Below are 72089 nucleotides of genomic sequence, written 5' to 3'. Positions count from 1 at the left end.
GCGAGCCTCTCTTCCTGTATTGTCTTGTCTTCGAATTAAGAATAAGATTTTGAATTACAACTCAAAATGCAAAACGATCATTAAGAAACGAGATACCCCCATTAAGAGCCAAATTAAAGAAATTTAAGAACGGTGCTCAGAAGTTATTTGATATTTTCTCTTGCAAATGCTGCGATAGATTAACTTGTAAGTGTGATAAATAAAATTAAATACCGCTTTTGGAGTGGGAGCTCATATTAGATCAGAGAAATCAGAGACAAATGAGGAGTTGCAGTGTAGATAAAGCAGAAACCCATAAGCTCAAAAGAAAGCATGACACACAGATCGATTATGATGCTGTGGTACCAATTACAAGAGGGTAACAATCGTTAGCCTCAATCCCGCATTTGGAAATACATTAAGCGCTTCCACCACGAATTCATACGTTGAAGAGTTCGCATGGAGCTATCGTTTGGAGAATAAAATCTAAAGTAAACCTATATAAACAATAGTGAGCCATAAACAAATGAGTACCGCAAAAGATTTAACAGTTGTCTCGAATAACTCGACTGCTAAAAATGTATCCGCTGTTTTAGAAGACATGAATTTACTAAACAAAACTAACCAAGACAAGGTACTGGATAAAAACAAAATCCGTAGGAAACCAGCAAAAAAGAAAAAGGAAAAGGAAACCGTCTACAGTATAAAGTTACTAGTTTTAAAGGTCTCTATTTTGATGGCCGAAAATACCAAACTATAGTTCTAATTGACAATTGCAGTAGGCAAAGCACTGAAGAATATGCGAATTATATCGATTTGATCGATTGGTCAGAAGTAATAATAACGAAACTTCCAATTTCGGCTAACGTATCATCAGAAGAACTAGCCGAAATGATTGTGGAAAAGAGGAGGTTCCACAGTTTGTCACGTTCCCCTTCCAGACACAGGCTTTGGAGAGGTGTGTAAAGGTAGTAACAGAATCTTCTTCAGAAGTATGCGGGACTGTTGCACGAGACGGTTATATTCGCGCAAAACTGGAAGCACGAAAATATCCACCAAGCTTCGAACATAAATCTCAATATTTGGTTCCAAGATTCAACTAAGGAGCTTTAATTAAGATGAGGGTGCGTGGGAGGAACTCGCTGTGTAGCCACCTCCATGTGGTGAGTTTTGGGCTGGTTTGGTGTTTGTTGGTCAATTTTTCAACCTTACCTTATGTATTTGTGTCCGTACTATTATATCTACTAAACACCAATCATATGAAGAGCTGCACATCAGATCAGAACATTTAAAATCCTGGGGTAAAGTTAAAGTATGAGGAATTTTAACCAATTTTCTATACATACTTAAAATAATGGTATATATTAAAAAAAAAAAAAAAACACTTTTCGGACCTGCAGGGCTGGGTGAAATATTTTTATTTGCCTGTTTCGGGGAAGAAACATAGCATTATACAACTTTTGCACGGTACTCAAACTTAATTTTCTGAAAACAAATATTTCAAAAATATTTTCGCTACTCTCAACCATAATTTTTCAGCATTAACGTTCTTTCGGGCTCCCGCGGCCCGGTTAAATATCTTTTTATCCGGCTCTGTTTTGCCGAGGAAACATGACATTATAAATTTTGCAAGGTACTCAAACGTAACTTTCTAAAAAAATATATTTCAATAATATTTTCACTATTCACAACTATCTTTTTTTTTTAAATAAACGTTCTTTAGGGCCCCCGGGGCCTAATAAAATAAACTTTTATTCCGGCTCTGTTTCTGTGAAGAAACATAACATTATACAACTGCACGGTACTGAAACTTAACTTTCTAAAAATAATAATAATAATATTTTCATTGCTCGCTACTTTTTTTTTCAAAATTAAGCCTTTTTTAGGCCCCCGGGGCAGGGGCGTCATATCAGACTTCGCTTGAGGGGGGCAAGAGCACCACCGACATAGACTTTCACGTTTTGTATTTGTATATTACTAGACAACCTATTAAAGTATATGTAATCCGCAAATTCTTGGAGGGGGCAATTGCCCCCTCCTACCCTCCCTAAATGACGCCCCTGCCCCGGGGCCTGGTCAAACATATTTTTATCCGGCTCTATTTGGTGAAGAAACATAACACAACATTATACAACTTTTGCACGGTACTCAATCTTAATTTTCTGAAAGAAAAAACTTCGGCCGTTTTCGGCCCACCCTAATGTGCAAACCGGGTCTTACAGTTGTACGTTTGTCAAACAAAACCTTCAAATGAACACAAAGTGATTATAAACTACATTATGAAGATATATACCCCTGTCTTGTTCGACATAAAGAAATATCAGTCAATGAAATATGGAGCAAAACATATTTTGAATGAAGTTCAAACAACAAGACATTTGCCAAACAATATTAAAGGAATCATTGATCCTTTGATTGAGAGAAACGCGTTCTTCGGTCATACAGAGAACCTATTGTTGGCTATGACAGTAGATGAGAGACAATACGTACGGCAGTTGGGTTACAGGCTAGTGCTAAAGGCAAGAATCAAGATCCGAAGGGGATATCTGTTAGAACTTTTATGGCACCTTCAATACATTTTGATGCTACGCACTACAATGAGCTAATAGATTGGAGAAAAATTTTCCACTCGTTAGAGCAAGTCTTTCTGTTTTTCTGCTGGTAAATCTCTGCTATGATTGACAAGCTTGATCCACGAAACGTCATTAAATTCCTCCATCTTCAGGGGAAATCAGCAAAGCAGACTCACGAAGAGATCAAAGTAGTCCATGGGGATGAAAGCCCATTTTATGGGATGGTATCTAAGTGGAAACGGCAACTCCAAACTGAACTCATTATCACCGCGGATGCCCCTAGGTCTGGAAGACTAACTTTCACTGATGATGTCTCCTTGCCGGAGAAAGTTCAGATCATATTGGAAGACAGGATAACCACTGAATACTGAAAAAAATGTTCAGTTTATGTAAGGTAGAGCAATTACCGTACTCGGGAGATTGGACTCTCCCATCACCTTTTATTATAACAGATCCTCTTGGATACAGATAGTTTTCTCTAATATTTTAGGTAAGAAAGTGAAAGGAACCCAATGACCAGGCGTCGTATTGCTTTTGTAGGTGAGGTTACTCCCTTTGAACCAAGCGTCGTGAGAGGGGATAAGTTTGTGTGATTGGGTGTCTCTCGGTGACCGGGCGTCGTGAGAGAGAAAGGGAACCCTATGACCAAACGTCGTAGGGCTTTAGGAAAGGTATCTCTCAATTGACTAAGCGTCGAGAGAGGGTAAATTGTTCCCAATAACCAGGCGCCTTAGGGTTTCCTGTGGTTTGATCAACCTGAGATTGTAACTATACTAGCTGTAAATCAAGGGCACCGATCCGGGGGGACGGGGGGCGCCCCTCAAAGCTCATGTGGCCCCCTATCGTATTTATGAATATACAATATTTGGCATAATTTGAATGCAATTTGTCATAAAATCCTCATATATATACCTTCTGCATATAAATGCCCCCCCCCCCCAATTTACAGAGAAATCGGCGCCCTTGCTGTGAATACATTTGCGTTTCTCTGCAAGTACAAAGAACGAGTAGTTGCTTGTTACATTTCTTCCGTCTCTCTTTTTTCGTTGGGAAAAGTAAGTTTCCTAGGATTTCTGTATAATGATATAGAATTATACTGTAGGTCTATTTGAGAGAAAAGTCTAGTAAGAATGTCATTTACTAAAATCGGACTGAAGTCTGCATCTATAATGCGAAAATAATGTGAAAAGGTAGTGGTGCCAATTTTAAATTTAATTGAGCTATTTCCTTCAAAGTCAGAACTTTGTTAGCAATGCCCTTAATACGAGTCTGAAATGGTATTAATTTGCAATTTGGAGGTACGTATCGTCTAGACCATAAACTAACAAGGAGGGTGTCCGAAGGGTAAATCTCAGATTTCAAAAATGTTTGTGCAGATCGTTAGGGGGGCTCATAGAATAAAGATCAGCGCAACAAATTTCGGCGGAACCCCATATTTGGGTGGGGCAGTGCCCCATTTGAGATTTTCGGCTTTCGCAGTAAAAATCGGCCTTTTGATTTGAAAATTGACTTATTGTTGTCGACAATCGTTATCATTCGTCTTCATTTGATTAAAGATAATTCAATTGTGGGTCAGGGATCCCTATGTGTGTAGGGGTCCGCCTCACAAGTGTGATACATGTTCCTCCTTCATTTTGATGAGCTGAATTCAAATATGTCATTATAAGTTCTTTGTGGAGCACATGTGCGGCACAGGTCTCTACCTAGTTTCTGGGATGCTGAATCACAAGTTGAAAGAGAACTGAAGGGCTTGAAATAGAAGTTTGGTAGAATCAGTGCTTAGTGTATGGATTGAAGCCAAAACGGATTTTATGCCTGTACATGACATGGATGTTCGGAAATGGGCAATTGAAAAAGCGAAAGAAATTAATCTTGAAAACTTTAAGGGTTCCAAAAGTTCCTGCACCCGTTTTAAACGGAAACATAATATTATGTAGCGAGAAATAACAAAATTCGTGTCGCGAGCAGACGTTCACACTTCACAACAAATAGAAACTTCAGCCACATCTTTCCAGCTAGAAGTCAGAAATACGTTACGGGAATTCGATATAGACAATACTTATAATTCCGATCAAAGTGTTTTTGCAATGAAACTGCACCATAATTGTATGTTGGGCATACAAGGTGGGGAAAAAAAGTAGAAGCTTTTGCACAATCCAAAACTGCCTTATTTCATAGTTATACGATAATATCCCTTATGTCTGGCAGTGGAAAATTAGTTGAGCCATTATAGATTGTATTCCCAGAACCGACAGGAAAATTTGGAGCACAGGTCAAGCGAACTTTATTCCAGCTTCCAAATGTTAAGGTTTCTGCATCAAAATCTGGAAAGGTGGGTAAGCTGCATTTGGAGGAGTGAATGCGTGACGTTTTGGTTCCTAACATAGAGGACAAAAGTGTCTTGATCGTAGATTCATGGTCATCTTTTAACAAGAAAGAGACGCAGCAACACATTCCGGACGAAAAAAAAATGAAATCTTTAAGTTTAACGTCCCACGGTTATGCCGGTTAGGCTAAAGGAGACGGTGATAATGAGAAATGAGTGAAATGGTGGAATGAAGAAAGTGGGAGGAAACGGGAGAACCCCGAGAAAACACACGAGCACGGTGTTTGTCCACCACAAAGTCCACACGGCGCGAGCTGGGATCGAACCAGGGACCCCAACAACCGGAAGTGAACGCTCTACCACTGAGCCACCGCGCTCCCTCCGGACGAAAAAACGTTATGTAAACAGATTCCACCGGGAGCAACTTGGATTGTACAACCATTGGATATTTTGGGCTTTAGAATATGGAAGAATTTTGTACGGAAAATAAGAGATTTCGTAATTGTACACCAAATTGATATACAACTTCACAACGTAACATCATTATAAATTACAATCGCTAGTTTATGAACAACTATCATCGCGAAGATACCATGATGTGTTCAAATATAGTTGGTATAAATCCGGATATGTAGATGCGAGGCCGCCAGAATTTGTTAATCCAGTGAGTATCTCATTTTCCTTAAACGACACTATCATATGTGATGAGTGCGAAGATATAACACTCCTGAAATGTAGTTGGGGCTCCAAAAGTCTTTGCGCGGAACACTTTTTCGAGCAGTTTCGTTTCTGTAAAACATACAAAACATAAAGTAAGCACGAATTCTGCCAAACTTCAGCCCTTCAGTTCTATTTCAAGCCCTTCAATTATCTTTCAACTTGTGATTCGGCATCCCAGAAACTAGGTAGAGACCTGTGCCGCACATGTGCTCCTCAAAAATTTTTTATTGACATATTTGAATTCACCTCGTCAAAATGACGTAGGAATATGTATTACACTTGTGAGGGGGACCCCAGTGGCGGATGTAGCCCGGGGCCGGGGGTCAGCTCCCAGTTTTTTTAGTGCCAAAAATAATTGAAGCTATTATTTATATATTCTGAAAGTTTATAGTAAACTCATGATATAGTATCATAGCCTGGGATCGGCTTCCCCCAGTTTTTACCTTCTAGACCCGCCACTGGGGACCCCCCCACACAAGGATCCTCGACCCACAATTGAAGTATCTTTACGCAAATGAAGACGAATGATAACGATTGTCGACAACAGTAAGTCAATTTTCAAATCAAAAGGCCGATTTTTGCTACGAAAGCCGAAAATCGAAAATGGGGCACTACGCCACCCAAATATGGGGTTCCGCCGAAATTTATTGTGCCGATCTTTATTCCATGAGCCCCCCTAACGACCTGCACAAACATTTTTTAAATCTGAGATTCACACTGCGGACACCTTCCTTGTAAGACTAGATCCTGTGTTTATTATTACTGGCAGACTGCTTGACTTTACTTTAATATTAAAAAATAGTTTATTATTTTCTGTCCCCAGTTCGACATGTTCTCGGCGATCGTTGTAGGCCGCCTGAGTGTAAAAATTGTCCTCCGTATAGCTAAAAAAGATCCGCTATTGTTTGTTCTTTTTGAATGTGATGGTTTTCAAATTGTGGTGATTTTTGTATGGCCCGCGTCAACTTTTTTGTAATGGCCCGCGAGGCTTGACTTAGCCTGTGAGCCGACCTATGCGTTTCCCTGGTTGGAATTTTTAGGATTATTCCAACACGAAGATGCACCGTGGTTCTTCTTATAACATATTGCACACACAGATATTTTATCGCCTTTTACAAAATTTGTATTTTTCCTACCACCGTTTTTTCCTTGGGTGTTATTTTTTGCGCCAGCCTTTTGGCTGTTTCCTTGATGATGTTTTCCTCCGTTATTACGCCTGAAATTAGTCTTCATGGCATTCTTCATGCTGATAAATTTGGACCAGACAATGAAATTAATTTAGTTTTAAGTTGGTCGTAATTTATGTTGTTAAATTGATTTTGATTTTGTAATTGTAATACAAAATCTAGAGCTACATCGTGTAAATACTTTGACAATATTTCTTTCTTCTTTTTGGGGTCCATGCCTGGAGTAAAGCCAAATGATCGAATAACATGAAAAATCGATCCAGGTTGTCTGTGCTGTGACCTGAGTATCTAGTTAGATGCTGAATATTCACAGGTATTCGGGAGCCTGATTCTGCCATATTACCCTCGTTCTCTCTATACGTATTCTTTCCAGATCTACTTGTCGGCATAAATGCCTGCCTGACTGAAACGAATCAATTTACCGCTAAGAGTAATGGGAGTGCTATAACAATACGGATATTATCTTTATATATTCCTGTTTTTATGATCACCAACACTAATACATGCACTTTAAAACGTTTCTAAGTTCGTTTCCGTTAATAAAAATAGCGTCACATAGGAAAGTCCTTAAGAAATGTCTGTTCATTAGACGCCGACGGATCTACCATGTAAAATTTTCTCAGTTTATGTAAGGTAGAGCAATTATCGTACTCAGGAGATTGGACTTTCACATCACCTTTAATTATAAAAGATCCTCTTGAATACAGAAATATATTACAATATATTCTTACCATAATATTTTAGGTAAGAAAGTGGAAGGAACCCAATGACCAGGCGTCGTAGGGCTTTTGTAGATGAGGTTACTCTCTTTAACCAAGTGTCGTGAAAGGGAATGAGTTTGTGTGATTGGGTGTCTCTCGGTGACCGGGTGTCGTGAGAGAGAAAGGGAACCCAATGATCAAGCGTCGTAGGGCTTTAGGAAAGGTATCTCTCAATTAGCCAAGCGTCGTGAGAGGGTAAGATGTTCCCAATGACCAGGCGCCTTAGGGCTTTTAGTGGTTTGATCAACCTGTAAAGATTGATGCTTCTTGAGGTATGCTGCTGTCTTTTATCCTAAAATGTTCGGTGATTTTTGTCTTGCCAAATGTTGGCGATGGTGGGCGACTCCTCTTCGGTACTGTCGTCTGCGTTGTAGTTGTCTATTGCAAACATGTGTAAAACACACATAGTTACAGCATGATGTGAAGACATGCGGAACCTTACAATACGCTGTGTGCAATAGGTATGAGTTCTGTGTTCTGTCTGGAATATCACCACAACCAGCTGCATCTTTAGAAAGTGTGAACACGGTGAGTGCACGACTGTTCACACTTTTCCAGAAAATAAATCGCGAGGATATTGCATTGCTGCAAGGTGGATGTAGAGGACTCATCCGGTAGACTAGTGACAATGGATGGAACTTTATGACCCAGAAATAAAGGAAATTAGCAACCAATAGAAACTTTCCTCCTCCTCCACCTCTTAAAAGGCGTCTGTGCAGAAGTCTGCCGAGGTCATGCGTAATATTTATATAGTTTACCACACAGCCTTTTGGGCAATGAACACGCCCTAATCATACCAAGCAATGTTTCTCGCACAAAAATCTCTTAACCACAATATTACATCATGTTCCTTCAACAACAAGTGGCACCTAGACAATGACGTATGCACAATCAAGCTGCCATGCCCGCCACCTAGTGAATGAATTGTATATTCGCTACGCATAATATCTGCATATTATATATACATCACAGTCTACGCCTCGGGGAAACGGGTAACACCGTTTTAAAATATATATGTAAATATTATATGTAATAAATCTACATACCTATAAATGAGCTCTATCTGCCAAATATTGACGTATAATACATGTACGGTGCTGTTCACTTTTGAATTGTTGTCACTGATTGGCTTAGAAAGTCGCCTCCTACAAACTAATGTTACCGATACGTAAATAGTATAGTGAGCTTCGTAAATTGTAATTCTTAATGTTGCACGTTTTGTAACGTATTGCCACATAATGCCCTGAAAATTTTCCCATGGACCTCCTGTCCCATCCGGGACGTCCAGTGGCCATCCGACGTGGGAATCCTTTAGGACGTCCATGCGATGTCTTCTCATCGTCCCGATAACTAAATGGGATGATTGGGATCAAAATGGGACATCCCAGGGACGTAGTGTGCTATGTGGAGTTATGAAATATTGGCCCACTCCAATATCCAGAGACTAGCACCAAGTGACTTTCTTCTTCTTCCAAAAATGAAGCGTCCAGTCAGAGGACACGATTTTGACAGTAGGGATGATGTCATTTCTGAAGTTGAAGTGTGGTTCCAAACACAAACTAGACTTTTACACAATGAAGTGAAGAACCTCTAGCAAAAATGTATCTCTAGCAGTGGCAGCCGGTGGGTTGTGGTTTCGGGTGTTGCAGTACGAACGATCGGAGACAAGATATAAAGTGGACTCATTGACTAATCAGCATAAATTTAGTTGCAAATGCTATTTGACATGTGAAATTAAATAAAATTCTGTTTTTAAAAAATAAAAAAATGCAGAACATTTTATCCGATTAATCACCTTATTTAATTAGTAACTTCATTCTCCTCTCTTTGATTGGAGCAAATTTGGCTAATGCTGGTTGAACTCAGTTTCATTTCAGTCAAGTTTTTTTTTCCATGAAAAGAATAACCAATGGTGGTGACCAGCCTTGGGAATTTAATCCTTTGAAAGTGTCAATTCTTCTTAATGCGGGAAACAACTTTTCTTTCTTTTGCTGACGCCATAGGTACAGTTAATATTAATTTCAGAAGCTTTGTAGAGTCACTAGATATTTTTTCTAGATTATTGCAAACAATTCATTCTAGCAAACTCAGTCCCTGACAGTCAGGGAGTAATCTACACCCCCCCAACACCCCCTAACACCCCTCCAAATTTCTTTACACACACCCCTGGATGGAAAAGGAATACTCCTCCAAATCCAATTGTATCAATCAGTATCATATAGGTTACTTATTACATCAAGTTAAAAACGGTTTAGCGTTTAGGAAAGAAGGCAATATTCTTATTTATTTATTTCACTTCAAAATACGAAGCGACCTCGTTCTCATGTACGGCTTCGAGTACCACATGACCTTATTGTTTCGGAAGGTGTTTCGATCGAAACAATTGACAAAACAGACCTGCTCATACATACCCTCCTGGGCTCCGCGGTCGTTTCCGAGAAAAGAGATTCATGGACAGATGCAGATAACTGAAATTGGCAAGGTCTTGAGCTGTCATTCACCTACTTCCTCCTCAATAAGTAAAAATGTGACAATATAGTAATAAGTCTATACCAGATTCAGTTGGTAAGTGGTAATCTGCAACAGGCTCGCAACCAGAGGGGGCTAGAGAGGGCCTGGTCCTCCTTTAATTTTTCATGTCCCCTAAAGACCTCAATACAAAATGCACAATTTAGATATTTGTAAGAGAATTTTTAATGACTTGGCCCCTCCTAACATATTCATGGCCTCCCCAAATCTTTGTGGCTAGTTTCGAGCCTGCTCTGCAAGTGGTGCATCAGCGGACGGGCGTTAGAGGGGTGTAGTCAAAACGTTTTTAGAAATGAAGAGTCGATCGAAATAAGAATTATATATTTTAGACTGTCTAGTGTTATGCTGGAACGCATTTGGCGCTAGCTTCATTTTTTGTAAAGTATATTTTTATTCACGTAAATTCATTGAGTGGAACAGGGTTCATAGCGAGTGACTTTTTTTAAAAGCTAAAATTTACTTTTCTCAAAGTTGGTCACTAAAAGTTAGTTTTTTGAGAGTTAAAGTGACTTTTTCGTGTGATTTATGTTTTAGATTGTCAGTTTTCTAAATATAAAAACAAATGGAAAAAGCAGAAATTTGTTACTCATTACTCTTCTGAAAGCTTCAATACTTGCTGCCACATGCGAAACAGTCAGTTTTATTCTCACTTCAGCTTTTATTCTTTCTAAAGCACAGTAGACGGTTGGTGGATGCTTAAGCTCTCAAGGTGTAGTTGGGGTTGAGAACCTTTCTGTGTCTATTCTTTCTTCTATCATAATAATATTTTAGTTTTCTGTCGTAATAGTTAACGCTCCGTTCAACGTTGTGTGTGTGTGTGTCTGTATGGTTCAACATGTTCGTCTTGTGTTATGCTTCTTGTATGTTCTTCTTAAGAGTAGGTGATGAATTTAAATATTTCACGTTTTTGAGAATTCTTAATTCGAAGTTAAATAGCCTATAATGTCTGGGATGAAGAAATTCGGAAATTGGCCAGAACTGGTTGCACTCAGAAGCTTTTTACATCTGCTTACCGTAACTATAAAGCTTACTTTGAAAACCTAAGAAAGGAGGAAGCTCAATAAAGAAGTAAAGATGAAAGAAAACAACAAAGAGATAGGTGTTGGAGAAACCGACAAAGGAAAAAAGGGGCATGATGAGATTTTGGTCACTTTTACCTGTGCTTTTGGCCAGTTTTGGTCACTTTTCAACTGTTTACAAGAAACAATACCACTATGAGCCTTGGGATTATTAAAATTAGGGTATATTAAAGAAGACAAAACAGAAGGATACGAAATATTTGTAAATTAAAAAACTGTATTTCTGGAAAACAACTAAATCAATGAATAATTTTCTTATGAAATATATTCAGAGCCAATAACGTGGCCAGGAAGGGGCAGGAACGTAGATCAAGAGATCAAATAATATTACAACAATTAACGTTAGCAACAGGGTTAGAATATTAAAATAATGAAATTGGAACTATGTACAGTATAAATTACTAAACGAATGTGATTTCAGCATGGGACGAGTGACTTTTTTCCCAATTAATATTTTGGAGAAAAAAATCACCCACTAAAACTTGCTGGGGTGTATAAATTGAAATAATAGCAGAATTTTGCAAAATAATTATAATACAGTAATTCGCATATAATCAATTCACGTGTAGTTCCTGGGTAAAATAGTGGAGGTTAATTCCTAATACAGTGAAACCTCTCTTAACGGGCATCTCTCAATAGTGGACATCTTCATAAGAGGACAAACTTTCTTATTCTTCCATTCCATAAATATGTGTGGTGTTGTGTTATGAGAGAGAATCCTTCCTTTTAGGGACACCTCTCATTTACGGACAAATAATCGTGTTCCACCGATGTTCGTTTTCAGGAGATTCACTGTATTACCTAGTTTCATAATAATAATAAATGCTCAAATGTGTGAACTTACTTTATTGAACCTACCACTGCGAAGAGCTGATATTATTATTATTATTATTATTATTGCAATAGTTGCGTAACAAAATATACTGTTTTCTTGTTTGACTTTGTTTTAAAATTATATCACTATTCTGAAAACACCCCCCTTTTATTTTGAACACTCCCCCAAGTAAAAGTTTCTGGCGTACTTACTGCTGACAGTGATCCGAATTCCCCTTTAGCGTAGACTGAAGAGAGTTCGTACCAGAGATTAATGTTATAAAAATGTACATTGAACACACTTTATTCACAGTTTATCTACGAAAATTTAAAATAAATTGTGGAAATGTATCTAGTGCAAACAATATTACTGCCATATGATATCCTGTAAATTTAAACCTGATTTTTTTTCAAACAATCTCCTAAATTGCCCTTTGCTTGTTTTGTCTAAGCATTAATTCCAAGTTTTTCCTCAGTTGAAAACTGAGCATTTTTTGTAACTTATTTACAGAAGTCAAGGTATACAATTCATTCAGAATTTTTAGGTTATTTATAGAATTAAAGCACACACAATAAATTAAATCTAATAACTAATAACGAAAACAGCTGATTCAAAACAGGTACTGGTATATGAATTGCAAATGTCATATATACATACATCAACATACACATGTGCGTAAAACAAAAACCTACATTCCAAATCATCCGTCTTGGTTGTTACGCAATGCACGATGAACACAATATACTTCCACATGAGGCGGAACAATGCTTATTAATGTCATATGTTCTGGAAAGGAAACCTTGAAACCCGCCAAATGTAGCATGTAAAAGAAGCCAAAAATCAAAGAACGTCAAAACAAACAGCATTGCCAGTTCTACAGCCAGAAATGTTAGTTGGGAGGGTCCAAAGGATTTGAAAAAATCTTTGAGTTTTACGTCCCACGGTTATGCCGGTTAGGCTAAAGGAGACGGTGATGATGAGTAATGAGTGAAATGATGGAATAAAAAAGTGGGAGGAAACGGGAGAACCCCGAGAAAACCCACGCACACGATGTTTATCCACCACAAGCTCACTTGGCGGGGCCTGGGATCGAACCCGGGACCCCAAGGGGCAGAGGTGAAGGCTCTACCACTGAGCCACCGCGGTCCCAAACCAAAGCATTTGACGGAGGTCCAATACGTCTACGTAATATCGAACCTGTCTTATACTGCACCCGAAAAACCGATAAGTAATTCTTAATTACTGTCACCTATATTTTTAGAAAAAAATATAGAACGATTATATTTATAAGAAAAGAAAGAGTGCATGATGACGCGTACAATAAAATATTTAGCCTACATCAATCTTTTCTCTGTTAAACAAGTATAGTTCGTTAGGAAAGTCTACAAATGTTAGTCAAGTTTCGAAATTTTGGGGAGGTCCGAACCCGGTGGCCCCCCCTCGTGGCTACGTCCCTCAGCATTGCTAACTAGTCGCAAATTCAATGTGCCGTTCCGCATCATACGTTTTATGATGGAAATTATCAAGAGTATAAAATATATTTATTTTATGAAAGAAATATGTATATACTAAAATAGTATCCACAGAGGGGGCGGGGGATTGTACATATTGACTTATTAATATTTGGTTCATAAACTATGTGTAGAAGAAGTCTTCATTATCTATATAAGCCAAGAATTGTCATAAAATGGTTAATATGTGTACTAGAGACGTGGAACAAACACCATTAGAAAACTTAAAGATTGCTCTACAAGTTGTATTATATTGAAGAAACCTGTAAAATAAAAAGTAACAATTGAAAGATTCAAATTAAAATGTGAATTTTTAATTTCGCATAGAAACCCCATCTCGTAAACGTCGCCAACTCAAGGTGACCAGAACTTTTACTTTCAAAAACGTGACGCATACGAATCGACGACGGGGGGGGGGGGGGTGACTTCCACATTGGATTTTAAGACTCAGTAGTGTTTTCTATTTAAAAAATACACAAATAAGCATGATAACACAGCGTTTCTAACTTAAGTACTACCCAAGAATACTTCTTAACTACTTCAACACTCAGAATTCCCACTCAATTCCCACTTGAACCACAGAACACTCAATTCTCATTTGAATATTCAGAAGTTCTAGGCACGGCTGAACCTTCCCAATGAGTGTTGGTACGGAAGAGTGTAGAATTTGCATTGACCATTTATATTTTGAGTAATAATTACGAAACACCTGGGTCATGTTTGCTTAAAAACGGGACATGTAGGCGTCCCGTTTGAGAATCAGAAAAAACGGGACAACGGTTGAAAATAAGGGACTGTCCCGGCTAAAACGGGACGTCTGGTCACCTTGCGCCAACTCCTAATGGCCCATTTGCCGGTAAATGTTGAACGTCGCTATAGCGACGCGTTGAAGGACTGCAGCTAGTGTGCCACTGCGGATCTACTTTCATTTGTTTTCTGCTCCACTACATATTTTCTTTCTGATTTTGTAATTCTGCAATCATTTTTCTTAATTGTCATTATGTTGATTTGCTTCAGTATAGTCCCGTAATTTAAAAATATGAATGCATAAAAAAATTTCGATTTCTTAATTGTAGTAAAATAAATTTCAGAAATCTTATTTAGCGTAAAAAATCTTCTCGTTCACTGGAAACCGTGCTGTGTTGCAGAAGCACTACAACGACCAGAGCCTTTAACTTCTGAGATAGGAGACTTAACATTCGCTCCAAATGCCGCGCTGTAGAAATCTGGTCGTTGTATGCTCGCTGCAATGTAATATAAATTAGAGACTCTGTGACGGATTGTTTTTCGCTTTTTAAAACGGATTAACGGATCGACCAGTTACAGAAGTAAAAAGTATGTTATTTAAAGTATATATGGGAGTATTAGAAAGTATTATTCTGTCCTTTACTACTATTGCTAATAATATTTTTTTAAAATACTTTAGTCGTTGTGCAACGCTGCAACACTGACATTAGCTGCCAGTGATCTCTAGGCACGGTAACTTCGAAGGAATTGAACTTTCATTTCTAGCATGAAAAATGAACGTCCACTGTACACAAAAATGTAGAAAGATAAGCTAATGTAAGCTAGAGAAAGATTAATACCATCATGGTGTGTTTTAGAGTATTTATTCTAGATGATCACACTAACCTTTTGATACTTTCTCATATATGAAGCATGCAAGGCACAAATACCAAAAGAGAGTAAGCGCTGACAAATAATTCCTTAAATCCTTGGAGTTTTGTCTTAGAGTGTTTTCTCAGACTCTTATGGCAAATTGCACAGGTGATTTTGTTCACATTTTATAAGTATTTAATACATATTTCATTAATAATCCTATAATGTGTTATTAGCCATTTTCTCTGAATACATGCATAAGGAGTAGCGTGTGTGAGTAGTTTCAAAAGCTGAGCAGCCGATTTCGTCTATATTTTATAAACAATCTACCATACGCAATAATTCGTTTCGTCTATAAATGTCCCCAGGACTTATTCATTCTTAAGATGATTTTTTTCCAGACGATTGTCTCAAAGTTACTCAGGCAATTTTGTTAATAATTTATAAATAAATACAATGGGCTGTATGCACATTCGTTCTGACGCGTGATCAGTGCCATCTTAAAGAGTTCGACTAACATGTTTCTGCAGTAGTCAGGCCTTTAGTATGACGTTAATCGTACGGCAAAATGACTTTGCATAAGGCCCAGTAAGTCTACAATTTGGCATGTATTATTTCATGTGAAAATTCACAAACAGTAGATCAGTCTTGTGAGTGAATTTTCTTCGAAGTTTTCCGAAAATTCCTATTACAACTTCGTTGTACTTCATAATTTAATACCAACATCGTGTGAATTGATTTTTCTCTGAGATCTCGTGTTTCCTTTTAATTTTTTCATTTCATAATTTCATAGAACATCAACACTATCTGCCTTAGTCTCAAGAACAGAGGCTCCAAAGATGTCAGTTTGCGATTTTGCTCAAATTTTGCACACAGATAGTACGTCACCAGAAAGCAATAAACCTGAAACGGTTCACGGTACCACTTAATAGAACTCGAGATAAAGGAGTTTGTATTTGAGCCAATTTCTAGGGGGCATGGAGTTTTCAATGACGAATTTATTACAATCTTGAACGCTCGCTATTTTGCACAAGTTTAGCATAGAGACTCGTGAATCTTTTCATCTTTCTTTTAGGAATACTTTTTAAATGATATACTAGCTCATTCATCTTGCCATTTCCAAATTTTGAGTTAGACTCTGTGAGGCCCAGAGGCAAATGTTTTTACATCGATACGGGGTACTTTCGAAATTATTAAACACGTTTCCCGGTTTTGACATCTGTTTCACCATTTCAGATTTTTAGGAGTACCAACGGACTTCATGGATACCTTGCATCCTTATTCGCTTATCGCTCACATAGAGACCTCTATATCTTGAGTTCTATTAGGTGGTGCCATGAAAGTTTTAGATTTATTGCTTTCTGGTGGGGTAGTGTGTATGTGGAAAATTTGAACAAAATCGCAGACTGACACCTTCGGAATCTCTCCTCTTTCGTGCACAATGGTGGGACATTAAACAAGAAACTTCAATTCATTTCATTCATTCACAAATAAATGAGGAGAGAGGAAATTTCATGCAGTATTCCGTACTTCTTTCTTTTTAATGATGTATTTTAAATAGATTACTCCGATATCATTATTTTAATACTAAAGTTTGAGGCTTATCCTAACATAATTTACCTACATTTTACAATCATTAAATTAATAAAAGCAATTTTAAGAGGTCCATAGATATCTTGCCAAATTTACTGAAAGAATTGTTCAATAAAAATAACATATGTATAAAGAATGGTTCCATTATGCTTCTAAATTTTGAACTGCTTACGCTATATTTTGATAGAATGTTATAATACGAAACCTCTCAAGTATACAATAGGTGTTACCAATTGTATATTGTACAGTACATGTGAAATGAGTTTATTATTATTATTATTATTATTATTATTATTATTAGTAGTAGTAGTAGTAGTAGTAGTATTAGTAGTAGTAGTAGTAGTAGTAGTAAAAATGAATGAAATTTTTGAGTTTTACGTCCCAGCTTATGCCGTCTAGGCTAAAGGAGACGGAGTAGTAGTAGTAATAGTATTGTTGTTAAGAGGTAGAGTGAAGGGATATAAGAATTATGGTTACCTCCCATTGCGACATCAATATTTATTGATATACATATATCTGTAACCACTTGTGTTGCTCCTAACAAGTACATATCCATAAAATTTCTCGTCTAATTTGGTCCAAAAGAACTTAAAGAACATATTATTTTGACGGGATAAAAAAAAACGTTCGTGCTTTCAAATAAAGGTGTTAGAAATATAGAGCATTGACCATCATTTTGAAGCGTTAGGCACAATACACTATGAGTTTTAAAAATGTTCCTGAATAGATATCGTGACAAAATTTCTTTCCAAAAACCTACGGAAACGTCCGCTGCAATGTAAGGTCACCAAGTTAGAAATTCTGATTTTCGTGAGATGTAAAATTTAATGTTGGTGAGAGTTGTTTGTCTATGTTCCAAAGAGAATACCGAAGATAACTCTACAGAACGAAAAAGAACACACACACTGGTGCGTTTACCTCTGCTAAAAGAAGGACGTTGATCATGTTTATAGACTGCTGGAGGGACACATATATCTCCTACGATTATTTTCCCGTGAAGGAATTTGAGCGCTTAACTTAGAAAAGAGGCGCTGCCTAGCTCCATATTAGCGGGTCATCCATCATAGTGGATACTCATCATTTTCTAGTCAATTTCTTTTACTTTTAGGTTCATTGTATTGTTGAGAGTATTTGTTCACGAATCGGGCAATTAATGTATCGCTGAGAGAGGGGAAACAAGCTTCCCTCGAACCATTTTCTAGTTACTCCAAAAAAGGCATTCGTCTGTTATTTGTACACTCAACGTACTTAATCAATACTTACAACAAATGAAGAAAAGTATAATAGAATATGAAACAGAATTGTGTTTCTCAATAAGTTTATTACTACATTTCCTATAGCTACACACATTGTCAAGATCCATTTCAACAAAGGAGCATATTGCAAAAATAAACTTTGAATATATAATATTAATATTTAATGTATTAATTTATTACATATTAATACAATATTATATAATTGTACAATAATAATGAATAAATGTATGATGAGCTATAAGGTTTCATATTCCGAAAAATACTTGGTTTGTGTTTAGTATTAATAACTCGCATGCCCTAAAAATGACACGAGCTGCGCCAAGCAAAACTTGCTGGCTACACCACTCAATATGGATTTTCTCCATAAAATTTTATTGTATTTGCCAAGAGTTTAATTTCTTCTACTTACTGTCAACAAATAGTTTTCTAGTGTTCCATTTCACACCAACTTCTGCACTCTGGTAATGTTGGACACTGCAGCTGGTTGAATGAACGTGTCTATTTTAGTATACTATTGACAGAAGCAAGTATTCGGTTTGATGACATATTTGGGTTCTTATATTCTCAGATTTGAAGTCTATGAGTTAGTGAAAACAGAGGTGCTGCTATAGTTCTGACGCACCACATTTTGGAAGATTTAGAGGTGAAATTCACTACTTTGTATGAAAAGATATATTCATACGGAACATATTTCTGCAGACGACCAAATTTTATGCAAAGTAATACGCTGTATTTCAGGTTTACAAGCGTAAAATCATTGCAAGTGCTTTACGGTGGATAAAATACGTGAGTGCATAAGAAAAATGACTCTATTAGATGTTATTTTCCGCCAGCGGTTTATTTCTGCACAATGTAGAAAAGCTGTATTTTATGTTTACAAGTGGAATATTACCACTGTAAAACCATTACAAATGTTATTGAAACTCGCATATTTGCGAAAAGCCACATCTTTTACACTATCCTCGCTTACGCGTATACCCACCAGCTTCGCCCTACTTTGACTTGGTTAGATAGCATTCGTTCTTTTAGTGGCTAGCACCGGTTGGTTTGTGCTTTTGCACTGTAGTTATTATGCCGTACATCCGGAAACCATATCTGTACGCAAATCCAAGAAATTGCAATATTTCAACAATTATTTCTGGTGGCACCCTTGAATTTGATCTATGCCAAGTGAGATATTTTCATGTCGCCTAGCACAAATTTTTTAGTAGATAATAAGAAATTAATTGGTGAAAGTATTACAATTTTTCAACAATTATTTCTAGTGGTGCGCCAAAACTACACCTGCATGAAAATAGATTAATCTGTTGTTAAACACAAGTTGGACTGCTCTGCATCTCTTATTGTATGAATATTATTAGACCTAAAAGTTTGCAAATACGCTCACTGGCTAGAGAAATTTCCATTAAATTTAGAAAGGGGTACCCATCCCATACCATTAAAGAATTTTAAGCACTCACTAAATTCTCTTTCTCATTAACTTCTCCACAGAAGGAATATTTACATCAAAACTTTACGATGGTTCTGATCTCCAATAACCACCTACCATTTACGATACAGCACGGTTAAATGTGTAGTTCCAATAAGTTATATTATAAATTTTATACGAAGTATTAATTATTTGCAATTTCACAAATTTTCTCTATAAACACGTTACCAAAGTCGCTGCATTATCAAGTCTTAATTTTTCTGTTGTTGAAAGACTGAATTGTGTTTGCAATATAACACGATAGGTTCAGAATTGAATGTTTCACAATTTCTGCAAGAGCGAGCATGTTCTTCACCTGTAGAGGTTGACTTTTAATTATTAGATAGAATTTTGACTGAATATGTCGGCATGATTATTCTCTTATCACGTGCAAAAGTTCAGATATATTTTCCAAAATGAAATTTGTTATATTTTGCCACATTTGTATTTATGTTTTACCAAAATTATATTTAAGTTTTAACCTCATTCGTTGAAACACGTCTTTTTATGTTACACCCTAGAATGAACCTTTTATTATACTCCATGCGAAAGTTCAGTGAGTTACCCATGACTTCAAACCAGAGCAGATGACAGATATATATTCCTTCAGTTCGCGAGAGTGACATTTCAGGTGGCCTTTTCTACTGCACAATACAAGCGAAAATTTCTAAGCAGATTAAAAGAAACACCATCATAAACAGGGCAGAGTAGGTGTACACAATCAAAAAGGTACGTTAGGTTGCTGGCATGGAATTACGCAAAGCAGATTGATTCGAAACAAACAACTAGTACTGATAAGTAAAATAATAGCGTGAAACATCGAAATCCAAAGCCTCACTGAGCCTATGCCAGTGTTGTGTTAACATGAATATTGTAACTTTACTATACTAATATTTTTCAAGATCTCCTCAGAAGATGAGTTTATATGAGTAAACAGTAATGAATTAGAAACTAAAATAATAACGTAGCTAACTGCTACTACTATAACAAATTTGACGGTTCTTTGTTTCCGAGACCATAACTGGCTCCATTAATTTACAAAGAACAAAAAAAAGTCATAATCTTAAAACATTACACTTCAAAACAGTTAACATTGCCCTCATAAATTTACCTTTACATTATTACCGTTCTTAAATTACAAACCTACTTTCAGATCACACAAGCCAACTAATAGTTGGATGCTTAGAAAATATTTGCACTACTATAAAGCTGACAAAAACAATCTAAACTTAAGAAAACGCATATAAATTTTACTCTTTCTCTAAGAATGCAAAACGTTGAACTATATACAAGAAGGAACTACATTATTATTGCACCAAAGGACAATTTTCATATATATCCTAAATTAAAACGAATTGTTAGGAATGATTAAATGCCATTTATAATCCAAAATCAAAATAAAATATACTAGAATGAACATTACTAAGAGAAAAAAATCGCATATAGAAACTAAATAAGAAATAATAATATGTGTATATGTTTGCTAGAAAATAATGGACAAGAATTAAAAATATAAAATATTAATAATAGCATTAATAATAAGAACAATCAATTTTGTAAGTATTGAGAAATTTAGAGTTATGTGAGGAGTTGGTATGTGTAACACAAGGTACAGTCCGTCGAACCTAATACAAGAGTTCGTTTCAGAAACCGTTGGTTCACATCCCACACAATGATTGCTGATACTTATAGAACTGAAAGGTTACAATAAATGACGTCCGCTTGGAAATCAATGAAGAAATAACTAAATATTAATAAACCATTTTTAAAATTTAATGATATATTGACCTCACTAGTAACACGATGACCCAGGTTTATCAAACGGAATGTGTCTTAAAAAAAATGGTGAAAGTTGTTTCAATGACTCTTATATATAAAAATTAAATACTACTACATTGAAAAATAATAACTCAATATTATTATTTTAATTTGTGGATTTAATAAAGTTAATAAAGGCATCGAAATTATCATGCCTTTCTGCCCCACTCAAGGGACTTATGAAAATTCAAATAATTTGTCCACAACGAACATTATATTTGAAAAACATTTTATTTATTTTAATGAGCTAATTATATTCTCGATGAACTAGAATTAATGTTCACTGAAGATTGTGCACGTGATACTGGGAATGTTGCTTTTACACACACACACACACACACACACATATATATATATATATATATATATATATATATATATATATATATATATATATATGACCAATACTACATCTAAAGTAAATAGATTATAAGAATATACAGGTGGCAAGGAAGCAACAGTTCTGCTTCACTAACTGTGGGACGCAGTTTCGAATGCGATGCTGGCCATCCTGAAATCTACTTGTACACAAAGGCCCATGTTTTTTCATAACGAGAAAGTTTAAATTTCCCGGTACGCAGCAAAATAATGGTCCTCTGCGATGTTGTCTGGGAAGATCAGATTACAAAAATGAACAAAAATTTTTAGTTAATGTTTCATGTTTATCCTCTTTAAGCTAATGAAACGGATGATTAATGGAAGTGAATGATTGTGACAGGAAATTTTTGTGCTCTTTCTACGGAAATCGAACCCGAAACCACATGTATCAGAGGTAGAGTAGACTGAGTCACTTTCAAATAAACATGTGAGTTGTTTTAGCTTAATCAAATCTTGCCGCATATACAGGAATCTTCAGTGGTTCACTGTAAATGCCTTAATATCAAGTTATGTAATAAGACTTCCAATAAACTGTGCATCAATGGCTAAGGCACATCCGAAACAGCACTCCATAAAACTGACACTACCTCGATATTTATCAGAACTTTGACATTGAAGACGTTGGGAAATGTATCAACTCAGCATGCTAAGGCCACTAGTTGTGTCTTGCAAGAAAGCATCCACCATACCATTCACAATAAATTACGCCTCAACATCACCCTAAAACTGAATGATCAACCCCTTGAAGGTACCCATGTCCTGCAACGAACAACCTATTGTAGAATACTACGATGTCAACTAGTGGGAGATCGGTAGAACTTGTCATACACTGTAGACGAAGCATTACTATCTGACACATGGCACATACATCCAAGTAGTTAATTAGGGAAATCTCGATCCGAAAGGACGCAATCAGTTCGTCAATCCACTGAGTTATCCATGCAGTTTTATTGTTGTGCTAGAATGTCCTAATAGCGAAATTAAATATCATCGCGTTGCCAGCAATATGATAATCTATATTCCATAACTTCAAAAATATGTATATGTATATTTGCAACGAAATACCCAAAATATATGGAGAGGGGATCAACCGGAAGAGCTGTATCATGACAAAACGTACAATCAACAGTAAAGTGGGTGCTGACATTCCACTGGCGGATTAAAGTTGTGAGCTGGATCTATAGTTGAGTAATATTTAGTGAAGATCAGCTATACTTCTCCAGTAGAATACTCTAGTGTTTCAATGTTGAAACAGAGCTATCTTGCTCGTAACGTTCACAGTTTTAGGCCTCTTGTAAACGAAATAACAGGAATGGAATAAAGCACAACTTGTAAAGTGGAAAGAGGTCTTGTCTGTTGTTAAATGCGCTGTCATGCAATTTTAGGATGAACACAACCGGTTCCGAAAGATCATACTGCTATCAGTAGCTGAAAACATCTACATCGTATATGTGAAACGTTTTAGCAAATGCAAGTTACCAAAATGTTCAGGTCGGATTTCAAATATTCTGGCAAATTTCTCTAACTTTTAATAGGTGTGCAACTTACTGTCCCAGAATTAGTGTACAATCAGCTGAAAGTAATTACACACGTATATATATAATGATTTTGAAATTTACATTATGCTTTATGGACAGGTGAGTGCATTCTGAAACGATATTTTCTGTTAAATCGCTTGGCAATTTTCTTGCTCTACCAGTTATGACTAAACATCCTTCAGTCATATAACTTTTGACCCTTTATATCGCGAAAATATAATTGATGTTTACCGCTTAAATACACATCTGAACTTGTGTTAATATCAAACGTCTTAGCAAACACGCTGCAGCACAACAATACATTACAAGCGCAAATTTGAATACCACCTCTGCTATGTGTACACCAAATGTAGGGGAAATAACTGTAATATGAGTGACGATTTCGATATTTAAGCGGAAATTTAAGTTGAAGATATTAACCTTCTTTCGGCAACAGAAAGTTTCTATTGGCTACGATTAAGTGTGATTTTACATTGATTAACTTGTAGTTCATTTCAAAAAATAAACTGTTGCACATCAGATTTTACCAGTTTACAAATAGGACATTAGATGAATATTTTAAGTCAATCGTCTCAAACCCATTGATCTTCAGATACACTTTAAGATGTCTGCTAACATATTTGAAAAGCTTGTCAGAAATTAGAAAAGAACTATTTGTGCTTCATAATTCTCATGGATATAATAACGCATTTTTATACATAGTGAATACATGTTTTGCTGTATTCCGTTCTTGAGAAAATCCTTTTAAACTAGGTGATAATTTGATATTACTCCTAACTATTAGATTAATGAGGTATCTCAAACATGTTTTGTGTAAAAAAATTTCGTCACACTTTTCACTGCAGTAATGTTCTCAACAGTTTATGTTTTCCTAAACTGTACATCTGAAAAAACCTTTGTTCCATACACTTCATAATACAGCAAGACTGTTCTGTAAGTGATCATTAGATTATGTTCATCGCTGAACCGTTTGTCTCATTTCTTCTTTTAAGTTCCCTGACATAAAAAATTGTGATTTATCAAACGTGATTCATAAAGCTTCGCCACTCTCCAAAAACATTTCAGATCTGTATTAAACATCAGTTCTAAGTACATTCTGCCACACTCTTAACTAATTTGAGAATTTTAATCTAAGTGCCGATTTACTATACTTTTATGTTAGACACTTTTGCAACATCCTTGGCAATGACAAGGCCTTTAAAATGTTTGACTGTATTTGTGTGTTATCAATCACGATTTATTCGTAAACCTTTGCTACACACACAGCGAGGGTCAACATTCTGAGCTGTATGAATCTACACTTGTATTTTCAAATTGCTATTCAAACAGAACATTTAGCCACACAACAAGCAAAACTACAAAGGTCTTTACTTAACTACCTTTAATTAATTTTATGAATCGACATGTGTGTTTTCAAGTTACACTTTAAAGAGAACGCCTTTCCACATTCCAGGCACTGGTAAGATTTCTGAACATCATGAGTAAGCATATGTATTTTTAAATTTCCTTTTGAAGAAAACGTTTTGCTACACTCTAAGCAAGAATAACCTTTCCTGTCTGTATGGATCAACATGTGTGTTTTCAAATTTCCTTTTAAAGAGAAAGTTTTCTGACACTTCACGCAAGAGTATGGTTTATGCTTTTCATGAATTAACATATGAGTTTTCAAATTGCCTTTAAAAGAGAACGTTTTCCCGCACTTGAAGCAAGAATACGATGACTGGTCTTTATGCATCAACATGTGTGTTTTCAAATTACCTTTCAAAGAGAAAGCTTTCTGACACTTCACGCAAGAGTATGGTTTGTGATTTGTATGAATTAGCATATGTGTTTTCAAATTATGTTTTAAAGAGAAAGCTTTCCCACATTCAAGGCAAGAATGAGGTTTCTCACCTTTATGAATTAACATGTGCATTTTCAAATTACCCTTGAAAGAGAATGTTTTGCCACACTCATGGCAAGAATTAGATTTTCCACCTGTGTGAGTTAATAAATGATCATTTAATTTACGTTTATACCTGAACATCTTACCACATTCATGGCACTCGTGTTTCCCAATACTTATATTTCTACAATCATCTGGGTACATTCTACCTTCTGGACGAACTGAAGCTTCCATTTTCATCTTAGATTGTTCACAGATCTCCGTTTCTCCAACATCAGAGGTTTGTACTTCGAAACATGATTTCCCAGCAGTTATCTTGCCATGGTGAGAGCAATAGTTTGCTTTCTCACGAGGATCCATCAAGGTATGTCTTGTCAATATAGAATCGTCGTCAGAAGTGCTGAGACAGTCACTGAGAGATGAACTAATTACCCTAGAAAAAAATATCTCTCAACATTAAACAAGTAGACATGACCTTCGCAGTAATTGCCATAATTTTACTTTGTATCTACAAAAATTTTATTCACTGTAATTTGCTGTAAAGTGAATTATTCTAGATTTTTTTGCCTTTACTTTAGAGACTCGAGTTTCATATTTCCTCTGTTTACCCGAAACGAGATGAGAAATATTAATGAAGTGAACGGTGATAACACGATACATAAGAGTTCCTGCCATGAGCTGCATTCAAAAAAAAATCCATGGAAAAACAAAGAATTGACAGTGTAGTTCCTTACGCCGATCATTTAATCAAGGCACCCTTCGAAAATCCTAACAATACGTAAACTACAACCATTCACAATTGGTTCACGGTAATATGTAAAAATTTACGCGCTGTCGAGTTTTGTTTTACGTGGGAAAGATGTTTCGATGTTCATTTATTATCTATCAAGAAAACAGAAGGGTCATTGCACTCCAGATCGCCCAAACTTTAAAGGTCTTCCAGGTGACCATCATGCGTTTTCATGAAAAGTTGTACACACAACGTGGGTAGTATCAAGAAAAAAATACCAAATTTAAAAGCACTCATGTAAATAAAATCAAATGTTATAACATGATAGGCACCTCAGTGCGTAGTCCCAATATTAGCCGAAATCAGCAATGTTGCCCGCAGCACGTTTTTACAGTCTCACAAGTTTCTCATTATTATGACAAGTTAAATTTACATGAATTACAGAACTAAACACAACGTTTGTACTAACAGCAGCAGAATGATCTCCCAGCAAACAATTCATACTAATGCCAATCATAATTGGTTGGTTTGGTAAGCTATTAGTTCCTTTAATATACTCATTTCAAAGCGAAACAAGAAAACGAAATGGTAAAATGTTACAAAGTTCAGCATTTTTTTATGGGGAGAAGAGAGTGGGTTGGGAGAATCTCTACCAGTCCTTGGATACACCACCTCCACGACTTACTTTTTTCGTAATTTAACAATAAAAATGCGAAAAATGCACAATTTGCCAAAACTACAGCACATTTCTGATAGTTTGTATGAACTCCTATACTTTCGCACAAGAAAGATCATATCATATTGTAAATGTCACAAAAAATTACATTTTGTTACAGCAAGGTAGTCCGAGTTATGAATATGTAAAACGTAACTAATTGATTTAAATCTCGAGCAGTAATGTAATGCACAAAGTCGTCGTAGCGCACTTGGGAGCGCGTTGAATTGACATTCTGGAGGTCGCCGCGAGCTCAAGTCTCGCGGCCGACTGTCCTGACTGTTTTTCAGGGTTTCCCTCAATCTTACCAGACAAATTCCGCCTTGGTACTTAGCATATAGACCCTGGCCGATACCATCAGAAATACTTAACTTTGTTATACACCTACTGTAAAATGGCATCTACCTGTACCCGGTGTCTACTAACAAATAAATACATGAATAAATAAATAAATAAATAAATAAATAAATAAATAAAAATAATGTAATGGACAATTGACGAAGTGTATAAACAAAACTGTGAATATTTGTGATGTACAGGGTAGGCCAAAATCAGATTACAGTTCTGTAACACGAAAGTCTCTTGGGCTAAAGGTCCATGTTGGTTATAAATGATCAGCACCGGTGGGGCTTATAGAACACCGTAACAACCACGACCGCCATGTTCAAATACGCCATTTTTAATATCACTTAAAATTGGAGCTAGGCATGTGGCACATGTTTAAAGATAGAATCAGGAATGCAATGTTCCTCTCCATTTTTTCATATCATTAACCGTTGATGAATTATAGTTTGTTTCATCGTTGTAGATTCCAATGACTGCACGACGGTATATAGAGAGACTGTCTAATATTTAATTTTAAGAAACTCAGTAAAGAAATAACGGAAAACTCCAATCTATCGTTTGGCGTTAAGGAAAAGAGCAAAATAAATAATAACAAGCAACTCCTTCAGTGTTAACTCTTTTAATTTGCAGATAGCCTGACATGAACATTCTCGGCTAAACTTGGGCTAAATGCCATTAGAATCGTCACTACTCAGCTTAACAGTCCCGGAAACTATGGATTCACAATGACTTAGATCTTTATTGAACCATTGTATTTTTTACACTTTCTCATCCCTACCCGCGTCCATAAAGCTCAACTTGGACTGAGATAGCATCGGAAGTGTCACTAGTTAGCTCAGCAATTCTGAAAACTACGGACTCAACACTAATATCTTTCGTTCTCAATTATTTTTGCATGTCACCCTTTTCCTTCCAAGTAATGTCTTAGTTCCACACTATTCTTTTTTTTCAGATTTTAAGTCGTATCAATACAACAAATTATTTTTAAATACGAGTTTACATACCGAGCTTCATCTTTCTAACTATTGGAGTTCGTTAGATATTGCGTTTTTTACATACATTTCAAACCATCTTTTACCATTTCTAGCGCCCCTCAAAGTTTAAGAACTCGAACCAACATATTCTATATAGCCTACGGTCTCTTCGATAAATTAAACTTGAAGTATGTTACGTGAACGGTGTAAATCTGTATACCTGAGACACACACACACACACACACACACACATATATATATATATATATATATATATATATATATATATATATATATAAATTTGTGTGTGTTTGTGTGTGTGGGTGTGTGTGTATGTATATAGGTACTTCAATTCAAAAAGTCAAAGCAGTATCTGTTTTCTTCCTTCCATTGTTCATTTCATCCTACGATTATTTACTTTTTCAAAAGTTTAAGTGTATATTTCGGATAGCTTTCCATCGACTTTTTTTATCCTATTACGTTTTGATCATTGAAATATTACATAAAGTAGATTTTGTATATATACCAATGTATATATATATGGATAGACAGATATATAGATATAAATACATCGTTTAAAGGTTGTCCAGCACTGAAGATTATTCCAACTGAAATTCACATTTTTTTAAATTTCGTTTTACGTTTATTTACACATAATATTGTTTTTATTATTATTGTTCAGATAATGCTTGATGCTTACGAGTATATGTGACAGCCTAGAAACGTTACTCCAATAATTTTGCTCTTCTATAAAACCGTAAATATGAATTTACAGCAGCATCTCGAATTTTCGTACATATGAAGTATTATTCACATAATGTTTCATACTACAGAAATATTAACAATAAAATACATTACCTTATGCAAAGTTCCGAAATACTTTTGCTTACAACTGCAACATAAAAGACAAATAGATGAAAATTATTTACATGCCATGTAATTGTTATCTATTCAATACGTAAGTTTTTTATTACCGAGATGTGAAGATATTTTGTTCTGAGCATAGATGCGCATAAAGTATTTTTACATGCACTAGTAGAGAGAAAAAGATAGTAATTGCCGAACGGGACACTGTCATTCATGAAGCTATTACATGCGTAAAGATACATTTTATTTATCTATATAAATAGGAAGAGCAAACCTAAACTTTTATCTTCTGATTTATAGGATGTATAAAAGAAATATTCTGGATTAATGAAGTTCAGTAATTCGTAAGGTTCCGACTTAATAACATCATATTTGAATAGACATCAAGATTAAATCTGAAGCTTTTTAGCTTATACGAGCGACATTTCCAAAATAAGTCTCGCCATTTTCTTTAACATGGAATCTTTAAGTCAGAAAGAACAAAATGTCATAACAGAATACAATCTTATGTCTATGATTGCACACAATTCTCACTAAAATTGATAGGTTTGTTGGACTGTAAAATTATATTGTGCACAGTGATTTGAAGTTTACACCTCTTCGTTGAAGTGATGTCCCGACAGTAGTGAGAAAGAATAAAAGTCTGGTAGGGTAAGATCGTGGCTGGAAGCTGGGTGATTCATCTATCACATCTCTAACGATCAACCTACATTGTAGTGTACCTTGCACCGCCCACAAAGATTAAAACACTCGACTCAACATTGAACTCCTCCGTCGAGTGACAGACATCAGTTGGGTTAAATATGACAAGAGAAGGATGCTTTGACATTTCACGCAGTGAGGAATTCAATCAATATGACACTGTTAGCGTCTCGAAACAGTCAGTATTGCTTTCCATCCGGTTGCAGCAATTCGATTTTCTTTTCGTAACAAGTGAACTCGATCCCTTCATATTATAAAAGTGGCTTATTTCTGAAAAAGCTGTATATCCTGATCTCAACATCTGTGACGATGCTGAACATAATCATTGTCCCGGCGCTCGTAAAACCTCAGGCGTTTCAGGTTCTTTGCCATTCGCGCAGTCTTGTCATAAGAGGCTTAGACGTATGGGAAACAACCATTCTGATGCCTTCGAAATTCCAAGCCATGAATCATGTGCCGAACTACAGCACGTCCAACAGGAAAATTGGATGTGACATGGCAGACAGTTATCCACTTCTTGTCTAAAAATCATTTCCTGTACTTTGTCGACGTTTGTTGTACTCTTGGACGTGGAGAGGTTAATAGATCGGTATTTATCTTCTACACAATCTTTTATTTCATTTAATATTGAACCCAACGCCTAACTCTTTGACTGCCCACGGCGTATCCAGAGACGCCCTGTAGGCGTCGATGAATAACTGAAACATTAGTCCCACATGCCTGTTCAAAGCGCACGAGAGTACGCAGTTCCATTTCCGACCATGTTTCCAGCACATGACCTTTTGCCATACTGGTTTGCACTTGACTGAACTCAGGCATGTACCAGGGTCTATCCTTCAGTCCTCCGCCCATGTGCTATAGTTTCTTTCCTTTCGCTCCTCCCATCGTGTCTTCAGCAAAGATTGTCAGCTCTTGTGGAAATCTTTTCCAATTTGTAATATACATGTGAAAAAATGACAAATATTCGGAATAGCCCTGGTACTGTAATTGACTAATCTATTCATTTTACACATGCTGCACATTAATTTTCAATTCTCGTGTTATTTTGTCAATGGTAAAATTGAAGCAAAGAAACTATATAATTTTATATTTGAAATTTCATTATAAAATTTTAAAAATGGTTACATAATCTCGTTTATAAGTTAGCTCCATGTGAAAAGTCAGATCAACTGTCATATCAATCTATGTAAAACTTATATACCCGTTTCCCTAGGTGCACTATATTTCGATCTGTCTGTACATTTTGAATCAAGATTTTAGAAGCACGTGGTTATATGTTACAATCACAACAATTTAGGGTCACATTCTCACCAAAAGCCTAAAAACAAAACTTCATAAAATTTGTTAAATAACCAAGAGTAACTAAATTTCGTAAACCACAGCATATTCTTATTTGCATCATGTAAGGAGATCGTTAAAGGAACTTACTTTTGAATTGGAGTTTCCCATATATGAACTCAATCGTAGCAAAATTGATGGCAATTATTTATAATTCTCTTTCAATTATTTCATTAATTCTATTCAAAATGAAGTTGAAAACAGTTTATTAGTGTTGAATTTTCCTTCTTTTTAGAAAAATTCTTTGATTACTTAATTCTGAACTAGCTGTCAAATAAACTACCGTTGTGCATTATCATTTGAATCTTTCGTTGTTACTCTGGATCGAGTGCATTCTAGTATCCATGTTACTGAAACGACACCCTTTACGTATTGCAAAAGTTTATGTAATAGAACAAAGTCCTACATTCCAAAGAAAATCTTTATTTTTAAAGAGCAGTTACTATACTAGAGTGAAATATTGGGTTTGAACAGTTAGGGTGTTGTTCTGCTTGCTTATTAGTTTCACATTTTATAATTTCCAAATGTAAATATCCCTGCAATTAGATCCTCAAAATGTTTATTCATACGATCCTTCCTCTGAGATTATCGTAAAATCTATTACAATATATTGTTCATTCTTTTTCCGTTCACAAACATTTTGCTACCTATAATTCGTTTATCGAAGCATATTATTCGTTGTAATCTAAGGTTGTAATAACCCCTCTAAAATTACAAGATTTTACAGGAAATTGTAGAATTTTGCGTTAATGAGCATTTCCTGCACCCAAATTATCTGGAATCATAGCTGACAAGCCATTTTCTTCAAGATGACAAACCTACGCGTGAGAGTACACATGTTTCACAAATGCAACACTTCAACAAATCCGACTAGTTTACCAAAATTTTGGGCAGACTGCCTCTAGCAGTGCTTAGGTGCAACCACCTATACAAAGATAATGCGAAAATTAAACGTTTTAGGTTACATGGTTGGCATGTTTCTAAAAAATAATTTCGTACACATTAGCCATAATAATTTGTGAGATTATGTAGAGAAAAAGAAAACCACACATAAGAAAAAAATAGAAATCACTTACAAAGCTCCTGTGCAAATTAAACATCTTAAGCGCCTGATTCCAAACCATTGTTTTAAAATGAAGTATACTTCCGTATAATACCATTTATCTGATACGGTTCATGAATTCGAGAAATCTTCCACCTAAAGTATTTTGCTGAAATTTTATTGTCCATATCGTAACTTACATATCAGACTATTGCAACAATATTATCTCTAAAGGTACTTCATGATCCGAGCTATGCCTTTTCCCAAGTTTCACTAATGTAACTCCTTCTGACCAAAGGAGAATCAAAATTTGAAGCTAATATGACTTGGAGAGAGACTGACAGAGCACGATAGTGTGCGATTTCGCAAGCAATTGGTACCACCTACCATTGTCTGTGGCGGGAGGCGGAGGAAATGACTTAAAATGAAATTTGATACGGATAAATACCAGTAAAATGACAATACCTGAGCATGACACATTTTGTGATTCCAGGATTTTAAAGAGCAAAACTACAAGTGAATGATAGATGGATCAAGAGTAACTCTAAGCTGTCGACAGACTTCGAACATGAGTTAACTAGCATCGCAGGCTAGCCACGACGTGATGAAAAGTGCGGTAAATATAGTAGTACCTTAATATAAAGATGGCCAACTGTGATAATAATTTTATACTTTCATAACCTTAGAGAAACTACTACTAACGTTTCTTTCTTATGATATATCTCTAAATTTCTCAAACATCTAAAATGCCGATAAAAACTACATCAACGTACTAGTCTAGACGTTACCAGACATTGGACTTTAAGGACATGAAAAATTTTTGCGATTAATTTTACAAGAGAAACAACATACCTGAACGTACGATAAAGGACAACTTCCTATGAGTTAAATTAAGGTTTCATATTATATTTCTCGAAATAATACCTTGCAGTGCCCACAATCGTACATGGAGTGATAATTAATTGAAATAGTGAAATAACGTGCAAAAGACAAAAACAGAAGGACATCTTCTCTGTATGTTCAATTAAATAGCATCCATTTTGCTTTCATTTTCAATGTAAAAATATTCGTTGAAAAGATTATACACTTCTTCCCTGAATAAAAGTGAACATCCCCACGTAGACCTATGTCCCTGTCTCCGCAATGTCTAAATTTAACTTAGCTAATTCGTAAAATATAAAAGTTATTCCTAAATATTTAGATCCATTCTAAAATCAGGACTGTAACACATACCTGCTTAAGAACAGCACTTTTAAAAGTAGAATACATGTTAAAATTAGGTGTTCTCTAAGAATATGAAATAACTATTTGTCTGCAGCCGTTCAAAAGTGAGAATGGCGTTATCCATGATGTGTGTATTGAAATACTTTCGTTTCACCTTTCTCATACAAGCAGAGTTCTGAATCAGAATTTTATAAATTTATTTTCCAAAAGCAGTCTTTAATATCGGAAAATAAAAGTCTCGCCTTTGGAAAGTCATTCGGGATTCTAGATAATTTTTACCAACAGTACTACTAACGTAACATTAAAAAACCTCATACAAAAAATATATCACGCTCGTTACTCGAATTCCCCTTTATGTGCAAAAGAATATTACACGTACGAAGGAAAATCATAAGTTGATTTACAACTTACTTTCTTTATTTCTATAACACGTGATGAATATTTTGGTCAGTAATTAGTAGAGATGCAAGAGCTCGGAGACAAACCGGCTGTTTCGGAAAAACTTTGTTTTTCTCTGCTGCGCTTCTTTTGCTTGAGAAATTTTGGGTTTTTTCAAAATTCAGCTTCAAACTGATAAGACAGATTTGGTTTCGCTTCTCTACAACACAAAATATCATTTAATTAGTGGCTTATGGAGAGGATAATAAAATTTTTGAAAATAAACCATGAATTTGTTAGGATCGGCACACTATCGCATTTTCTGTTCATGGATCACATGCATAATAAACTGTTCACCTGAGCGTGTGGTTCCCAAGGCTCTAGAATATATAACCACCATCACAGTTTAATCAGTCCTGAAGGTTATTGGATTTTTAACACGGGGAATTCAACATATTACGCAGCTCTCTTTCTTTCTTTTCAAAACTACGGAACACATTTAAGCTAAGTAAGGCACAACTGCACAACATCCATGAGTGAGTTTTAGCTTTCGCGCTTCTTTCGGGAAGCCAGGATTTCAATCCCGAACTCTACAATTCTGTCAAGTGTTTGTCAATTTCATGTGTGAATGTAGCGATACTGCGTGTACTGTGTCATAACACACTTCCTTTATAATTCTTTTTAAATCATTGCTATTACTAATTACCAGCACTGACCGGATTTGTGAGAGGGATTAGGGTGAGAAGTAACATAATGAAGAGAGGCAAACGGGGCATGTGCCCAGCGCACCGGAATGTGGGGCGAAAAGTTAGGCAAGTATTTATTTTTACTATACGGCAAGGATAGGACTTTCAGAAAAATTAAGATCATAAGAAGTACTTCAGAAATTTAGTGACTCACAAACCTTAGGTTCATATCCATAGACTACAAATTAGTTGCAAAGCTATCATCTGAGGACTTTGTAAAAACCTTTGTAGCCATAAGATCACGTGAAGTTAAATTTTAGTTCCAGCTTTTTGTTCTTAACTTACATTAATTTGAGGGATTTGCAAGATAAATATTGTATTCTAAACCAACAATCTGATGATTCGTTCTACACATATGCAAATCCCGATATCTGGAGTTAAAAGACTATAAGAAAGTCAAGCATGCTCCTCTTAGATTATATAGCAATCAAATACTAATTAGTTTGGCGTATTATTTTGTACTAAAATTGAATTGTGTACTACAATTTTGAAATCAAGCTTTACCGCTCGAAAAAAACATGGAATAGGAGAATTACTGTGTAATGCCAATATTCGGTGTAGCCGGGGAGCGTTTCAATTTGGTTGTTCAAGAGTAGGGACTGCTAAGACGAATTATTGCCCCGGACGACAACTAACCTACTTGCGTCGCTTCTGTGGGGGGTCTTTCGGACCGAAGACTACGAAATTTCGAGAATAAACCAAACATGAGTTATGCCTTTACTCATAAAATTCAAGCTCCCTTCAAATAAAAATTAGTAATTTTTAGAAAAATTAAACATTAATAAGAAAAACTCCCAAAATACTTTTCTAAATCCGCCACTTATTATTAGTATGATATGGTCTTCAAAATTGCATTCGGAAAATTATTGCTGTATATACAAATGAAACGAAATATTAGTTATCTTTGTGCTCAAACTTCAAGCATCTCCCGAGTAGAAATTAGAGTTTTTTACAAAAAACAAAATTGAATCAGAGATGACCCTTTATAAAATGGCTTATAAATAAATGTATAGATGTATTCAAGGTTGTATCAGGAAGGTTATTGCTAAACCACTGCACAGCTACAGTATAACAAATTTGGAAGTACGCTCTGATGAATATATTGAAAAACATAAGTTTAACGTCTGCTAGAAGCTGGGGTACTAAGCTCTAAGAAATGAAACAATAATGACTAAATATGAAATGAACAAGAGAAAAAAAAATGTCGAGAACTCAGAGTTAAAATCAAGGTAAATAGTCTCAATTATTAGGTACATTATTTCAATTCATAAAATATATGCTCCATCCATCATGATGATTAATTCCAAAGCCAAATATGATATTTGTCATCAAATCTTATTCAACTATAGAGTATACTAGAAGAAAGCTATTTAGATAGAAAAATCATGAGAATGAAAAACCAAAATTTCCGTTTTTTCCTAAAAAAGCCAGTCTTTTATGTGAAATAAACCACCGATTCAAAAAAGCCGGTATTCTTTGCATCTCTAGTAATTTGGTACTGATGGGTTCCTGTCACTACAGCATGGTGGTTGCGGATAGAGAAGGTCCCCAGATACAGAGGTTATCTGCGAATATACTGAATAAGCAGTCGCGAAAAGACAACAGGGAGTGTTCCTCCAGCTTAGAATTTGGGTAAGGCTAATTACATCATCCTGTATAAAGATGCACTTGTTCATGTAGGCAGATCATGTAACCAGAATGGAAGAAAGTAGGAACGCTTTCAAAACCTTAACTGGAAGATCAATCAGAAAACGACCATTAGAAAGACCTAGGAGCAGATGGGAGAACAATATTAAGATGAATCTCGCAGATATAGGAATACAAAGTAGAACCTGGATCCAGTGGGCGAAAGAGAGAAGTCGGTGGAGAGCTTTCGTGAACGCGGCATTGAACCTTCATGTTCCATAGACCATAGTGTTAGTTTTCACTTAAGCAATGGCCTATTTGTAGTAAAGACCGATACAATTCACGTCAAAACCGTTGTTAGAAAATACAATATAATTCTGTATAAAGATGCACTTGTTTATGTAGGCAGGTCATGTAACCACAGGTCTTGGCATTCGCCGCGCCATGGACCTGGCTATTTCATCCTTTCTGTCTTCATTGTATAGCGCTAAGCCACTGATCGAGACCATTCTCTAACAAGATCTTAGCCTAGTATGGGATTCGGATGTCAACGATAGCATTGCTAAGTGGTCATCTATAGTGGGATCAGATCCCCCTGATCTTCATAAGAGAGGACAACAATCCTCTTGGGACGATACTCTTCTAAATCATCACTTTTCTCTACTTCAGTCATCCGATAACCCAGAAGATAAGGTCAGACTCCTAGCTACATCATCTCCAGAAGCAGGCGCTTGGCTCCATTCTATCCCGTCACCTTCTTTAGGATTACATCTTCCCAATGACAGTTTTCGAATTGCCAGTGCACTGCGTTTGGGAGCACATGTTTGCGAGCAAAACAGATGTTCTGCCTGTAGAAGTGTCATAAACTAGAAGGGCCTTCATGGACTCTCCTGTGCATATAGTGCCGGCAGACATTCACGCCACTCCAGTGTCAACGACATTATCATGAGGGCACTAATTTCAGCAGGCGTTCCTTCTATACGCGAACCGTTGGGATGCAGTCGTGCAGACGGTAAGAGAACAGATGGTATGACCCTAATACGTGGAAGAAAGGAAAAGCGCCTCCATGGGATTTTACTTGTTCCGACACCTTCGCCCCTTCAAATCTACATTCTTCCTCAGCACAAGCTGGCAACTTGGCTGCCCGCCGTGAAACAGAAAAACGCAAGAAGTATAGCAATCGACTCACTCGACACATATCATTTCGTCATTATAGCTATCGAATCAGGTGGTTCATGAAGTTCCGAAGGCCTTAACTTTATAAAAGTAGTCCGTTATTGCATTTATTTATCGTCAGGAGACGCTATAGGGACCTCTTTTCTACTACAAGGCATCAATATAGCAGTACAAACAGAGAACGTTGCATCAGTTTTGGGAACGTTACCCTCTGGTAAGGAACTGGAGATCTTTTTTCTGTAATCATCTCGGCAAAAGTTTGAAAGTGCTGTTGCAAAGATTATCACAATAATGTATATATTTGATTATTATATTTTTGTTAAAGTGTATGTGTGTGTGTGCAGATACTAACTAGTGTACTGCATGTATGATGCAAAATGTGTGTGACCAGAGGACCAGAGTAAGTTATTATGCATGACATGACGGTAATTTGGGGGATACAATCTGAGGTATTATATTAATGCAACTAGCTTTCCAAAGAAGATATTCTGAAAGGAATATATTAATAATATCGGGATGTGCCATATTCTTATTATGTATATGTGGCTATAAACATGTAATGTTACACCTGTTTGGAATATTAGTTGATATACGTGTTATATATTCTATAATTTGTAAAATTTGAGCAATATTATTTAATACTACCTTTAAAAAATCTAATTTCTGTCGCGAATTTTTAAACTTAAGTTCACCAAATTTTTATCCACTGATTTCAAGAACAGCACAGCAGGTTGTTGTTGACTTTTCCATTTCAAAAACAATTTAGAAAGCTGCACCAATAATATCTTCTACCTGCTGATGTCATGAGTCATTAATCAGTAGACAGTAGGGAAAAACATAGAAAATGTAAGAACATATATTCCCTAGTTTTATTAAATAATTTGTACAAATTAAATTAGTGTTGTTTACAAATATAAAACTCGATATATGTCTTAAACATAAAAAAGATGGACTTACCTGAGTACATCAGAATTGCTATCTGTTTCTTGAATTTCACTTTCCTTAATGCTCACTTCAGTTTCACTCCTGGTAATGCCAGATAGATTGTTACTTGAATTTTCTGCAGTATGTCTAAAACGATTAACTTTTGTCTTCATCGAATTCATGTGACTGAGAAAAGATTTAGCATCTACGGGTAATTCATGTATTGATAAACGCTTGATCAAACATATTGCTTTTGAAGTTAGTTTACAATCTGACATTACATCATCATGACCTTCAACAGGTGGTATCAATTCAGGTTCCGAAGTTTGTCTTAACATGAACAGTTCGTTATCGTTAAATCCCTTGTCTCCATTTTCCCCTGATGACCTGCGTCGAAAGTATGACGTAGAATGTGCTGACGCTGGGTTCTCATTTTCCAATTCACTATAACTATTACCTAATTCAAAATCACAATCTTCAATTTCAACCTTAATTGAAACGACGTTGGAGCAATCGAGAGCCATTTTCTTAACAATTATGCACACTCGACATTTCAGACTACCAATACTCAGTGGTAAAGCTAAATGGATATCTCTGAAAGGAGTAACAAAAAAAAAATACAATAGCATACATATACTTGACGTTTAGAAACTCAAAGGCAAACTAGGAGAGGTTAAACTTTACGAAACTAAATAAAAAAATGTTCTAACAAAGATGAAGCAAATTACCTCTTCTTTCATTCTTTAAAAATCACGTTCTAGAACTTCCTAGCTGGAAAGTATGGAACACATCGCCAGCGCTTGGAGGAACTATACAAAAACTAGTATAACTTCTATCCAGACCTTCACGTTCCACAATCATTCGGTATTAGTGACTGGATTGTGTAAAAGAAGCTAGGATACGAAGAAAGGGTATTCCACATATCGAATCACCTCCCGGAGTTTGGAAATGGAATTGTTTAAACATACATATAGATAGTATGTTTAGAAATTCAATCATACGAGGGTCACTACGAAAGTTTTCAGATACGCATTGTTGTGACACAGTATTTCAATTCCAACAATTGCGTTCGATAGTGGTATCCACAGCGAAGAAGCGAAGCAAGTTTCAACTCGCCTCGCTTATCGGCGTGGCCGTGTCGCCTTCACTCGTTTGTTGATGTGAGCAGTATTCGGCTGTCTAGAATGGAGCTCGAAAGGGAACATTTTCGGGCAATGATTCTTCACGATTTCAAAAGTAGTTTGAACGAGACACAAAGCCTTGACCGTTCGCAGGGAGCATTTGAGTACCTTGCTTCTTCTCGTGTTAAAATTTTTCGGTTCTTTGGTGAATTTAGAAGAGGCCGGGCATCGGTTCAAGATGAAGAGAGAGCTGGACGTCCGGCAACAGAAGTGTCAGATGAAAACATTGCCGCTATGGAACAAATTATTCGAGAAAATCCTCGAACATCTTTCAAGGACATTAAATCTACAGTGAACATTGGATCGCCAGCAGTAACAAAAATTTTTCATGATCATCTTCGGCTCAGGAACGTTTCATCTCGTTGGGTGCCTCACACTTTGACTGAAAAGAAGCGCATGCATCTGGAATGGTGTGAAGAAATGCTTCCAAGATTTGACGGAGGCAATTCTCGACGCGTCTCTGACATTCTTACTGGTGATGAGACTTGGATCTATCAATTTGACCCTGAAAATAAACGTCAGTCTACAGTTTGGATCTTTCCAGACGAAAAGCCACCCACAAAATTGAAGCGACCGCGAAGTGTGGGGAAGAAGATCGTCGCAACTTTCTTCTTCAAATCTGGCCACCATGTTGCAACTGTTCCACTTTAAGAACAAAGGACTGTTACACTATTGCTCAGTGGTACACCACTGTTTGCCTAACACGTGCTCCACAAGCTTCGTAAAGGGCGTACAAGAACTGGATTGCGTGAGATCTTGCTTCATCATGACAACGCGCCCGCAAACACGGCCCACAACACAATTCAGTTTTTAGAATCTACGGAGGTCAAATTTATGACTCATCCGCCGTATAGCCCTGACTCCATGTGAATTCTTTCTATTCCTCAGGATAAAGATCGCATGCGTGGGAAGAGATTTTGCAGCCCTGAAGAAGCTCTAGTGGCTTACGAGAATGAACTTTCAACACTTGAAGGAAAAGATTGGTAACACTGCTTCCAAAATTGTTTTTCGAGAACGCAGAAGTGTGTACAGTGTAATGGTGAACGATTTGAGAAAATGTAAGTGTTAAATTGATTTTAAGTATGTAAGTTATTTAACATCTCGAAAGTTTCGTAGTGACCCTCGTCCATATACACATATAAGATATATCAAATATATTATGATTATATATCAATGAAAAAAGTTATTTTTCTTGAGGAATTTATGTTCAATAAAATGTAGCATACAGCGCTACATTACAACAGGAAAAAAAAACTCTAAGTACTTTTTTTCACCAAACCTTGGATCCAATTACATGTATTTATTTTAGCAAGAATCTAAAGCACAAGGGCTACTCCATTCGAAAATATGCTTGAGGGTTTACAATATTTGACTCTTATGTTAAAATACAATTGGAAAAATACACGTAAAACAGATAAGACATTTGCTCCGCTACATTGTAGTGGCCCGTTCCCTTTTATTAATATTTTAGTCATTAGTCAAAAAGCGTCCACTCATTATTTCATTTTCCTGTATAGGAAATGGCTTCATGTTTATGAAAATGATTTTCAAGAACAGTCAATCAGAATATACTCTAAATTACTACACTAATCGCTAATTAGCTAAGCAATATCTAATACTGTATAATTGTTGATGTAAAATCGGTTTCTCTTACGCAAAATAGAATTGGTTTCTTTGAACTCCACAACACAATACACATTTAATGTCCTATACTACGCATGGCCGATCTTCTATCTTCTTTTTCGAAGGCTGTGTGCTATGTTTTGTGTAATTAATTTTGCTATTAAACATGAAAGAAACACCGCTCGATCTTTCTCGATGAATTTTGTTATTATATGAACTGCTATTCCTCGTCCTTCTAACCCTTAACTGCTAACCAAATTTAATTTTATTGCAGTGGTAGATAAAAATGTAGCTATAGGATACCATCTAATCTAAAAATATTACATTCTTAATTCTCTAATAATTTAAACACACACAGCATTTACATAGCAGGAAGGTAACGAAATTAGTTTATGGTTAATATAAACATTTTTTAATGAATCTAATATTCAGTCAGAAGGTTAAACTGTGAAACAGCGATGCAGGCTGAATTTTAAAAAAGATGTAGCAAATGAACGTCAGTAGTATGTGGAGCAATACTGGATAATTTTTTGCTTATGGGTATCTGACTCAGCAGCCATAGTCTACGAATATACAGGACAAAAAATGAAATGTTTGAAGATTACTAATACTATTATATAGTCTATGAATAGGTATAAGGGTTCACTTTCCTAATTAGATACTTTAACAACCATTAAAACTATGAAACATATATATTTCTAATTAGTATTTAATAGAACACTTGCTCAACGCTTTTTATGTATGGTATTGAGCGTAGGATAGCGATAAACAAAACCATTCCTTTAAACAAAATACATTGCATGAAGATCCTCCTGGGCCAAGAAAACAAAATACCGACTGGAAGAATTACCAACGGAACAGAACACTATGGACAGACAAATCTAAATTACAGCTTTTTCCTTCCCAAAGGCAAAAGCTTGTGCATCGTTCTTTTGAAAAGCACTTTTATTCTGACCGTGTAATACCTATATAAAAAGTCACGGAGGAGTCGCGTCACTGTCTAGGGATATTTTACAAACTACCAAGTTGATAACTTAGCTCGAATGAACGTAATAATGTACAAAAATGTGTTCCATAACGTTTAAGTAAGACACAGAATTCCATCAGGAATACGAATTCGCGGAAGTAACCTTTTACTACAACAGAATTACCATCCCAAATATTCTTCCACGCTATGCAGTCATTACCTCCAATGCAAAGACACTAAAATCAGCATCAAATAGAATAGTCTGCCCAGTCATAACATTTGTTACAATCGAAGCCTAGTAAATGAACTTAATAGAATGAAAATGCCACAGATGGTCTTTGGGAGGCACATAGCTGCGCAAATGTTGGATAAATTACTTTTCCAACCTGGAATTTATAGAGCTCTTATCAAGGCCATGAGTAGGTATTTCATTGAAAGTAAATATTCTCAATAAATTTGTCAACGCGGTAACACGACCATATATTTCTTTTTTTTTTTTTTAATTTCTTTACAGAAGAAATAACGTTTATTATACAGTACAATAACTGAGATTTGTATGGACACATATATTTAATTTTTTTAATTCTGAAAAATCAAAAGCGTATCAGCGGAATAACTTAATGCCATTCCAATTTGCATTGACATTACAAATATACTAGCAGAAATTTACCATTCGACAAGAAAATATATCTCTATAAAACGTTAAGAATATTATCTCTATAATTCGTGTCCGAATAATGAGTGCATACTTACATTGAAAATATATAAACTTCTCTTAGCAGAAAATGCATTCTTACTGTGTTACGTGCTTTAAGAGATAACTTGCATTAATATATGCTCAATGACTTCAGCTGGACTGAATATAAATATAGCATGCGGAAATATGCCACAAAAAATAAGACGTACAAAAAAACCGAACCAACTTACAAAACGGCCACTAAATAGCGAGAATTATATCTAAACGGGAAATGACAGGAGTGGAGAAAGCGGACTCATGGGCGTATCGTTAAAAAGGATATGAACGAGGAACAGGAATGAACGAGGAAACTAAAAAAAAAAAAACAAATGACACGCAAGCATCTCCACTGGGTGTGGCAAAACTCTCCAACATTTTAATGATTAATTCCTACACTGCCCTTACGTAGTACTTAGCTTCACCATGGGTTCCTGATGGAAAAAACAATATGAAATCTTTGAGTTTTACACCCCACGATTATGCCTTGTAGGCTAAATGAAACGGCGATGATGAGAAATGAAGGAAATGGGAAATAAAGAAAGTGGAAGAAAACAAGAGAAGCTATGAACTCAAAATTCTTAAGGTAGAAAATAAAAATTTTCTAGCTTTTCATCCCATGATTATGCTTTACAGACTAAACCCATCGGATGAATTAAAAAAGTGAATGATTATGAAGAGATGCTGGGATGACAGTGTGGGAGCACCCGAGTAAACCCATGAAGCACTGCTCCACAGTAGTCGGAAACTGGGAAAAGGCAGTCAAAAATCGATTTTGTCAGCTTCGCCGCCTATGAAATCTGTATTGATATTTGATTATAAACACTCTCCTGCTTCCAAACCCAGAGTGTCAGGACATAGGAATATTTTCACTGTCCAGAAAATGCATGTAAACATGAACAACTAAAAATCCCGAAAAATTAGTAAAAAACGAACCAAACAATATGATATGTTATAATCATTTATGTTATTTCTGAGGTCGATGAAACCGGTTGAATACACCATTGGACTCGAATACTATGTGTTTAGCGAAAAGATTTATTTGTTGTCCATTGTCATATCATTTCTATGATGGCTTTGTTAGTAATACAGAAAAGTTACATATACGCTGATGTTAGTAGCTCTGCAGGCTAAGCTTATCCTTGGTTATCTGCAAAATAAGGCTCATTGAGTTGACCATGAGTAGTACAAAGGGTGAACATTGGAAGTAGCTGCAGCCAAGTGCACCTGAAAGGCTCAGATTCATCTAACAGGAAAAGCGTGATGCATAATGTTGCTGTGATCACAAATGAGATCCGCTATCTGAGCCTTACAAAGGGAAAACGCACATTATTTTGTACGTAATTTGGATTACCCTTCGTCCCTGAATTAAAGTTGTAGTGAACTCACACGTATTGCAGTGATAAACTATCAGTATGTAGAGCTGCTGTAAACTACACGTCAGTGCAGTAATATATAAAGAAAATTCTATATTGAATCTTTCAATTTTACCGGAACAATATAATCGTGAGCTAAATTACATTGCAGTAAGTATTAGTCTCTCCTCGAAGATGATGCAGGGGAAAAACCGCGAACCTTAATTTTGTACCCTAAGGCCAAACACTTATTTGTCTTACACGATCTTTTAATTACCAGTACATACAATTAACGGGAGAGCACATTGAACCTGCAACCGCTTCTTAGATGTATTTAACTTCTGTCATAACTTTGCACTGACTAGCGATGTCCAATGCACATAAGGTGTCAACATGTTGTTTGCAATTTACAAACTATATGTATGATATGATTCACGATGGTGAATTTCAAGATGGAGACTTTCAATGTTCTATGTCCTCCCAGATTTTTCTTCACCTTTATTGCTACCCATAAAATTTTTCCTTTGGTTATATTTTGCAGTATGGAGCTAGTAATTCCACACTTTTGAACCACATTGTATATATAACTCCACGTATTGTAGCAAGGATTCTTTAAATCACTCTCGAAGTAGTTCCAATCGATTTAGAAAGAACAGTTACGTATAGAATGATAGATATACTTCCGTCAAATTCCATTATTTACAAATAAACTATTTTTGTCCGTTTTTTCCAAGTTTCGGGTTCACTCGAGCAGACGGTTCTACCGAAAACAAAATCTTTAGGTAAAATAGGATGTGAAACAATTTTTGAAAAGAAGTAGAGTGTGAATATACGTAATTTCTGTCAATATATCATATTAAAATACATTTTGAATGGTAGTGAATGTATTCTATTTTTAACTATTTACTGAAACGGAAGGCTGAAGAACACAAGAATGTGAAGAAGGTAGAAATAAACGGCGGCAGTGTTCTGTTCGTGTTAACAATGGATGTTTGCGATGGATATAATGCAAACATACGATTTTATTACAAGTGATAAAGAGCGTTATATTATAAAGTTTTCGCAACGTCATGGTATCCTGAAACCTTGAAACAACTATGCGAAGTGTGGAAAAGAAGTAAAAATTCAAAACACACGAATTTCTCCTCGGAGCGAGCCATTTGTACCCGTTTAACCAGTCAACCATTTTGAAGATAAGAATAATTACGATTATTTAAGTGTTTCTGAAGATGAAACTTATGGCGTATACTTTATGTATTTTTCTATCCTCGTCTATGCGTATGGCTCCCATTGCTGACGCGCCTGCTCTCTACAGACGCATCCCCTCACTCCGCTAAGCCATCCCTGCTGTGCTCTTGCCCTGACTCGATTAGACAGCATTCGTGCTTTTTAGTGGCCACCTAGCACAAGTTGGTACGTGGTTTATGCACTACCTCCACGTTTAGTACATATTCAGCGAAAAGAAACCTTAAAATGCAATAAATTTGTGAAAATTTGGTAAAGTCGTTTGCTCGAGTAATGCCCAAGTTTCCGACCACTGTGTGCACGAGCGACTACGAGGGGCTGTGTCCGTAGGAGCCGAGCGCGTCAGTTATTGTGCGTATGCATATAAACAATATCCTTTACAACGGCTTACTGTAAGTCACAGTACAGGCTCTGAAGCCGTTGTTGAACTTGGGAAAGATATTACATGACATCCCGTACTATGTGTTGAAAAACAAGTTGCAAAAGTACTTGAAAGCTCGTGAAATACAAAAATAGCAAGAGATCAACGAAAATGAAAGCAGAAGGTAATGAAAAAAAACTTAAATAAACTCACGGAGTAAGAGAAAAATGCAGTTTAATTTTCTAATCCTTCCTTGTGCACCATTCCGTTACTTCGTAAAAAATATACTCAATATAGTGTAATTATTTAAATAACATGCAGTGATGCACATGAAAAATAATATACACTAATTTCGTATCATCAACAAAGCACACACCAGTTAAAATCAGTTAATCACACTACTCAACAAATCACGTTCGCAGTGATAAAATATTTTCACTAAATTTTTTTAACTATCTATACCCGGCAACTCTTTTCATTCTTTTCAGGTTCAGGTTCAAGGTATTTTCCTTCCTTCTCTTCGGAAGTGGCTGTCAGTGTTGCCAGGTTCCGACTGGTGAAAAACTCTAACTAGTATCAAATATCCCTCATTTTCGAAAAATATCCCTACATTTAGTACGAAAAGATATTACATAGAAGAATAACGCACGTAGGCGGGGGGACACTGAATCCGGAACCTCCATTCCAATAGTGCGTAACTCCTTTTGAGTAATATACTTGTGTTTTGTCTGCACCAGGGATACATTGAAGTCGAAGTTTCCATATTTTAAAATAACATCATAGAACAATTCTCCCCATATTTTTCATCAAAATTATTCCATTTTGATGCAATGCGTCGCTAATTTCTTTGAGGCATCCAACTTATATGTATTATGTGCTCTGACTTGGAATATGGTATTTATTTTCCCTATGACTTTTTAATCATCATCACTGCTTTTCCAGATGATAAATAATGAAGAAGTGAATTTAGCTTCCATCGAATTAAAATCCGCTAAAATATCTTTTAAATTCTGCATTTTTTATGAAACATGAAATTTACACCTGTCGTTTGATGGTACTCTTGTTTTCGATTGGGGCCACGAAGATTCAGTGGTATAGCATTTATTTCTAATTTCTCATCATCACCATCACCCTTAGCCCCGGTGTGTAATTCTGGGACGTTAAAACTATAAATTTCATTTCATTTGTTTTGGATTGAAATTAATCAAAGGAAATTCTCTAATCTTGCGTAAGCATGTTATATATAATTTTAGATTCCAGGTGGGGGCACTCGGTCGAAAAAGTCTGAAACCCTTTTTCAGGCCAGCCAGCCTGAATGAGGTTTTCCTGGTTTTTCCTCATTCACACTAGTAAAAAGGCCGGGGTGGTACCTAACTTATAGGTCTCAGGTCGTTTCCTTCCTTCTCCAATCCTTTCTTCCTTTGCTTTCCCCGGATAGTTTACTCGACGAGGGACGTCATCCCTCAAAACATGACGGGCTAAATGGTCTTAGATGCCGAAAGCCCAGAAATCTAAATCCTAAATCCCTAAATATAATTTTAGTTTTTTTAATAGCCAATTTTCATGAGACATTGTGTGTTTTCTTTCAGATATCCTAGTGAGATCTATTATTATTGGTTGACATCACACACCAGATTTAAGATAGTGCTTTACGGACTCTTTTTTTTTTTTTTTTAAACAATATTGAATCAGGGCGTATGTTATCTGGGTTAAATATCCCCCCTGATGGTTGGGTATAAAATTGGTAAAGGGTATGGTGATAAAAATGTTCTATTGATAAATGGCTTTCTATTACATTTTATTGTATGATATTGTATTTTTTGCATTCAGTGTGTCAAACATGAGCAAATTGCACCTTGCTACAGAACATTGAGAAAATATTAACCTGATGAGTGCACATTCTCTAGGTATCTTCACAATGACAGCACCAACTAGGTTCAGAGGAGGCTCAGTATTACCTATAGAAATAATAGTAATAATATGCTGCTTCCGCTAACTATTCGAACATATTTATATGATATGTTTTTCAGTAGTAAGCAAAAAAGTAGTACTGTGACACAGGCCCGTATCCAGCGGGGTCTAGGGAATCCGCCCCCCCTCTTAAATTTTCGCTGCCCCCCCTAAAATTTTCACAGTAGGCTTCCAAATGAACTATAATATGATTGAGACGGGCCCCCCTAACTTCGGCCGCCCCCCTACATTTTTGGGCTGGCTACCGACCTGCTGTGACACTATTGCATATGTGCATAATAAACTTACATGCATACTAGGTGAAGGGCTATATCCAACGAATATTTCTGCTTGTCTATAGACAGTACATTTTATGCAGATACTTTAACAGGTAAATGCGGTGACACTCATAAGCCTCTACGGGATACATACAACTTATTTCTAGGGTATTCTATGTATATTAATGGCAAGATGCTTAAATGCTCACTTCAAAGTCTGAGTTCGTTTGCGAATTGAATCAACGTTGCCTCATGGTTCACAAGAAGCATGAATGATATTGGATCTTACAACCACGATGGTAAAAGAAGACAGGTTCATTTAATTGACCCTGAAGCACAAAATGCCATTCATCGTTTCTTCATATTCTATAAAGTATTCAGATGAAGATTCTATAGACCCTATGCAGCATTTTTTTCCGAGGGCATTCCAATAGTCGATTACTAAGGAATATCATAAGATTCTAATTGATTCAGGGCTCAAAACTAATTTCATTTTGTGAACGTCCAAAGTTAATTACTAAACTATACGCTTACGAAAATTATCTAAAATATCCCCCTACAATCCTAGTTTTAGATTAATTATTTTCAAATCCGAATCATTTTCAAAATCCAATAAATCCAGTACGAAATTAACATCTTTGCCCATCCTCCAAAAACACTCTTAGGTTAACAAAAAAAAATTAAAACTCGATACACCCCACATAGAAATAAAACTGTATAATAAACTTTCAATTTCTGTTCAATAAATAACAAATTCCCAATTTAAAAATGCTGACAAAATTACTTATACATAAGCTTCCGCTCTATAGCATAGTGGAATATATCAAGAATACTGACATACGTAAAGTGTTGTTACTATCAACATTTCGTATTATGTGACGAAGCTATGAAGTCAAAGTTCTTAAGGTAGAAAATAAAAATTTTCTAGCTTTTTATCCCATGATTACGCCTTTTAGACTAAAGGGATCGGATGAATTAAGAAAGTAAATGATTATGAAGAGTTACTGGGATGAGAGTGTGGGAGCACCCGAGTAAACCCATGAACATGGTGTTATCCGCTACAAATTCACATGGCCTGGAATCGAACCAAGGTCCTTTCGCACGAGAGGTGAGCGCTACACCACAGAGCCACATTTCCCCTCCCTCAGAAATCAATATGAAGCATTATATGATATTTAAAGTATTGATAAGCACTGAGGAGTTGTTTACACTACTTGCGCAAATTTAATTGTGGGTACGGTATTGATAATAAATATACAGGCAAATGAAAATATTTTCAAGAATAACAAGAAAATTAATAGTTCTGAGGGGAATTGGCAGGCCTACTTGTCCCGCCAAAACAGCAGAATACATACATTATTTCTTTTTTCGTTTGCCTTGGCCCCATATACATTCATTTATTTATATTTCTGTTTGAATCATTCTAACGGAAGTGATGGAAGGGAAGAAGGAAGATTTTATTTTTCTCAATGAAGGGTGGGAAGAATCGGTCTAAGGAAAGGTCAATGGTCTTTGGGGTTGCTGGTTCATTACACATACCACCTGCCTCTCTTTCTTTCATAGCAAGGAGGAGGAGGGTAAGTGACTCCCACGGGCGGTATACGGGTCTCACAAACAACCGGAGAGGGCAAATAATAAAAAACGGATATCTCCTCAGAAACCGAAAGCAAAAATAAAGAAACTCGATTTCAAAATTCCCTGAAGTAAATTACACGTATCAAGCATAAGATAGCCGGAATATCCCTACATTTCAGACGCTTTACCAGAATCATCACACAATCCCTCACCACGGCAAAAATCCCTACGCAGTGGGGCTTATCCCTCAACATTGCAACAATGGAATCCTCTCCTTTTCTATGGCATCTTCTAACCTCTAGCAACTCTTATCACACGTAGTGATGTGCAGTGGGAATATTCTCGTAGGAAGGAAAATAAAAAATGGGAATATTCCCGGTTTTTTCCCCTGGCATATAAATTCCCGGGAAGGAATTTATTTCCATTTCTTTAGTTTATCTCCCAAATTATAAGAACCATATGACTAATTATTTTATTTTCATTTATTACGATTTACTTCTAGATTTTAAATAATTTGGAGGTTAAATAATTTAAAATTCGTTGACTGTTCTTTATATAACAATAATATGATTTATTAAGTTCCTTTTCCGTTTGCATTCGGTAGGTCATGGGTTCGATTCCTGCTGTGGACCATCCTGAGTGGGGTTTCCCAGGGTTTTCCTCAATGCTACCAGCAAATGGCGGGATGATACCTAGTAAACAGACCATGGCCGATACTTTCCAAAATCCTTTCCATTTTTATTGCTGTTGTTAGGTACAAAGTATAAAAATGGCTTCTGAGCTGTATCTGGTGATTGTTAAATAAATAAATAAATTTCATTCATTTTTTAAAAATGATTTGATCTTTTGGTCTGGTTTTGAGAGAAAATTTTTATTATAGTTGTAATGTTTAATAAATCTAGTAAAATTTAGAATAACAACCCGTAATAAAATATGTTGTTAGAATCATTAAATAATTCGTGCCATCAAAATGATCGCTCCCGCCGATTTACCTGTAGGTATATACAAAGTGGTATCATTCTATTGTTAAAAGAGAACTGTATTGAACTGTGTTGTCACCAGCTACACACAGAACCTGGCTAAATATAAGTTAAAAATGGCAAAATTTCTTGCCTTTATAACCAAAATGTAGCTACATTCCCTTCTCATAATTAACTGTTTCTCTTTACATTCCCTTCTCATAAGTAACTACAATAAAACATTAATAAAATAAATAAAAACTAAAAGAGATCATTTGTCGGTAATTTGCAAAATGGAGTTATTACCATCACTGAATAGATCTTAAAATTGTGAACAAAAAGATACCTCTATAGAAAAAAAAAACTATTTTAAAATTGGATTTTTCATAAAATGACTAATCATAACTGACGTAAAAGGGTTGTTTTGAGAAAAATAAGGTTAAAGTTTTCCAAAATACAAAACCACTTTATTTATTGACTTCCACTACTTAAGAGGTGAAACATGTTTTAAAATATTCTTTAAAATGTCATTTACAAAATCCCTTAACCCTTTGGAGATCACATGGTACAATTTGTACCATACGGGTGTTTCATGGTACATTACATTATAACTCTCCGATTTGAGCTTTTTCGTCCGTTTTTTTTTTTTCAAGTCCAGAGGCATTGTAGAACACGTTACGTATGGTTTCAAACCTTCCTGTGTCCAGACATAGGAGGTGATGACATCATAATTCTCAAATATATATTTTCATTTATTAAGCCTATGTTCATTATTTTTTGGCGGGCTTATTTTTCCACGTAGAAGATTGAAATTTTGCACAAACATTCAGTCCACCGAGTAGTATTTATCAGATTTTCTTTCTAGATTTCTGAGTTAAAACAGGGGGATCCAGAGGTGTAAAGCGTTGAAAAATGGGATATTTTCCCAAAAAAATCCCTTTTTCAGGATTTTCCCGCCTTAGATACATGATGGAGACACGTTAGTCATACCGTCTGAAAGGCAGTTTTATTCTGAAGAGAATGATGGGCTAAACATGATCCTAGGGTAATTAGGGATGTCTCAGGGAATTTTTACAAAATATCCTTCTGTATACGGGAACATGGTACATTGTCGTTATATATACTTTTTGGCAGGCTTACTTTTGTACCTAGAAGATTGAAATTGTGCATAAACATTCAGCCTACCTAGTAGTATTTATCAGATATTTTTAGATCTCTGCGTTAAAACAGGGGGTCCATAGGGGCTAAAAGTTGAAAAAAGGGATATTTTCCCCCCAAAAAATAACTTTTTTCGGGATTTTCCCGCCTTAGATACATGATGGAGACACGTGAGTCATACCTTCTGAAAGGCAGTTCTATTCTGAAGAGAATGATAGGCGAAACATGATCCTAGGGTAATTAGGGATGTGTCAGAGAATTTTTATCAAAATATACTTCTGTATAGGGGAATATGGGACATTGTCGGTATATATATTTTTGGCGGGCTTATTTTTGTACCTAGAAGATTGAAATTGTGCACAATCATTCAGTCCACCGAGTAGTATTTAACAGATTTTTTTTAGATTTCTTCGTTAAAACAGGGGGGTCCAGAGGGGCCGAAAGTTGAAAATAGGGATATTTAGTTCACAAAAATTCCCTTTTTTCGGGAATTTCCCGACTTAGATACATGATGGAGACATGTGAATTGTACCGCCTGAAAGGCAGTTCTATTCTAAAGAGAATGATTGGCGGATTATAGTCCTAGGTAAATACAGATGTCTCAGGAAATTTTTTACTTGAGATCATGGTGTTTTGCGGTAATTTGGGGCATTGTGGGAATTCATGATAAAATTTCTCCCGCCCTTAATATTCAAGATAGAAACTTGAAATTTGGCACACACATTCAGCATACCAAGTACTATTTATCAGAATTTTTTAGATCTCTACGTTCACACAGGGCCGTTCCAGAGGAGCCCAAAGTGTGAAAAAAATTATACCTCCGAAATTTTCCTTTTGACATCATTTTTCCCTCTCCTAGTATATGGTATGAGCATGCAAGTGGTAGCATTTGAAAGCCGGTTCCATTCTGAAGAGAATGATGTATGAACCATGATCCTAGGATAAATAGTGACGATACAGTAGCTGCTTGAATGAAAGTCTAAAAAATACCCCAAAAACCCACATCCGGAAAGGGTTAACATATTTGATGTTATGTGAAACAAAAAGAATTAAAAGGAGCGCTTGCGTTTCCCAGGGCGTTTGGTGGCATGAGACGGTCCAACATCATCGGGCGTAATGGGCACAGGATCATCAGACTTGTCACGCTCGTCATTAGTTTTAGATTTCAAGTACAATTTTTACCTCTATTAGAGATTTGAACTGTTGTCTTCTAAGGTGATTGTCCAACGAATGGAACAAGTGATAATAGGAGAGTGCAATTTCCGGGGAATATGGCGGATGCCATATTGTTTCCCATCCAAGGGGAATGATGTACCGGGTCATCCTATCCATGTGGGGCTTAGCTTATCATGTAACAGGAGGACACCTTCGCGATTCAGAAGTGCTTGCTCCAGAGTTTTTAGTTTTTCTTCAACATGGCTCAACTAATGATAGTACATAATTGCATTGATGCTCTGACCATCTGGTAGCAGTTCCCGATCCACGATGCCGCAAGCAATCCACCAAACATGCAAGAGAACCTTCTTCTAGTGCAGTGCTGTTTTAGAACCGGTTCATGGCATGCCAACCAATGATGACGGCGCCGTGGAGCTTCATACAGGATTCACTTCTCATTACATGTCAACACACTATGCAGAAATGGCTCCTTACTTACACGAGACAGCAAAGAAACACAGGTTCACGCGTTAGCTTCTGGCCTGGAGTAAAATAATGTGGTACCCATCAACCCAGCCTGTAGTGCTTCTCAAATTGATGGAGGTGCTGCCGAATGCTTTCTCCACTCACACTGAATTGTAGTCCCAGTTCTTCACATGTCCGGCCACTGTTCTTTTCAATTGCTGCCTGAAGAGCTTCATTTTGTACATGTGTTCGTCTTTTGGCACGTGATGTGCCTTCGAGTGTTTCTTAACCGTTCTTAAACTTCTTAAATCACCGCTGCATTGTTCGCGTAGTCACGACACCCTTACCAAAGTCCTGGCAAATCTTCTGCCCCGCTGTAACGGCGTTTGACCCTATTTTGAACTCTTACAGCATGCACACTCTTATGACGCTGTGTGGAGATCCCATGTTCACTCTGTCCTTACATAAGTTCATGGTGTAACTGAACTGACACAATCAGATAGTATGTTGGATACACCCACACCAACAACTGACCTTTGTCTTATCTACATTCGCATTCAACTCACAGTGTGAGAGTAAATTGAACACAGACTTCCACAAGTACGGATAGAACTTTCTTGGTTACCGTCATATATATATATATATATATATATATATATATATATATATATATATATATATATATATATATATATATATATATATATATATATATATATATATTCATATAAATTTCATTATTACTGTTGTATAATTTCGTCAACCTACAAATCTTATCAGGATTATTTTGTTTAACATCATAGAAGCCTTAGTATTCATTGGACTGTCAAGTTTTCTATTTTCTTTCCCTTCTACTTTCTCGCCGGCAATATTGTAAACCTCTTGGACCTTTTACATTTCATTGGCTAATTCAGAAGTTTAGTTACCCCAATATGTAAAGAAAAAGAAAACTCATGCTATGGTTCTTCAACAAAAGGAAAATGTCGATGTTGTTAGGTAGGTTAACAGAATATTACACCAAATATTACGTTTTTCTTAGAGTTTATTTAATCAAAAAAAATATATATTTAATCTCAAAGAAACATATATCACTTCCCCATCCATTTTGATGTAACATCCAGAGAAAAAGGGAACAAGTAAAGCATAGAATTAAATCTGGGAACTATCTACTTATAAGGCGATCGAACCTAGCTATTTTTCTCTTGACAACTTGAAAACTTAAAAATTTATCTTCCAGTGAAAGCAACGCTTTCTTGGAGAAGAAGCTGTCTCTTGCCGTTCACATCTATTATTTGAAAAAATTAAATTTAATTCCAGACATTTCGTTCTTTGAGACAATCGATTCCCTAAAAATTTAGAAACGAAAAAGAGTTCGTCCATGTGTGTGAGCAGCATGCTTCATTCAGCATGTCAATGAGAAACTGGAGCTTGCGTTTCTCCTTGACCTAGAGGCCAAACACAGGATTGTAGAAAAGTTATTATAAACTACTTACCTGACAGAGAGAACTTGAATCAATAAAAGGGAAACAGTGATGTGAAAAAAGAGTGTGGAGATTTCTCGCGGGTCAGTTTTATGTCATTTTCCGAAAAGTCAACATCTTTGAAAGCATCACTCAGTAGGTAGACGATACGATATTTCCTTAGGACTGGGTTACAGCTGTTCTTTAGCCATGCTCCTCACGGGAACAGAGATACCCTGCGGACAGGGAATTTGCCGATCAGAATTTATCCTAGTTAACCCCAATCGGACTGGTAATAAATCATCTTTTAGTTTTTAAATTAATTTTACAACTTTAAGCAATAGTAACTTTACTATTCATTTACAACTGCTTTTGAACAAGCTATTAATTATTTGTTAAGAAAAAAATCTCAGTTTTTGTCACTTTCCACCGTTGTTGTAGGAATGAGTTATAATCATTTAATTACTAAATTATTTCAATTAATAAAGAAACCTCTAAAGGAATTGACTCAATATCTCAATTTTGGTCCGGTTTTACTATACATTTAGGAAAAAGTAGTGATATTCCCACTTCACATAAAGAAATAAGTACTTGTAGTAAGTGGTGTAAGGCTCGCTGAAGTCTGTTACCAGACATAAATATACATACCTATCTCAGGTCTAAGCATGGCTTCCCAAGTTTTATTTTAAATTTTCTGAGAGCTTTCAGCTTTCAGCTAAAATATATATTTTCCAGTAAGAGAAAAATGCGCACTAAAGGACACGACTGTATCCCGTTTCTAAGAGAACATTGTTGTTGGAACGTTTTGCCAATAATTCGATTTCATAATCGATATTCTAACACATTTGCTGAATCAAACTAAAGTCGAATCTGAATAGGAACCCCAGAACGCAGTTTATGGAAATATGTTCCTCTACTCCTGCAGCATTTCTCAATTTTAGATGGGAGACTCTGGTGTTCCTTAAGTCCCGTTGACCCTCATCTATTAACTAGTTGCGGTGCCGTATCTATTAACCGAGGCCGGCCCTCACCTATTAATATGAAATCCCATATGGAGCACAAATTCTGGATGCAAATGAATCTCCATACCTAAACAACCTCGACACATACAGGAGCGACTGTTTACAGATAACACCAAAGGACTTCGGGAATTGATTTTCTACTCAAAGGCATGAGTAAATTGTTGACAATCATAGGCTCAGTAATATTGTATGTATTATCTGCAGCTAGGCGAAAATTTGACTAAATGATCTTCGAAACAGCCATAGATTGAAGATGAAATGCCCGATCAAGGTTAGGTAAAAAAAAAGAGTAAGTATTATTTTCATCCTTATCTGATAATGTTCCAGTGGATATAGGACAGGGGCGGCGAGAGAGGGTTAACATTAAAAATAAGAAGGAAATTTATATCTTTAAAAGAAACGCTATTGGTGACCATTGTTGAATATCTGTGAACCGATTATAATAAATTAATGGATTTTATCACTCTATCGTTCCGCACCAGCACTGTTACCTTCTGGGATAGACTCGTGGCTCGTTCATCCATTGGTTCCAACACATAGGATTGTTTACTACCAAAAGTTAAAGAGGCATTTCAATCACACCAATTCAATAGAATTTAAAGTGGAAACTATACAATTGTACCTAACGTAGATCTTATGCATTACAAAGCTGAATAATTAAATATCAAAAGGAGAAAATAAAAGATGAACCCACGTCTCAGGAAGCAAAATTACATGTAACCCGAGCAAGCAATGTGGAAGAAAAACACAAGAACAAATACGTGACACATGTATTACGCAAGAAAGCAAGTTATGTTGTAATAGCGATATTTAAATAATATTAATGAAATAATCCACTTAAAATAGCTCTAACAGATGCTGCACCGTAAAACTAAGACTTTGACACTGGGGGCTAATTTGCAATGAGTGATTCCTCTTTTCTGTGAGCGTCGTTGCATGTGCTCCAGCCGCTGGACGTGAGTGTAAATGGGAAACTAAAACAGTGGAGAGCCATACTGAGTTCATGGCTGAAGGAGACCCGACGAAGTGGATCGATTTAAAAGGAACAGCTCCCTGATCTACTGTCCCGACTCATGGATTCCCTGGCTCCCACCGTAGGTGAGAACCTGAAGACAGAATTCCGCGCTACAGATCTGGTTCCCCTAAACGTTGAAGCTCCCCTCTCAAAGTTTCCAAAAAAGAGCCCGATAGTACACAGGTCGAGAAAGACATAGATGCAAGTCTCCTGCAGTTTCTTCAAGATTCCAGAGCAGGGCCAAGCACCAGAGCGAGGACGAGCGGAGGGAAGCGAGGGAAAAAGATCTTGGTGTCTTCTGGAAAACGGTTGCTCCCACGGGAAGAAGAATCGGAAACTGGAACCAGATATGAGGGTGGAAAGGAAGACGTCGGAGAGTCCTTGGTGACGGAAGAGGTGGTCGTCGATGAATCCCCCGATAGAAGAACTGGAAACCGGACAACCATGAAGCTCCAAAAGAAGCCTCACCAAGGAAAGAAGGCGAATAAAATAAAAGGGTATGATGAAAACACCTATGCTATCTGTATGGGTGACTTTCGAAACTACACTGGCAGAAAATATTGCAATCAGTGTGTCAGGTGCGAAAAATGGGTGTGTTCTTTTTGCAATAGAATTGGATCCAGAAATCCACAGTATGCTAGTTACGATTGTAATGTTGACGATTAAGGTTTTCATTCCGTTGTTACATGTCAAGGTATATTAAAAGTAAAACTTTAAGAAAAACTTGTATAATGGTGTAGAGTATAATGATATAAAAAAATCAAGATTTCCTGGCTAAAAAAGTATACAACATATATTACGCATGACAAAAACAGTATTTTACACTGGATTTTCATTAATTCCATGTTAACATAACCCCATACGTCTGGTAACTTTGACCTTATGCAGCAAATAGAGAAGGTGTCAAAGTAGCCCCACGCTGGGGCCTACTTTGACAGGTAATTCTTTAACTTCTCCCGCCAAAACTTGCTTGCAGAAACTTACGTTCAGTAGTGGAGGTGATAACCTAGATACCCATCGTTATGATGAGAATATTATCATTGACTGGTTGCAGCCACTGTCCTCTGTACACATCTAAAATAATACAAAACCTGTCAAAGTAGCCCCGTTTTACGGTACACTATAAATGAAAATATGTATGGTCTTAAAGCAAATGCGATAAGAGAAATATTAACGTTGGGCTAATATTTACCCATTGTTTGTTCAAATTACAGTAAATAATTCAAACTATTTCTATGAGCCTCAGTAGAGAATTAAATAGAGAATCTGTTGAATCAACGACTGCCGTACTCTATTCAATACGCTTGGATCGTTTGCAATGTTAGGACACGCAGTGATAATATAATCCACTAATTTTTCGGTGGAAAAGACTGTTTCTTGGTATACGTCTCCCTTTAGATCCAAAAAATTAGATCCCTGAAGATTCCAACAATTCTCTTTGCAACACTTTTACCACTATTCCTTACCACATGAATACGCAATAATATCTAATCCGAGAGAAAACTGTTCTACGTATATTCAGATCTGTAGTTCAGTGTTGCATATATTGCGCATTCGTACGTAGTAGTCCCCTTCTTCAGTCAGTTTCATCACAATAATTTTTAAAAATGGAACAAACTATTTAATTTACATTCCTGTATGTGTATGTGTGTGTTGTTTAATCAGAAATAAGGCACATGATTAATGAACGTGAATGACTACCATCGAATAGGCAGAGAATCTGAAAAGAATTGTTAAAATTCGGAAAAAACCTAGAAACACAACATTGTTCACCAGAAATTCCCATGACATGATCAAAGCTAATAACTAAAGACCAGTAGTTATGGCAAAATAAAACACCAAAATTGGCAGGAAAAATGGCAAGATAAATTCCCAAAATTGCTCTAAAAACATGGCACTTTATGTACCAGAAATGAGCATACTCGTTTTTTTTATGACTTCGTTCTTAGTGGAAAAAAATTTATCTCTAATAACTACGCAGATTATTAAAATTAAAAGCAAAAAAAAAAAAAAAAAAAAAAAGATGAATAAAATAATCGTTGCAAGTATCAGAGAAAACAAGACACGTCATTTAAAAAAAAGGAATAGTAAATAAATATTAGCAATTCTTGTAGCATAAGGAAAGCTTGAAGTTGTTTCCGAATTCTCGGTATATCTAAATCTTAGGCTTGTTTCTCACAGAATATTCTAAAGATAGATATCCTATTATTTACATTATATATTTATCTATTCTATCAGGCCTTGTTTCCATTTTGTACTAATACACAATAACACACTGATCAAGGCTATGTGATAATATGTAAAAAAAAAACAGTATCAGGTAACAGTTTCAACACAATAACTGTGTCTTCATCAGACTTCCACTCCTTCTGGCTGCTGGGAGTTGGTCATCACTTATATATACTGTCCGGAGATCAACTTTTAATTAGGCTCCGCCCCTTCATTAAAAAGTAACACTTGTGTGGCTTTCACTTTCACTTTTTAGCTGCACACGTGTCCAATTAAAAGTTTACTTTTTTCCGCTAGATGCGTTTTGTCCTCTAATTATCTTTGTTATTATTTTTTCCCCTTTCTTTCTTCTTCCTTTTCATTTCTTCTTCTTTAAGCAGAATCTTCTCCCACTCCTTATTTATCGAGAATCCTGCATTCCAGTTCATCACCTTGTCTCCTGCCTTCATAATCTCCCTGGCTTCTTTCCATTTTCTCACCAAAGTTCTGTTCTCTACTTCTATGACCTCTGCTCCTTCCCACCCTATCCTGTGGTTAGTCTCTTTCTGATGCTTGTATATCGCATTGTTGTCCCTTTTCAATCTTACATCATCCTGGTGCTGTTTAATCCTTTCTTGCATTTTCTTTTTTGTTTCTCCTATGTAAATTTTGTTACACTCTGCGCATCCTACTCTATATATTACTCCCCTCTGATCTTTGTCCGCTATTCCTTTTCTCTTTGTTCTTCTGACTAGTTCAATTATTTTGCTTCCTCCTTTCCTGTACGTCCTAATTCCTGCTTTCCGAAGCATTGTCTTTATCTTCTCTGTTTCTTTGCCTAGGCTTTCTATTCGAAACCATTTTTTGTTCTTGTCGTCTTCTTCTTTCTTTCTCTCTCTTGCTATGTCTCTTGTGACCCTATCCTCTTCGTTGTATCTATTTCTCCTTAGTTGTGCCCAGAACTTCTTTAAATCTGTTTTCCTCTGTTCTTCATTTGTGTTTAGGTCTCCTATTCTTTCTTCCATGCCTTTTATTAAATTCTTCTTTGTACCCTCATCCACATCACTTCGTTTGTGGCAATACACTCCCGCTGCACACTCTTTTTGGTACCAGGATGTAATAAACTCTCCTCCTCCCGACTTCTTTATTTTCATATCTAAATAGTTTATCTTCTTATCTACTTCTATTTCATGTTCGAGTCTAATCCCTTTCTTTTCATCTTCTACGTCCCTTATGAATTTCTCCAGCTGCCTTTTCGTCCCCTTCCATATTTCTAAACAGTCGTCCACATAACGGCAAAAAAGAAGCAGTCTTTCTCCTCCTCTTTCTATCGTCTCCTTCTCCTATCGATTCATTATTATATCTGAGAGTACTGGACTCAAACAAGATCCTATATTAAGTCCTTCCTTCATTTTAACAATCCTGTCTCTGATTATGCAGTATCCATTCTCCCACAATGCCTCTAATCCTCTTCTTACCTTCTTACTGTCCCAATTTTCTATTCTCTTTTCACCCATTTCCTCTTCTATTATTCTCAATATTTCTTCTCTCTTAAGGCTCGGGAACATACTCTTAACATCCAGGCTAAATAGCACTGTGCTCTCATTTCTTCTTCCTAATTTATCCATCATCCTCTTAACCTCTTGCGTAAAGTAAACTTTTAATTAGACACGTGTGCAGCTAAAAAGTGAAAGTGAAAGCCACACAAGTGTTACTTTTTAATGAAGGGGCGGAGCCTAATTAAAAGTTGATCTCCGGACAGTATATATAAGTGATGACCAACTCCCAGCAGCCAGAAGGAGTGGAAGTCTGATGAAGACACAGTTATTGTGTTGAAACTGTTACGTGATACTGTTTTTTTTTTTTACATATTATCACATAGCCTTGATCAGTGTGTTATTGTGTATTAATATATTTATCTATTTATACTAATATATATATAAGGATGCAGTGGCGTATTTAAGGGGAGCTTCCGGGTTTAAGCACCCCCGAAAATTAGCAGACCCACCAGAACAAACTCGTAAACACGCCACTTATAATCGAAACATTTCTGTTAATACTCTCTTGTACTTTGTGCGCTAATTACAGTATTTACTTGTCAGTATGTGTAGATAATTTGTTCACCGGGTATATACAAATGGACTTGAGACTTCTACGGCTTGGAGATTTTCACCTTAAAATCTTAATTTATTTTGAACATTACTTATGTGCAGTGGCGTATTTAGGGGGGTGGCTTCCGGGCTTAAGCCCCCCACGAAATCTTACTTAGTATAGTAAAGTAAATGAAATATCTTGCAGAATTTTCACATTTCCAGGCAAAGCCCCCCCCCCCCGAAAGTTAGCAAAGCCCCTCCCGAAACAAAATCGTAAATACGCCAATGCTTATGTGTGTTGCCACTTTGGAAACAAATAAGCCTGTCCCTTTTACTTGTGGAAGGGCTACGATGATTATTCCTTGTGTGTTATTGGACTAACACCAGACCAATGCACATGAATAGCACTCGGACCGAAACACACTATCTCATCACTTTCATTCAACAGTTTCGTATTGGATTTTGATTGGATTTAATTTTCAGTTTAGCTTTCCTTTCAGCACTGAGGCTATATGAAACGTGAACCTACAGCTTAACGTGTGCCACGGCGTAGTTCGTTTTTAATTGGAGAAATAGATGTCACACCATGCAACGTCTTGCTACCTATGTTGCTGGGCTTTAATTCCATTTCCACCAACTACGTAATATTTTATGTTGCTTTATCTATGACGTCCTTAAAATTTTTGCACACTAGTGTATGCGCTCTTGAATTGCATATTAATATGAAATTATTGTATAAATACAATAAGTACTCATTTCATTCCGACTACGAAGTAAATGACGGTTGTTCAGTTATATAAAGGGCTTGGTGGAACAAGGGTCAATCCCACGCCTACATGAAACATGAGTTTTGTGGCTGAAGTGTAAGCTGATGTCACGTACAGAGATGGTCATTTTTCCTAACCCTCCCTCACCCTCACCCTCAATTGACGCCCCTCACCCTCACCCTCCATCACACTCACCCTCCATTGATGTCCTCCCCTCACCCTCCCTCACACTCACCCTCCATTGACGCCCTCCACTCACCCTCCCTCACACTCACCCTCCATTGGCGCCCTCACACTCACCCTCCCTCACACTCACCCTCCATTGACGCCCTCACACTCACCCTCCCTCACACTCACCCTCCATTGACGCCCTCACACTCACCCTCCATTGACGCCCTCACACTCACCCTCCCTCACACTCACCCTCAATTACTTTATCGCCCTTACCCTCCAACGCCCTCACCCTCAACTACTAAAATGAGGGTGAGGTGAGGGTGAGGGCGGCCCTCATGAGGGCAAAACCCTAAAGATGAACAGATCATGTGATGCTTTGTATTTACCAAGAATTCGCGGTATTTACGGTTGAAGACACAGCACAGAGGGATAAAATAATTCTTGGAAATGCTGTCTGTTGTCACAAAGCAATAGCATTTTTGCACCTGTTACTGCTGTCCACATCGAAGGAAGGTATGAATGTGCATTACAGTTAGGAAAAAAAAAGCTGAAGCAATGAATATAACATTTTCGCACTTTTCTTTCTTCTTCCTGGCCGGGGTCTATATGAATAGTTAACAGAGTTCAAGTAACTTCTTAAACAAAATATAACACTTGTTATTATCCTGGTTGCACCTTTGGTCCACGTGGTACCGGGTTCGAATCCTGATGGGCGAAGTTTTAAACGCATTACGATAATTAAGATTCCACCTTAAACTGTATGTGTAGGTCTGGTATAACGCTGGTGGTGAAAAGGGACGATAAACTCCAAACCTTTGTAAATCAGTAATCGAGTAAAGTTTGGCCTTTAGATCAAGAGCGTCATTTCAGGTTTTGCTTGGAGGGGGCAAGACCCCATGATATAAGTAAAATTTCGCATTTTTCACAGATTTACTACCATTTTATTGATAAGATCTATATAAATCTCATACTCAGAGGGGGGCAATTGCCCCTCCCTGCCCTCCCTAAATGACGCCCCTGCTTTAGATTCTACAATGCTTCTATAGAATATTGTATTAATATGACCGTAGTAAGAAATGGAAAAAGAAATAGTGGCAAGCAGGAGAAAAGGCAGGCAGGTATTGAAGAAAGAAAAAGAATACTGTCTCCTAAAAGTATTTTTCAAGCAATGTTCTGTTTGGCCTACTGCATTATAATTTTCATAATGTATGTTGGCTATTTCATTTTATTTTATTATGTTCGTAAATAAATAAAATAAATAAATAAATAAATTTGTAAACATACATTATGAAAACCATAATGGACTAAGCCAAATAGAGCATTGCTTGAAAAATACTTTTAGGAGACAGTCTCCCTGTACTGACAGAAACCCATCGGTTCGGAGAAGAATGCAAGAATCGGTTTCAACAGAGCTAGTGATGTAGTGCATGGTAAAGCGAGAGATATTATTATTATTATTATTATTATTATTATTATTATTATTATTATTATTATTATTATTATTATTATTAATAATAATAATAATAATAATAATAATAATATTATTATTATTATAAAATATTTTTATCGCCTTATTCCTTATCAATTTCGATTGCAACTAGCATGAGAAATTCTCAATTTTGAAAATCAGATTTTTAAAACTAAAGTTAACCCGGATTTTTTTCTTTTAAATCTGGAATGGAATAGATGAATTCACGTCTGAGTGTGAACCCAAGAAATATGGCTATAAGGAAACCTCACAAAATATGCACCATACTACATCAAAATAAAATTTAAAAAAAAAAAAAAAAAAAAAAGCTTTTCCGATGGCAATCGTAGAACACATTTACAAACTAATAGTAGAGCCACTTGTACACCACGTGAAGTATGCGGAATCTTGCTGAGATTTTCCGCTTCAAACTTGCTCTGTTTCAGAGATTTTAACCATACCAAAACTGTTCTTTTTCGGCTTGGGAAAGGAATGCCATTCTATCTGTGTAGCTGTGTAGATTTGAATTCGACATGGACAATATACCGATTGTAGATTTGGTCTTAATTGTGATAGTAATGCATACAATTGTATTAGGCGTATATTACTACACGCTAATGGGAGAAAGAAACGGACGTGGATGAGTTACTGGATCCGGCGTCATCATGGACACGGGATTTATTCCACTCTTTTTTCCAGAACTAAGACTACAAGGCTCATTATCGTACCAAATTTTGTTTTCGTTCCTTATCCATTAGTTCTTTTTCGTTTCTCACCAGTATTAACGTTCATTGCATCCATTTCTTATATGCAAGAGTGCATAAAATTATGTTTACTAGTATAATATGTCACAAAATAATAGGAGAGGTATCAAAACGGATATCACAGGAAAAAATAGATGTAGAAATGAGAAGTTCCCATCCTATCTTACATTGTGGAGAATATAAATACTAACGTGTCCATACAAAAATTTGCTGAAACTACAAAATGTTGGTACTCACGACTAAAGCAAAACCACAAGTTATCTTCCGTGAAATAAAAGAGCTTGGGCCAATGTTAGAAAAAATCTTATCTATAGCATATGTATGTACATATGGGAAATAGAGAACCATATAGAGCCAAAAAAGAAACAAAATGTGAAACTATCAACTCAGTTAATTTTTTTTTTCACCTGTCAGTTATCCAGGACCGCAGTTAGGGGTTAGTAGACGGGGTACGTGCCGGATTGAGAGGGTGAAAAACGAAGATTTTTTTTTACTGTAGCTATATATTTACGTTTTACGTTGGGGAAGGGGGCGCCAAACAAGATCTCGTCCCGGGCGCAAAATAGCTTAGTTACGTCTCTGAAGTTATCAACTCTCAGAGTTTAATGTCCCTTGCATTCTTCATTTACAGTTCTAGATCTGTAGTTCTATAGTAATTCATCATGCTAAATTGAAGTCTAAAATCAAAATTTCGTTATCATTGTTGCTTTTTCAGTAATACAGGGTGTTACATAAGTACAGACACATGTTCAAAAAAGTTCTCTGAGAATGAAATAGTGATTAAGAAGTTACTGGTTTATATTATGTTTTGTAGTGGGTGTCTTTGTTGTCTCTACTGATACATAAGCAGTCGTCTAATAACATACTGGTTCATGTTTTTCTTGATTTCTCATTCATGAAGACCTGAGTTTTAAGTTGGGGGCCGCGGTGGCTCAGTGGTAGAGCGTTCACCTCTGGTGCTTGGGGTCGCGGGTTCGATCCCAGCCCTCGCCAAGTGAACTTTGTGGTGGACAAACACTGTGTGTGTGGGTTTTCTCGGGGTTCTCCCGTTCCCTCCCACTTTCTTCATTCCACCATTTCATTCATTACTCATCATCACCGTCTCCTTTAGCCTAACCGGCATAAGCGTGGGACGTAAACCTCAAAGATTTTTTTTGAGTTTTAAGTAAGTAGAAGTAACAGCTTAACCTCACAAGAATCAAAGTTAGTATTAGATTGGATTCATTGGAAGAATAAACACTGGTGGAAAATCTTGTTAATCTCTGAAAATCGAAACTGATAGTGTTGCCAGATATTACATTGGAAATTTCCTTTTCTAAATATACGCCGTGTTGTATATATATATATATATATATATATATATATATATATATATATATATATATATATATACATGAACTTAGGTAATTTCGTCACCGGAAATTTCGCCACCGGAATTTTCGTCACAGTAATTTCGTCACCAAAATATTAGCATGTAGGTTATTTCGTCACCAAAACATTCATTGCTCTTGTACCGTTCTGTGAATCCAATCTCTTGGACCTTTCTCCACGTTTAGTGAGTCAGGTGAAAAAAAAAAAGCAATGCTGTACACGAGTTGAGTTTCCGAAAGTTGTCTTTAAACTGTGCATTTCCGCTATCTCGAAATCCATAACCACAGTTACAGGGTCCGGGTATTCACTAAATTCACTGCACTGATGCACCACCGCACAAAACAGTTCTTCATATGAATGTTGTGTCTTGCTCTGCATTAAGGCATACACCTAGTAAAGGATTTTTTTTTTAAGGAACCATTGGAAAGTAGTCCATCCACCATCCATGTTTCACTTCTCAATAGCTCCATAAGGCTATATTTAAAGAAAATTGTTAGAAATATTTACAGTATATGTTTTTCTTCCTTTATATAAATTTGCTTTCTTGACATATATATCCAATAACAATTTGGCCAATGTTTAATCAGAGTTGAAATATTGAAATATAACATTCTTCTTTCAATAGCTCCTAAAAAAACATCACTCTTTTCACATGACTCAGTTGACGTGGATGAAGGTTCAAGAGTTTGGGCTCAGAGAACGGTACAAGAACGATGCAAATTTCCGTCTAGTTTGCGGGAAAATGAACGGATTGTCATATCTTCCCATATTTATTTGCAATTTTCTGTTCTGAAATTTTGATATTGGCGAAGCTTAATATTTGTAAATAGTGATACACCCAATAGTTCCCCACGTTGCCTTTGCTTTTAACATTTGCTGAAGCTGGCACTATTTTCTTGCACTGGTGCTTGCACCTGCGTCGAGTACCCGAAACTTAAATTTTGCAGAGTTCAACGTCAACCGAATTGTTTTCCAAGTTTGATTAAAATAACGTAAGTTGTCTAGGTCATTTACTTTGCCTCTACTTAGTTCAAGAAAGATGAAAAAATAACCATGACAAAATTTCCTATTTGATAATATTTCTGACAGAATCACTAAAAACTTTTATCTCATATTTCAAATACGATATACAAAATATGTAACTATTTATTTAATAATAATAATAATAATAATAATAATAATAATAATAATAATAATAATAATAATAATAATAATAATAATAATAATAATAATAATAATAATAATAATAATAATAATAATAATTATTATTATTATTATTATTATTATTATTATTATTATTATTATTATTATTATATTTCGATTTGCTTCAGTTGAAGATTAAAGAAAGCAATTTCAGAAACGGTTTCTATTCATTCATTGTACTTGTATTATGTTCTAAAAGACACTGGTGATGAAATTATCATGACAAAATTTTCGGTGACGAAATTACCTATATGGTAATATTTTGGTGACAAAATTACCGGTGACGAAATTACCCTGACGAACTTTCCGGTGACAAAATTACCGCCGCCCATGTATACATACCGTATATGCCGTCAATATCTTAATACTTAGCAGTGTCATGTACTTATGGGACACCTTGTATTATTACTGAAAAACTATGCCTGGTAGCGAAATTCTAATTTCAAATTTGAATTCAGAGTAGTGAATTATTACAAAAATATGACCCTTGTGAAACTGTGTTATTAATTAACATAGTTTTCATTCCACCAAATTTAAACCAAAAATGGTGCTTTTTTTCACCTTTCCACCTACCAATTTCATTACTTGTTTCCACCAAAAAATCATTTCGTTTTTTTCGCTCCGTGGCTTTTTGGTGGTGTCCTAAATTCAGTATGAGGACAGATTGTATTAAAATTTGCAGAACTACTCCTAAAATTAGGCCAAACTTACAGAAAAGTCGAGATTTCGTGGAGGGAAAACCGAGTGTCCAACACAGCATACGCCCCTGACCTCAGGCAATGTGTTATTTTCTTCCTCAACTCCCCTCAGCTCTAACACTCTAATTTTTCATGTACATCTGTAATTTTGTCAAATTAATTTCGACTTGAGAGCATCAAAGATGGATTTACGAGATGCTTACATATTTCACATTAATTACTATATCATCTATGAGGTTTCCATATATATATATATCTGTGAATTCATGTGCCAGTGTTATTTTAAATTTGTATACAAGCCTAGTATTAATACAGGGTGTCAAAAATCAACTTAAACTTCGGGAGATGAGTGTTTATATCAAATCAAAGTAAGACGTTTTAATACATATAGGTCTTAAAACGAGTTCTTTCAGTATTATACGCCGAAAAAGAATTAAAACGCCCTAGCTTAAAAATAATGGGACCTTTTCGCAAGCGGTTGAAAAAATTAGGCAATACCTAGTATTCCCTCTTATCTAAATACCCACGTTTCACAATCCCCTGATATCAACGTAACGATTTGTAAAAGGTAACTTAGTGTACGAGGATACACTTTTAAATACTAACTGGGTACTCTTTTCGTGGATACCAGAAGACTGTTCCACACAAATAATTATTAGTAGCGCATATGAGTTCCTGCGAAATCCGTCGAATCACGTGCGATAAACTCCATAACTTTTGTGCTAGAGTGTTTTTAAAACGTGATTTTCCTCATTTTTGGCGGATTATAAATTTGAAAAGAGACATTTTTTGACCCACAGTATGTTCATCAAAACTTTTTTTTTCCATTTGATATAAGAAATAACGTTCCAAACTTAGTAGGTTGATTTTTTGACACATTGTATATTAAGCTGGGTAGTATGTGGAAATAACAAGTCGAATATTTTTTAGGTATATTTCAAAGAACCAAACCTATTTCAAAAATATAAGGGTGGGGTGAACTGTCCCCTCTTGCTCTCTGCTGCAGGCAATCATAGTTGAGAGTCTCATATTCCATATAAACATTATTATTTATTTTTTTTTTTCTAGTGAAGGGCAAGTTTTATCTTCGTAGACAGTCACAGTAAACACTGGATTAAGATTCAAGGCGGGCATTGTTTTGCTCGCAGTCTTTGTCATAAAGAGTCTTCAAAGTTTCGAAAAGAAAACTATTTTTATCTTCATACCAGAAATGAGCACGCAGTATAACGTATTGTTCCATCTGGTGGAGTATGAACCTTTGAGATCTAGAAAGAAGAACTCGAAAGTAACGTTATCGTAGTATTAATCTAACATAAGTACGATGAACATTCTTTCTTTGCCGACAGGAAGACTTGGTGATTCATTCCGGTGGCATTGAAAGAAAGAACTGAACTAAAAATACACTGATGACGAATTCCATTAGGCATACAGAGGTAAAGGTTCTTTACATTGTATCTTCCCTTCCCATCCGAGGTGTTTGGGCTAACAAAGATAATGAATGAGAGTAGTACAGAAAATGGGAAAAATTGAACGTGACTCTGTTGTTAAGCCAAGTTCGTTGTTTAAAACTAGCTTTAGTCTGTGTCAGTATAGCAGTAAATCTACTTTGTAGCATGTATATAATAATAATAATAATAATAATAATAATAATAATAATTAGTTGTTGAATCAAACAACTCAGACACAATTGCTTTTAATAGACCCAGTGAATAGGCCTATAGGTATTGTGACAACTTAAGTAACCTGGATTGCAATCAGGAGCGGATTAAAGGCGGAGCTAATGGAGCCCAGGCTCAGGGGGTCCCCTAAAATTCCCCTCTTTAATACTAAAATACATCAATCAACTTATTATAGTATAGGCTTCAGATCCATGCTAATTTCTTTTCCCACTCGGTAGACTTGCGGTATCGCTAGAGTTAAGTCTTCTTCCACCAGCTTGGGCTCGTGCCTGCAAACATCAGACTTTCGTGGCACCGCCGGGCGTGGATAAATAAACTGATTGATGTGATGAATAAACAAACAAATTCAAACATCATTCACACAGAAGACCTTCAAATTCGGAACTTTGATCACAGTGTAACCTTGTACAGGTTTACTATTTGTATATGATTTTTCTCCTTTTACTCTATTAGTGTTTTTACAGGGACTGTTGACCATTTGGCTCCTATTCGGCATTTATGTGTTACACTGAAGTATATAGGCATGTAACTGTTAGTAATGAATGTAATTAAACTAATTATTGTAAACTTGGAGCACATTAAAATGTTACAGCATACTCCTCGGTGTTTTGATAAGCCTATGAGGCTGTGGAAGACAGCAAAGAAAAGTTATGCGCTGAAATTATTCGTAACATAGGGCCCTTTGAAATAGTCGGCTGCAGGGTCCCAAAAACCTTAATCCCCTCTCAGTGCTATGCGCAGAGACGTACGCAAGAATTTATTTCGGGAGGGGTCCAAAGCATTTCGGGGGGGGATGTCCAAACACAATTTCAGGCTAAATTATACTAAACTTTGTAACTAAAATTAGACTAAATTGACAAAAAAGTCCGGATTTCGAGGGGGGTTCCGGACCTCAAGGACCCACCCCGTGCGTACGTCCTTGGCTATGCGCACAAAATATCCACTTTTTTTTTTTAGAAATAAAGGGGATCGCGGTGGCTCAGTGATAGAGCGTTCACCTCTGGTGCGTGGGGTCCCTGGTTCGATCCCAGCTCGCGCCAAGTAAGCTTTGTGATGAACAGACACCGTCTGCGTGGGTTTTCTCGGGGTTCTCCTGTTCCCTCCCGCTTTCTTCATTGCACAGTTTCATTCATTTCTCATCATCACCGTCTTCCTTAGCTTTGGCGCATAATCCTGGGACGTTAAACTAAATATATCATTTTATTTCATTTCATTTCTTTAGAAATAAAGCTTGACTTTTCGTGCCTTTCTTTCAATATGTCTGATTTACAATTGGTAGAGAACATAGATTAAAAAATCTAAAATAATGGTTGCCAAATGTTTGTTGATATTCAACTTTTGGTGAAGAAAACTTAAGAGATGCAGAAAGAAGATATTGAAGTTATAACTTTATATAACACCATATTTATAAATGAAGGACGGAACATACTTCGGATACAAGCAACTTTAAGGACGAATGAATGAAATTACTCTTCATTACGAAATTCATTCTCAAGCAAACTCATAATTTCAGGGAAGCTCAGGCCCCATGGGTATGGGCGTGATCTGTACGATCATTGACTGTTTGCATTCAACAAGTAGTGGCGTAACTAGGATTTTTAAAAAGGGGACTGAAAAACCATTTTGGGGCCAAGGTTCCCAACACTCCAAAATTCCATTGTTTCGGTATTTTAGGTTTATCTTTAATCAAGAACATAACACAATTTGCGAGCATTTGGGGCAAACGAATTGTGGTTAATATTTCAGTCTTGTACATTTTTAGCAACATAGTCATGTTTGTTTTATTCTTTATTAAATTAAAGCTATTGTTTCTCAAAATAACTCGACAAGATTCGAGACGAGACAGGGTTCTTCCAACAGAAAAAGATACATTTTTCGAGGCATCACTTTACACAACATATTTTCGAGGCGAGACAACCTCTAATCTTGTCTCGTGCGCATCCCTATTTGCACGTAATAATATTAGAATACAGTAAAAAAAGAAAATATTAGTTACCTTATAAAGTAATCAAACCTTAAAAGTCACCTATTTAAAATTTGCCCTGTGAAATAGTTCATATTTTAAGGGGGCTATTCATATAGTAACAGAATATTAATAATCAACGATCAATTACTCTGTGAAGATGCTGAATTTTAAGGTGTGTGTGCACCTTCTGTTGCATTTGGGTGCAAATTCGGTAGATTTTCTTAGTATCCTCTTTTCTAGAAGTATGTAACATAGTGAAATTTAGCTGGGCTTGTAAGAAATTGGGGAGGCTTGAACACCCCAAATTAGACCTAGTAACGCCACTGCCAACAAGCCACCAGTCACGAAAGACAAAGGGAAATATTTAATTTAATAATAATAAAAAAGTTGAACTGTGTAAATTTAGGACTATAATTGTATATGTAAATCATTATAAATACAAATATGTTTTATATTTAATTGAGCTTTTCTCCCTATCGCGGAACTTATGTCCGGTACGGAATCGAACCCGGATAACCCAAAGATCTCTGCTTCAGATAATCGCTGGGTAGAAATGTTCTCCTTCAAATAAAATGAAATGAAATATTCAGTCTAACGTCCCATGATTATGCTCCGAAGCTAAGAGAGACGATGATGATGAGAAATGAATCAAATGGAGGAATGAAGAAAGTGGGAGGGAAATTAAGAACCCCGAGAAAACCACCGCATACGGTGTTTGTCCACCACAAAGTTCACTTGGCGCTCCTTCTAATAAAGTACAGCTACAAATAAAACATTTTCTACCCTAGAAGAAAGAATCTCCTTTACATTGTTCCGTCCATTAAATGTACATATTAACAATTACTCTACTGAAACCATCCCTGCATCTAGTGATGTGAAGTGGAAAATTTTCCGCTTAAAACTTCCCATTTCTGAAAATTTTCCATTCTAAACAAATATTCACTATCAAGTATTAACTCCACATTAAGCCATGATATTGATTGAATCCATGAATAGAAATATGACATTACAGCAAATTATAATCTTCCAACTTTCTAGGTACTATAATGGGAAAATATATAAATATTATTGAATACCTGGTAATAAACCTAGTATTTGATAACACAAGAATTATATGATAGAACAAGCGAGTATCGTTCTACAGTATGAAACTACGGTAAACTTCCAAACTAGTAGAACTGGAAATAGTAGAAACATGAAGTAGTTTATTTCTATCACTTACGGTTTAAATATTAGGTTGTCGAAGGAGATGGGACCTATTATTGAAACGACGAATCGTTTCCCGAAAACCGTTTCTCAATAGCTCTTACCGTTTTTGAGTTATGACCAATATTGTTGAAACCAGAAGTGGTTCAACATAGCTTCTGGTTTAACTCGAAGATTGGTGAAAGAGAT

At 36.1% G+C, this 72089-nt stretch overlaps 1 protein-coding gene across 3 annotated transcripts; it reads right to left on the bottom strand.

The window, feature by feature from the left end:
* Positions 1-17978: 17978 nt before the first annotated feature.
* Positions 17979-45779, bottom strand: LOC145694450 (uncharacterized). Of its 3 annotated transcripts, none has more exons than XM_081770707.1 (3): positions 45643-45779; positions 37835-38395; positions 17979-25447 (listed from the first exon to the last, which is right to left on the bottom strand). In XM_081770707.1, the coding sequence occupies exons 2-3, from the start codon at positions 38323-38325 to the stop codon at positions 24511-24513; spliced, it is 1428 nt and encodes a 475-aa protein (XP_081626833.1). In that variant the 5' UTR covers positions 38326-38395; positions 45643-45779; the 3' UTR covers positions 17979-24510. The 3 variants fall into 3 exon arrangements, with proteins under 3 accessions (XP_081626833.1, XP_081626832.1, XP_081626834.1); XM_081770706.1 differs by having other exon boundaries at positions 45480-45770; XM_081770708.1 differs by lacking the exon at positions 17979-25447 and adding an exon at positions 28482-28670 and having other exon boundaries at positions 45480-45770.
* Positions 45780-72089: the final 26310 nt, after the last annotated feature.

Source organism: Thermobia domestica, chromosome 9 (genome assembly GCF_964235325.1).
Source record: "Thermobia domestica chromosome 9, izTheDome1.hap1.1, whole genome shotgun sequence".
Taxonomy (NCBI): domain Eukaryota; kingdom Metazoa; phylum Arthropoda; class Insecta; order Zygentoma; family Lepismatidae; genus Thermobia; species Thermobia domestica.
This window is presented reverse-complemented; position numbering and strand designations above follow the sequence as displayed.

Coding starts and splice junctions, on each gene's coding strand:
- LOC145694450 (XM_081770707.1), bottom strand. CDS start 38,325: ATGGCTCTCGATTGCTCCAACGTCGTTTCAATTAAGGTTGAAATTGAA. Junction 25,448..37,834: donor AGCAATTCTGATGTACTCAG/GTAAGTCCATCT, acceptor ATTTTTTTCTAG/GGTAATTAGTTCATCTCTCA.